A 72,089-nucleotide genomic window follows, 5' to 3' on the forward strand; every position below is an offset into this window, starting at 1 on the left:
GGCCATCACCTTTTGGCCTGCCGTTCGTGAAAATCTTGATTTCTTCTTCCGAGGGGAACCCGGATGATGCCACTCCATGAATTGGGTTTTGTTCTCAGGTTCGGACAAAAACAACCCTGTTTCATCCTGGGTAATGACCCACTCTTCAGTAAAGGTCTTCATGAGACCCTTGCACACATGATTCCTCATCGTTTTCATTTCTCTTGTCAATAATCTAGGCACCCAACGTGCACAGATTTTTCTGTACCGTAGTGACTATACCAGTGAAACCACACTACTCAATGACAAACGCGTCATTTCAGCAAGCTGTCGTGTCGTCACACATCTGTCATTTTGGATGATTTGATCAATGGTCTCCTTAAAAAAAATGGCTCTGAGCACTATGGGACTAAACATCTATGGTCATCAGTCCCCTAGAACTTAGAACTACGTAAACCTAACTAACCTAAGGACATCACACAACACCCAGTCATCATGAGGCAGAGAAAATCCCTGACCCCGCCGGGAATCGAACCCGGGAACCCGGGCGTGGGAAGCGAGAACGCTACCGCACGACCACGAGCTGCGGACAATGGTCTCCTTATTCACATCACAACCACCTCAATCACCGCTGTATACTGCTGCCATCCACTGTATCCTCCCCGTAAACAGGGAGCAGCATCCTATGAATCAATGTGGCAGGGTCATCGTCGGTCTTGAAGAGGAACTCCATCACCCACCGCTGTCTCAACCTGACATATACTTCACGGTCCATTATGGCTAACCTGTAAATAAAACAAAATACATTTATATACCAACGTGCAGCTAAATTTTCCAAATATTTTAGCAAAAATTTTCATTCTCCTCTTGCAAAAAATAAAAAAATAGGGACGACTGTGCAAAACTTTTTGAACTCCTTTTGTAAAAACGTCGAAATGGCAAATATCGAGATAATCGATAATCGATCACGGAATAGAGAAACAGCTACAGCCGCTTAGTAGTGGAAAAGCGCCAGGACCAGACGAGATACCTAAAAAATAATGTTAATGAACTTGCTCCCTTTCTGACACCAGTCTATCGTAGCTCGCTGAAGCAAGGAAGGGTACCTAGCGACTGGAAAAAAGCGCAGGTCGTTCCCCTTTCGAAGAAGGGTCGAAGAGCAGATGTACATAACTATATGCCCACGCCGTTGTTGTCAGTCTGTTGTAGAATTATGGAATGTGTTTTATGCTCAAGAACTATGAAGTTTTGGAGAACAAAAAATCTCCCTTACAAAAATCAGTATCGATTCCGCAAAGAGAGATATTGCGAAACTCAACTCGATCTGTTCCACCATTAGACTCATAGCGACGTAGACAACGGCGCTCAGGTTGATGCTGTGTACCTTACCATCAGGAAGGCATTTGACATAGTACCGCAGTGCCATTTACTGAAAAAAATACGAGCTAACCAGGTATCAGACCAGATCTGTGACAGAATTCAACACGTCTTTCCTGACAGAACAAAATCAACAGATGTAAAGGTAATTTCCGGAGCACTCCAAAGAAGTGTGATAGGACTGTCACTTAAAGACCGTATCTTGAATAAGAAACCGAAGAGCAATCCAATCTATTACAGTATACAAAGTAAAATACAATCTGACGAAACATATTGCTTCAAAGATTACATATTCGTAAAAATTCATAACCTTTTGATGATGTATAGGGTGATCAATTGATCGTGACAGGGCCAAATATCTCACGAAATAAGCTTAAAACGAAAAAACTACATGAACGAAACTTGTCTAGCTTGAAGGGTTAAACCAGATGGCCCTATGGTTGGCCCGCTAGGTGGCGCTGCCATAGGTCAAACGGATATCAACTGCGTTTTTTTAAAATAGGAACCCCCATTTTTATTACATATTCGTGTAGTACGTAAAGAAATATGAATGTTTTAGTTGGACCACTTTTTTCGCTTTGTGATAGATGGCGCTGTAATAGTCACAAACATATGGCTTACACTTTTAGACGAACAGTTGATAACAGGTAGTTTTTTTAAATTAAAATACAGAATGTAGGTACGTTTGAACATTTTATTTCGGTTGTTCCAATGTGATACATGTACCTTTGTGAACTTATCATTTCTGAGAACGCATGCTTTTACAGCGAGATTACCTGTAAATACCACATTAATTCAATAAATGCTCAAAATGATGTCCGTCAACCTCAATGCATTTGGCAATACATGTAACGACATTCTTCTCAACAGCGAGTAGTTCGCCTTCCGTAATGTTCGCACATGCATTGACAATGCGCTGACGCATGTTGTCAGGCGTTGTCGGTGGATCACGATAGCAAGTATCCTTCAACTTTCTCCACAGAAAGAAATCCGGGGACGTCAGATCCGGTGAACGTGCGGACCATGGTATGGTGCTTCGACGACCAATCCACCTGTCATGAAATATGCTATTCAGTACCGCTTCAACCGCACGCGAGCTATGTGCCGGACATCCATCATGTTGGAAGTACATCGCCATTCTGTCATGCAGTGAAACATCTTGTAGTAACATCAGTAGAACATTACGTAGGAAATCAGCATACATTGCACCATTTAGATTGCCATCGATAAAATGGGGGCCAATTATCCTTCATCCCGTAATGCCGCACCATACATTAACCCGCTAAGGTCGCTGATGTTCCACTTGTCACAGCCATTTCTCTTTTGCCCAGTGGAAGAACTGTACACGACGTTCAAAGTCGTCGCCATGCAATTCCGGGTGCATAGAAATATGGTACGGGTGCAATCGATGTTGATGCATTCTCAACACAAACGTTTTTGAGATTCCCGATACTCGCGCAATTTGTCTGCTACTGATGTGTGGATTAGCCGCGACATCAGCTAAAACACCTACTTGGGCATCATCATTTGTTGCAGGTCGTGGTTGACGTTTCACATGTGGCTGAACACTTCCTGTTTCCTTAAATAACGTAATTATCCGGCGAACGGTCCGGACACTTGGATGATGTCGTCCAGGACACCGATAGCACACGCCCGTTGGGCATTTTGATCACAACAGCCATACATCAACACGACATTGACCTTTTCCGCAATTGGTAAACGGTCCATTTAAACACGGGTAATGCATCACGAAGCAAATACCGTCCGCACTGGCGGAATGTTACGTATACCACGTACTCATACGTTTGTGACTATTACAGCGCCATCTATCATAAAGCGAAAAAAGTGGTCTAACTATAACATTGATATTTCTTTGCGTACTACACGAATATGTAATAAAAAATGGGGTTCCTATTTTTAAAAAACGTAGTTGATATCCGTTTGACCTATGGCAGCGCCATCTAGCGGGCCAACCATAGCGCCATCTGGTTTCCCTCTTCAAGCTAGACGAGTTTCGTTCTTTGTAGTTTTTTCGTTTCATGTTTCTTTCATGAGATATTTGGCCCGGTCGCTATCAATGGACCACCCTGTATATCTCATTAGAAAGCTTAGAGGACGGAGAGTTCACAATTCACTTAAAATCATGTCGAATTTCTGGGTGATAATCCAGGTATTAATTATGTAGACTGTGTCTTAGATCGAAACTCTACAACGCACTTAATTTTCACACGTACTAACCATAACATCCTGTTTAGATTCTTGCAGCGTTGAAAAAATATCTAAAACTTGGAACGTCACTTTCAGAGAAACATAAACTTTAAAGTGTAACTTTGTCTTTATGAGATCAAAACAACTGCCTAAATGAAGTTTCTTGTATTGTTAAAAACAGAAATACTAAATTATGTTTTAACAGTTAATTTCAACATCTGTTTTATATTTAACTGGAATCTGAACACGGGCTAGTGTCAAATTGGAAATTTGTGGTAAGATCTTATGGGACCAAACTGGAATCTGAACACGGATTAGTGTCAAATTGGAAATTTGTGGTAAGATCTTATGGGACCAAACTGCTGAGGTCATCGGTCCCTAAGCTTACACACTATTTAATCTAACTTGAACAAACTTACGATAAGGACAACACACACGCCCATGCCCGAGGTAGGACTCGAACCTCCGACGGAGGGAGCCGCGCGCACCGTGACAAGACGCCATAGACCGCGTGGCTACCCCGCGAGGCCGTAAAGTAATTAAAATGTTTAGCAGTGCCAGTTTATACACACAAATTGTTACATTCTGGTAACTTTCGAATTTATTTTGGCTTTCAGTAACTAGGCTACTGAGTCAGCTTACAGAAGTATCGTTGCCATGGCCGAAAGAAGAGTTCTATGGTTGACATTTTTGTTCAACAACGGATTTAAGTGTTGACATGAGTTGTTAGGCAGTATTTTTATGTGAATATGCACATTTTCGTTTCCACGGGAATCTCAAAATAACGAATTTAAGCAAGATAGAGGGTTTTACAGATAGTGAGCATTTTATTGCATTGGAAGCATGTAACACATTCGAATGTAATTAATTCACTGAACTGTTTTAACCAAGTCCAAAAACCTGATAACAGTTTATATACTTTTTTTTCAGTTTATCCAGTTTTCCTTGATAAAGCTACTCAGTGCCATATAGAATACATTAAGGCCAATGATCTGTTATCCCTCATTCAAAAACCTGTGATACTTTATTTATATATTAAAACTCTAATACGTTATCGTTTGCAAGAGACGATACCAAATTTTTACATGATTAAAAGGTGAACAATTTCCAAACTGGATTTTTTGGTCATGGTGGTGAATATGGTTGTCGTGATGATGATGATGGTGGTGGTGGTGGTGGTGGTGGTGGTGAGTGGTGATGGTTGTACAGAAAGTAATACCTAGAATGGGGTTGTGAGGAATCTGCATTCAGTGTCTGAATACGCTGAATTATAACAGTTAATCTGGCGGATTTAAGGACACCAATAATTTCTTGGTCGCTCATTTTCTAATTTTTGAAAACAGAGTGTGCACGGTCAGCCAACCACTTTTTCGCTTATCTGAGAAGTCACGTGAAGTCCGAACAGTTTACATAAAAACAAAGGATGCACATCTATTGCAGTTTTAAATTGTTGATGAACAGGGCCAGTGTATTGCATTTACAAAGACAGGTATTTGTGCTTCCACATTTATATGTATCTGTGTTAAGAAGATTTTTAATAGTAATTTTAAGAGCCGATGAAAACGAGATATACCGAATTTTGGTGGTTCCATAGCTTTTTAAATCATTCCTCCTGTACTTTTGATAAACAGCTTCTTCATCCACAGCTCCTGCATCTTCCCTTACGGGTATAAGCAGTCCATTAGCTACTACTTTCATCATGTTTTGAAGATCAGTTGTCCCTTCCTCGTCAACTCGTGTTTTAACCTTTCTTTAAGCATGTCCATTACGTCCCTGCATCAGAGAAGACTGTCGATAGAGTTCAGGGTGTCTTGATTGCCGGGAAATGAAAGTTTTACTAATTTTAAAGTTCCAATAATCGTCAATAGACACTTCTAGATAAAGAAAGGTGATATATTTTGAAAATTGTCTTCCTTTCCTTTTATAATGGAAAACATTCATGCAAGCAAACAGTGTTCTTATGCTCTTACGTGAACATTTCTTTATGTGACAAGTACCCGGAGGTATGGGGGTACACAGTTCAGTCACATTAATGTGACCACCTGTCAAAAGCCTGAATAACCAGCTTCTGCAGCGTGGGCCACTGCGAGAGGTGTTGGAAGAGAGTCAGTGAGGTACTGGAAGGTACCGACAGGGATGTAGAGCTATGCTGACTCCAGTGCCGTGCCCAGTTGCTCCAGGTTTCTCGGTTAAGGATCCATGGCGTGAACAACCCGCTCGATGTCGTCCCACAGACTCTCGATTCGGTTTGAATCCGGAGAGTTTGGTGGTCAGGGGAGTACGGTAGACTCATCCCGATGCTCTTCGAACCACGCACCTACTCTGCGAGCTGTGTGAGACAGCGAGCTGTTAGAGACGTTGCATTGTCCTGCCGGTAGATGTCCGTGAGACGAGGAGAAACAAACTGCATGTAGGCGTGGACATGGCACACAAGGAGAGATTCATACTTGTATTGATCCATTGCGCCTTTCAAAATGACGAGATCACACACCGAATGCCACGAAAACATTCCTCAGATCATAACGCTCCCTCCTCCGACCTGGACCCTTCGGGCGACTGTTGCAGGGTATTTGCTTACAGACGCTTCACGCCCTGCACGCCAAGGGCTATATGTCCAATGGAGCATAAAACGTCATTCATTTGAAAAGGCCACATGTCACCACTTAGTGGACGTCCAGTTTGCGTGCAAATTCCAGCCTTTGTCGCCGATGAATAGCGATCAGCACGGATGCACGAATCAGGCGCCTGCTGCGGAGGCCCATACCAGCAATGTTCGCTGAACAGTCGTTGAGGGGATACTGTTGTTAGTCCCATGGTACATCTGGGCTATCAGCTGCTCAACAGTTGCACTGTCTGTTCGCCCGTGCACATCTCCGCAGCCATCGTTCGCCTCTGTCATCTATAGCCCGTGGTGACCCACGTTTACCTCGGCCATGGTTTAGGATTACGCCTTTTTTCCGTGCACTGTATGCTATAAACACGACCCCACGGGAACGTTAACAAACTTAGCCCTTTCGAAGATTCTTCCACCTTTGAACCGAAAACCAGTGATCACACCATTTTGTACATCAGATAAATCCCTCCGTTTCCGCATTATGACAACGACTTCATTGTTTTCTCGACACGCTTTATGTACCCTCCACTGCTAATGCTGCAGTGTTTATTGCACGTTGATGTTGACCATAGGCGGTTGCCACATTAATGTGACAGAACCATGTACCTTCAACACATGGAAATGTTGCTAGGGTCGTCTTAAATTCCTTGACGTCTTGTTGTGCAGGAACCTCTGTCCGAATCCCATCTCGGTGCCATTTGCAGCACACAGTAACATCTTTTTGCGAAATGATCTCATTTTAGAAGATAAAATTCTACTAATGTAGCTGCCGTCGGCAGTACACTCATCCAACTGGATGCTTAAGAAGAATAGTTCTGGAATAACACGCGAAGCTGGAAAATTAGTAAGGCAGAGCCCCATATATTTGAGCAAGACTATTGAGAGTGCAACGAGTTCCAGCCGTTACCGCTGATAACTGCCTTTCATCAACATTCACCCTATCGTCAGGTATAACGCATTTAGGTTGACAGTTTTTCTACAGAGGTTTTTACCATACTTGAGGCACAGGCGGTTAAGTGAAGATCTCAGTTTTAAAATTTTCCCAACGAAACGAATGTTCAAACAAATTTCGGGCTAGCAGCCGGTTGTCGTTTAATTCATTGCCAGTCGCCGCAGGTGAGCCATCGAAGACAGACAAAGACTTGCTCCGTTCCGGTCTACATAGCGCGCTACGAGTATTCCGCACATGCTTCAAAATTCAAGTTGACAGATGGACCACACTTCACGGTGGCAGCGGCCTCGATGGTGGATCCGCGAAACTCAGCTAACCTCTGTATTGCCGCTGGCCGCGGCCATTGGCTCACTCTGTCGTCTTCTATAAGAGCAAATCGTGGAGATGATGGGGTTCCGTGCACTGCCCAACTGGTGGCCACCAGTATGGTTCATCAGATTTTTCGCCAGATGTATTTCCACGGATTCTTTAACAACGGAGCCCCAAAGAGATGTAGCTGTGGTTAGAATCACACTTCTATCATACTTCATCGAATGTCAAGTGGAAATACAGAGTTCGGAAATGGCGGGCTTGCTTGGTTGCAAAAGACGATTGCAACGTTGATTTTGAGTGCAGTCTTCTTTCACAGTGCATGAGTTCAGTCTTAGGTAAGCCATACCATACTGAGAAGGTATTTTGTAAATTCCGGCCTTCCGCAATAACAAGTCGTCCTTCACCTCTCCCGAAAGGCGTGCAATCTTACATGGTGGACGGAAAATCACATTAACTTGAAATTTACGGAGCACTCTTGCTGTTTTAAACGAAATGTTGCCCACAAAAGGAAGAAAAGCTAAAGATTTTTCTGGCGTCTTCTGCTCTTTATCCACTTACTGATCTTTGATTTTAACTGACTGTGCCGTGTTAATCTGCTGGGTAGAATATCCATTATTTCTAAACACCGTCTTTGGGCGAGCTCTTAAGGCAAACTATCTACGACCGGATGTAAGCCCGAAATTTTCTTTAACAAGAGAAGATCTCCATTATCTGTTACTAACCGAAATTTTAGGTGTTGTTTTCAACCGTGGTCGCTGAAACAAGCCCAGAGGTCTAGACAAAACGGGGCTGGCGGAGCTGACTCTGAGGAAACCCATACCTAGCCAAAATTGGCCGATTTCCCTGAGGAGATCGCCATTTGGCACGACCGGCGGGGCACGTATGGCTTGTGGAATGCTGTAGACCCTGCGAACGTTACCTGTCGGCACCCGTCGGGAGTTTATCGTCAGTTGATTTTACATTACGAGGTCGAAACATAAGTGAACTGCCAAATTATTGTTTGACCATTGCTTTTGGGTGGCACTTGTACAACATACCATTTCGAGAAAAGTCCGCACGTTACGGAGATTGATGAAGTAAGGAACTGTGATGGGCTCCTAAAAAAAATAGGTTTCTCTACAGAAAAGGTATTTCATAGAAAATATCTGCTGTAAAATACGTGCATTGTCAACAAATGCTCAGGATTCCATTAAATAAGGAAGAATAACAAGAATATACCGAAACATAATCATAATACACTGATTATCCAGTACATTACGCCACTGGAACGCAGGTCAGCAGCGATTCTGCATGACATGGACTCAACAAGTCTTTGGTGGGTTTCCAGAGGAATGTGGCACCAGATGTCGACGTACAAGTCACACAATTTAAGTAAATTAGGGAACAATGGTTTGTGAGCGGGAAGCTGGCGCCCGGTAGTAGTACAATCTTGCGCTTGTGACACGTACACTTGTCCTGCTCAACGGTGCCATTGCCTTCTGGGAAAACATCAAACATGACGTCATGGAGGCAGTCTGCAAAAATTTTCGCATAGTCCACAACTGTCGTGGTGCCGTCGCTAATGTCAGCGAATCCTGGTGTAAGAGGAAGCGTGATTTCTCTGACCTGGCGACGCGTCTCGATGATACTGTGGCCACTAAAACCGTAATTGACGACGGGTCGACATGGAAACACGTAGGGGCAACCAACACCTTATGTGACTGGACCGTGAATATGACTTTCGTAAATGTTTAAGAGCTTCCTAGCGCCATCTGCATAAAATCTTTAATGTATTGATTGACTCCATTGATAACAATATACACTGCTGTTCAAACTGTATGACACGTATATGACAACGATACAAATATAAATTTTATTTTAATTCAGTTTACTAATGTATCAAAAAAATTTTCATGCTATAAATTTAATGTAGTCGTGTATTATTATCTATTCAGACAAAAATTCTAGTGTACCAGTTACAAAACAGTTACTTCATAATTATTTTAATTAAAAGGAGTAATATTTTGTTAAATATGATACTTCTTGAAACAGTTCTTTCTGGTATGAGGCAAAAACACACCTTTCATTCAGAACACCAAACGATTTTAATGCTTGATAACTCCAGTGCTCTACAACTACATATTCTCTTTCTTTCAGTTGCCATTCCAGGCGTGTATAAATAGCAACCGATATTCCATCCTCTTAATCTCCTCCTCTCTTTCGTCACGTTCCTTTTCTTCGGTTTCCATATATCAAAATGTTATTGGAACTACAAATGAACAGAGTAAAATGAATCGACTGCCCATTGCTCATAGGTGTACCAAATATAGTAGCAGAGACCCAGCGTATGAAATACAATCTTGAAAACTGAAATTAACTATCATTTCATTTCCTATGGTAAGATTGGAAACAGGTACTGAACAAAATTTTATAATATTTTCCTTTGTTTCGTGTAGCCGTAACCGGCTGCTTGGAAACAGAATGCTGCTGGTTGCTCCTGAGACCCATCAGGTGTTCTTGGAACGACATATTGTTGATGTGGTAGACCTGTAGAGTGTGATGAGGAATATACAGGTGAACTAATGTAATTTAAATGTAAGTAGAGTTAATGATACAATGAATTGGTATTGGTAAAATATATGAAATGGCACAAACAGGTCGGGAAATCACTGTACCTGTCAAGGAATATGTTATTCTAGCTTACAAAATAGTTTTCAATTTACCGAAAGAAGGGGGCAGTTTGGTTTGGCACAAGTAACGTCGATACGTAGCGCAGTGACTCCCGACAGTGATATAGCACACACAGCGACGTAATTTGCGCTCTCCCTGATAAACTGCAGGGATCTCAGGATAAGTACAATCTGCGATGAGCCTCCTAAGATCATTGCATACTCTGTAGTTTTCTTAATTGCCTTTTGGTTGCTGAGCCAGTTAGTAATTTTAATATGCTTTTTGAAGGTACCATTGTGCATTTAGTCATCAGACACTATATTTTATTACCGTCTGTTACTTTTTCAGCATTTGTTAAGGATAAAAACACGGTGGTGCCGCTTTTAAAATGCACATGCAGACCCGAAGCGGGACTCGATTCCACGATCTCAGTTCTACAAGGCCATAACACCACCGCAAACTGTGACGCCCAGTTTCTATGAGATTAATTTAGGAAGGTGGTGAAAACTAACTGCAGCAGACACGAGTTTGTATGCGTTGGAAGTCCTGATTCTTGCAGTGTGGAACACTAAACATCTATCATCAGTGCACGCCGTGGGTGTCGGCCATTGTGTGCAGGACCTCGTCCTTGATGACAGTTTTGTGGAAGAGATTTTTTGCATAGTGTACGAGCAAGAAAACAAGGTAAATGTAGCTACCTAGGAAGCTCTATAAAAAGCTGCCTGATATAAATACTGTGTACCGGACAGGAACTCCAGTCCCGAACCTTGAGTTCTGTAATAGCGTCGGAGGTGCGGACACTATTAATTTCCAGGAAGGTCGTCTCTAACCAGAGCCACCTGAATTTCCAGAGGGTTTTGGCACCGTTCCTCACAAGCAACTTCTAATTAAATTGCGTCCTTATAGAGTATCGTCTTAGCTGTGTAGCTGGATTCGTGTTTTCCTGTGAGAAAGCTCAGAGTTTGTAATAACTGATGGGAAGTCACCTAGTACAATAGAAATAATGTCTTGCCTTCAGTTAGGAAGTATTATAGGCCCTCTGTTGTTCCTGATCCAAACGATTTTGTGTATGGTTCAAAAGTGGCAGTTGACTCTAAACAACGAAAAGTGTGAAGTTATCCACACGAATACTAAAAGGAATGCTCTAAATTTCGGTTACACGATACATCATACAAATCTAAAAACAATTATGAATAACTTAAATTGGAAAGATTACATAGGTAATGTTGTACGGAAAGCGAACCAAAGACTGCGATTTATTGGCAAAACACCTAGGGAATGCAACAGGTCTACTAAACAGATTACTTACACTATGCTAGTCCGCCCTCTTAATTTTGAATTGCAGAGTAATCATGTAGATGTGGATGAAGAAGGCCTGCGAACAACATGATTGTATATCAAGAGTAATAACAACGGCAAACGACTAGTGTTGCGTAGCACTGCGATGAGCTTGGAAAAACTTGAATGTTCCAGAGCATGTGACTGTTTTGGAATGTTATCAATGTTATTTCTGTGATGCACAGTTCAAATTTGTGTTAGTAACAGACAAAGTACCCTACAGATGTCCTGTGACCGGTTGTAAAGGAAATTACGTAATAGTATAAAGGAAGAACAATTATTAGGAAAAGGGAAACGGGCTATGCCAATGGAAAATTTAACTGTCAGAGCCGGCCGGAGTGGCCGAGCGGTTCTAGGCGCTACAGTCTGGAACCGCTCGACCGCTACGGTCGAAGGTTCGAATCCTGCTTCAGGCATGGATGTGTGTGATGTGCTTAGGTTAGTTACGTTTAGTTAGTTCTAAGTTCTAGGAGACTGATGACCTCAGAAGTTAAGTCCCATAGTGCTCAGAGCCATTTCAACCATTTTTAACTGCCAGAAAAACAATAAAGGTCAGTCATTTAAGTTCTTTTATGGTTATACTTTAGTATGAAGTTAATAACGTGAGGCATAACCGTAAAGTGCACATAATGTAGCACATATTGTGTTATCGTTTTGGTAGTATTGTATTATTAATATCGTCATTAATACATCTTGAATTTTATAACGGGAGAGTAAAACTGCTCTAGTTAAATTATATAAAGGATTTAATATCTAAGTTTCGCAGGTTTCCAGACGTGTTTCAAGACCTTGTCGTTGAATTCATAGAAGCTATAGAAAACTGAACGATAATTTCATGTTGCGTTATGCGTTTAACGCTTGCCTACGAATTTCTGTTTACAATGTGTTATTATTTCGTGTTCCATTTAGGTTGATTGCTTCCAGCGAAAGTGAACCCTGATACAGAACAAGAGAGTACCGCTGTGTGATTTAGCGTGTTCCACGTAACGTGTTTAGAAAGATAGCTTTGTTATAGATTTAGAGCACTATATACGTAAGGATTGTTTAGCATGTCAACTAAGCTGGTCACAGAAATTTAACAAGGCGTATTTAGCAGGCGCTGAATAAATGGTTTAGCAGACTAAAGAAACGGTTCCCGAATCTCAGTTGAAAGGAAGGCATAAAGAGTAGGGATTTTTCTCCTTGTACTCAAGTTATTAGTGAAGGGGCTGCATTTTGGTCTTCTGTTAATTATTTCGCCATTTCAGAATAACAATCCTGCTTTTTGTATAACAAGACTTGGGAAGGAACAGGTAGCCCACCTAACACGAATGGCTAGGCATCTAAGCCTTCAAGATAACGCAACTTATAGTTCACAAATATCTACCATAAATAGCTATAAAGCGTAAGATTCAGCATTTACAAATATTAATGCTTCTTAAGAAAACTACTTTAGTCTAGCGCTCAGTAATATTAGTTGTTACATCTACATCTATATGTAAATCCTGCAAAAACACACTAAAGTGCCTGGGAGACGGTTCATCGAACCACCTTCGCAATATTCAAACAACTTACGGGATTTCAGCCAGGTAATATTTACACTGACTGCGGTCGCTGTTAATATTACCTGGTTGAATTCCCGTAAGTTGTTTGAAAATTGTATACTCCAGGAGAAACTCAGGTCTCACCTTCACAATAATCCTCTATTATTCCAATCTCGAATTGCTCGTGGAAAGAACGAACACCTGTATCTTTCCGTGCGAGTTTTGATTTCCTTTATTATTTTATGATCATCGCCTCTTCCTATGTATATCGACTTCAACAAAATATTTTCGCATTTGGAGGAGGAAGCTGGCGGTTGAAATTTCGTGACAAGATCCCGTCGCAACGAGAAACGTCTTTGTTTCATTGATGTCCATCCCAAATCCTGTATCATGACCGTGACACTCTCTACCTATTTCTCGATAATACAAAACGTGCTGCCCCTATTTGAACTTTCTTGGTATTCTCCGTTAATCCTACCTGGTAACGATGCTACAGGGCACAGCAGTACTCCAAAAGAGGACGGACAAGCGTAGTGTAGGCAATACATTTAGAAGATCTGTTGTATCTTCTAAGTGTTCTGCCAATAAAACGCAGTCATTTGTTCGCCTTCCACACAACATTTTCTATGTGTTCTTTCCAATTTAAGTTGTTCGTAATTGTAATTCCTAGGCATTTAGATGAATTTACGGCATTTAGATTTGATTGCTTTATTGTGTAACCGAAGTTTAACGGATTCCTTTTAGCACTCGTATGAATGACCTTACACTTTCCATTAATCAGTGTCAATTGCCAATTTTTGCACCATACCGATATCTTTTCTAAATAGTTTTGCAATTTGTTTTGATCTTCTGATGACTTTACTAGGTGGTAGAGGACAACGCCTTTTGCTAGCAACCTACGACGGCTGCTTAGATTGTCTCCTAAATCGTTTATGTAGGTAGGAACAGCAGAGGGCCTACAATACTACCTTGAGGAACGCCAGAAACGATTTCTCTTTTACTCGATGACTTTCTGTCAGTTACTACGAACTGTGACCTCTCTGACAGGAAATCACGAATCCAGTTGCATAACTGAGATGATATTTCATAAGCCGCTTGTGAGGTACGGTGTCTAAAGCGTTCTGGATATCTAGATATACATTACCAATTTTAACTTCTTTGTCGATAGCACTCAACGCTTCGTGTGAATAAAGAAATAGTTGTGTTACACAAGAACTATTTTTTCTAAATCCATGTTGACTATGTGGCAATCGACCGTTCTCTTCGAGGTAATTCATAATGTTCGAACACAATATATGTTCCAAAATCCTGCTGCAAATCGATGTTAACAATATTGGCCTGTAATTAAGTGGATTACTGCCGCTACCTTTCTTGAATATTGGTGTGACTTGTGCAACTTTCCAGTCTTTGGGTACGGATCTTTCGTCGAGCGAACGGTTGTATATGATTGTTAAGTATGGAGCTAATGCATCAGCATACTCCGAAAGGAACCTAACTGGTACACAGTCTGGACCAGAAGACTTGCTTTTATTAAGTGATTTAAGGTGCTTCACTACTCCGAGGATATCTACTTCTTTATTCATGTTGGCAGCTGTTCTTGATTCGAATTCTGAAAATTTGGGAAGGCTGTGTTTGGTAACTCTGCTTTAGCAGCACTGTCGCCGATAGTATTTCCATTGCTATCACGCAGAGAAGGCGTTGGTTGGCTTTACTACGACCAGAATTTCTTTGGATTTTCTGCCAGGTTTCGAGACAAGGTTTCTTTGTGGAAACTATTGTATTTCGCATTGAAGTCCACGCTAAATTTCGAGCTTCTGTAAAAGATGGCTTATCTTGCGGCTTTTGCGTTCGTTCAAATTTGGTATGCTTTTTTGGTTGTTTCTGCAATAGTGTTCTGATACGTTTTGTGTATCATGAGATATCAGCTCCGTTGTTTGTTAATTTATTTGGTATAAATCTCTCAACTGCTGTCGGTACTATTTCTCTTAATTCAAGCCACCTCTGGTTTACACTTACGTTGTTAATTTGGAGGATTTAGGGGTTACGGTATTCAGTCTCGTTACAATCCTTGTTGTTAAGATCATAGTAATCGGTCCTGTGTATTAGTTTTAGTGCAGTAGTGTATGAAATAGTTAATGTAATAGTGATTTTATTAAAAGTGTAGTTTGTGTCGCTATAAGTGTTGTGTTGGCAGAAGAGCCAACACCGTGTTACTAGAGGAGGCCGAAATGCACGCGTTTTAGCTCACGCAGGCTGACGTGAGGAGGGAAAGACTATACTGATGTGAGGTCTGTAACATGACAAGGAATTAGATTTCAGAAAGCGGACGTAGCTAGTTTGATACTTAACTTCAATCCATTTATGATGAACGTCGCTCTTGACGGTACATGATTCACAATTTTATCTGTTCAGAATACATTCAGTAACTCAATACGGCGCCTTGCAAGGTCGTACCAAATGACGTAGCTGAAGGCTATGCTAAACTGTCGTCTCTGCAAATGAGAACGTATGTAGACAGTGAACCATCGCTCGCAAAGTCGACTGTACAACTGGGGCGAGTACTAGGGAGTCTCTCTTGACTAGACCTGCCGTGTGGCGGCGCTCGGCCTGCAATCACTAATAGTGGCGACACGCGGGTCCGACGTATACTACGACCGCGGCCGATTAAAGGCTACCACCTAGCAAGTGTGGTGTCTGGCGGTGACACCACAATAAGTATAATATTTAGCCAGAATAAAGGGTTTGTAGAAGTGTCTACGAGTGGAAACCGTTCTTGGGTGGACAAGACTTACATGACTACTCTTGGTACGTGGGCTGCTCAGTGCACAGGCCTCCGTAATCTAGGTGGCGTTGCTCTAACCCAGGATGGCGTGTGCAGGACGATGGGTTGCGTAGTACCAGCAACATGGTGGTCTTTAAATCGGAAGAACTCACTTAATAAATACATTCTTTATTCAGTAAGACTCTCGTTCATTGGTCGATGGTGGCTACTCGACGGCGTGCGATGACTCCCAGGTAGTACTGGCTGCCACAGTTTAGCACAAAGTGGCGTGTTTGCCCACAGCCGCGAATCGACATCGGCCAGGAGCGTTGCTTCAGTGACGTGGCCGCAGCTCGTGGTCGTGCGGTAGCGTTCTCGCTTCCCGCGCCCGGGTTCCCGAGTTCGATTCCCGGCGGGGTCAGGGATTTTCTCTGCCTCGTGATGACTGGGTGTTGTGTGATGTCCTTAGGTTAGTTAGGTTTAAGTAGTTCTAAGTTCTAGGGGACTGATGACCATAGATGTTAAGTCCCATAGTGCTCAGAGCCCCCCTCAGTGACGTGGCAGCTGCTGCTAGTAGCCTTAAGACGGGAGCCTGAGAGGCACTGGCAAGCAGCAGGCGCGCGTGTACCGGAGAGCCGGCTGCTCCCACGGTCAGGCACGTGGTACACTGATGCGCTGGCCACGAACCCAAGACCTCTTAGAAACGCCCAGAGACCGGATGAAGACACTATGGAGGTAACTCCGGCTCGACATCGTGAACCATCAGATTTAGCAGTGACTTGTAGATCCTCAGCTAGCAGCAAATCTGGCGTTGTACAGCATCTCTTCGGTGTTTCCGGTGCTCATATTGAACAAATAGTTTAATAAGTGGTTAATAATTAAACCAACGTTATGCCTTTCTCATTTGTTTGATCTTTTCTGCCCACATCCTGTTCCTAATCTATTACATGTGGAAACAATTCGACATCTCTTTTTTTTCCATCCACAGCAACAGATATGTCCCTGGTGACCAAAACTGGAACTAATTTTTCCTGTGTAAATCGGTTCTACATTCACGCATTAGCATATCTACCAAATTTCGGAGCCATACGATAATTACAGCCCACACAGCCCACACGTCTACGAGTAAAAAAGTGAGCTCCTCGTCCAGGCTGTGAAGGACCAAGGGATGACTACCGGCCGCTGTGTCATCCTCTGCCTTGCTGCGTCATGCGGATGCGGTATGGAGGGCCATGTGGTCAGCACACCGCTCTCCAGACCGTTTTCCTGACTTTCCAGACCTTGGTGCCGCTACTATTCAGTCAAGTCGCTCCTCAACTGACATCACGAGGATGACTGTTCCCATACAAGTTCTCCCACCAAAGAAAACTCCTTGTCAGTACCGAGAGTCGTACCCAGATCCATCTCTATTGACCCCTCACCGGCCGCGGTGGCCGAGCGGTTCTAAGCACTTCAGTCAGGAACCGCTCGACTGCTACGGTCCCAGGTTCGAATCCTGCCTCGCGCATAGATGTGTGTGATGTTCTTAGGCTAGTTAGATTTAAGTAGTTCTAGGTCTAGGGGACTGATGACCTCAGATATTAACTCCCATAGCGCTCAGAGCCATTTGAACCATTTGACCACTCAGATACGGAGACGGACACCCTTGTGAGTAGCTGAATTTTAATTATAACCACCCGGTATTTACAGTGACTGTGCCCAACTTTCTTGTAACAGGACCCCGCCTTCGGTCACGTAAGGAACCAAGGCAGTGTGAAATGAGGAAATTTCGTTCGCCACTGTGCTGGACTGGAGATGTGCGCAACACTGTTACACAAATATTTTAGCCCCGGCAGCAAGATTTCACATACAGCTAGTTTTTCCGTCTCGCCACGGGTTGTAAAGTCTGCAAGTAGGGCACGATAGTGAGTCGTCCATGGATAGTTCAGTCGATTAAGGCACTGCCCGTCAAATTATACAGTTTGGGTTCCAGTCCTGGTCTAGCACAATGTTTTAATTTATCAGGAAATTTCACAGTAGCCTACAATCCGCTGCAAAATAGAAGTAATTCTGTCATCTGTGACTGAGTTTGTGTGCTTCTAATCTGCCGATGCTCTGCCTTCGCAGGTCATCCTGTAAATGATACGTTGATTCCAGTTAGTCAATTTGATTATCCCAGCTGTCTTCATGTCAAGAAAATCGTCATTTGGCACAGTAGCTGTATGTCACGGTATTAAAACTATAAGTTTCGGTCAAACAGTCACAAAAAACTACATTAATTACAGAACATTCGCTCAGACATAATCATTTATATATATATCAACGTTCTGCATTAACTGTGAAATGCGACCTTTTCATTACGAGTGCATTTAATATATCATAGATCTGGAATACGTACGGCGTTAGTCACTCGTTGATAGCAGAAATACGATCTGCGCGTCGACTGGTCAAATGCTCCGCAACCGGCTCATCCGTAGACTGGGCCAATAACCTCATCACAGGCCAACCACGCGTTGGTCTGACCTGCTGAGGGATTAAGTTTTTACTAATCCCTCAACAGAGTGTATCTTCCTCTTTTTCAGGTTACACCAGCTAGGACCAATCAACAAGAGTGGTAATATATCTTTCTCTCTCTTACAGGAACCATAGGAATGACAAATTTTGTCTAAACTGCACCACCACGACCCAAGGACAGGCTCGTCATTCCAGCGTCAGCGTCAGCGACTGGTCAAATGCATAAACGTATAAATCTGTCACAGTGGCACTGAAGACTTCATCGGAATCTCTCAGTGCGAACGCAAGGGGTGTGTAAATTCTGTTGGTTCCAGCACTCTGTTTGAACCACTTAGGATTCAACACTTCTTGTCTGATCTTCTGCCTGCACAACATTGTGATAACAAGTGGTATTCATGACATTTGTTTTGTGAACAAGATGGAAGCTTTTGAGCAGCACACTTCGACGTAAGTGGGTAGGTACATATAGGCGTTCGCATTGCGGTTGCTTTCATACGAACTAGCTTCATAATACAACTAGATACCGACAGAGTTCTCACTCTTTCGTGTTGCTGTTCATGTAGAAATATCGTGTGCTAGATGTGGATCTTTTTTCGCTCTCGTACTTGCTTTATAGCACACGGTGATCTTAATATATTTGAATGATAGGCAATTGTAACCCCAAGATACTTATAGGTAGCTGTAATGACTGTAAGTGGTGTTTCATTAAAAGATAGCTGTACACAATCAGCTGCACTAGAAATATTTTATTTGCCAAAACTGGTTTTCGGGTTTATAGCTCGTCATTAGTGCATCTAATACAGAGGAACAAACAAATCTATGTGCATTGATTTCTACAAAATGATAACTGTACATATATAGCAGTAATGTAAGCCTACATTGTGCACTTGTATTGCAATGGCATGCTTCTCAGTTAATACAGCAGGATTTGAAATATGTCCTATAACGTAGTACAGTCATGTACGTTACTGCTATCAAATTTTAGGCAGTGACAATTCTTAATTATGTTTGTCATAACTGTCATATAGAGCATTGACAGGTCGAAGGGTCGACATTACTTGTCTTTCGTTATTTCTAAGATCTTATTCATATATACCGGTGACATGCTGATAATGTAGACCCCTCAACCTGTGAGTTCCATGTTTACTTTATACGACAGTTACGTCAAACATTTTTAAGAATTGCCAGCCACAGATGGCTTAGAAACACGAAAACCTGTTTTGCCAAATAAAACATTTCTAGTGCATCTCATGGATTCATGTATAGAACTTCCATTTCCGAAACATGTGGAACATCAAGCATTCAAGATTGATGATTTATATACTGGGGAGTGTTAATTTTGTGGCGTGGTTCTAAAGTACTCCAAGGAAGGCATTTAAAGTTAGCAAATTTGTAATGTGTATTGGCAGCCACCTGAGATGAATTGTAAGTTTCACTTCTTTGCCAATTATATGATTTCTTTATCAGTTTCATTTTTCTATGGCAATTCATTGTCTTACACCACTTTTCTGATTTATGAATTGTACCACGTGTAGACGTATCCATGTTGGAATTTTAAAACATGGTCCCAAGAGACCACGAATATTCTGAATACACGCTGAATTCTGCTTAAGGGTGACATTACACACATGTGTTCCCTCAGAATTTATTTTTTTGTAAGTGATTTTCAGCAGCTAAGGTTAGAATATCAATGATAAAATTTACTCAAAATGGTTCAAATGGCTCTGAGCACTATGCGACTTAACTTCTGAGGTCATCAGTCGCCTAGAACTTAGAACTAATTAAACCTAATTAATCTAAGGACATCACACATCCATGCCCGAGGCAGGATTCGAACCTGCGACCGTAGCGGACTCTCGGCTACAGACTGTAGCGCCTAGAACCTCACGGCCACTCCGGCCGGCGATAAGATTTACTGATGAAATTGTTATCCTCAGTGAAAGTGAGGAAGAATTACAGGATCAGTTGAATGGAATGAATAGTTTAATGAGTGCAGAATATGGATTGAGAATAAATCGAAGAAAGATGAAAGCAATGCGAAGTATGAGGAATGAGAATACGGAGAAACTTAACATCAGAACTGGTGATCACGAAAGAGATGAGGTTAAGGACTTCTCCTATAGGCAGCAAAATAACCCATGACGGACGGAGCAAGACGGACATAAAAAGCAGTGTGGCACTGGCAAAAAAGGTATTCGTGGTCAAGAGAAGTCCACGAGTGTCGAACATAGGCCATAAACTGAGGATACATTTCTGAGAAAGTACACTCCTGGAAACTGAAATAAGAACACCGTGAATTCATTGCCCCAGGAAGGGGAAACTTTATTGACACATTCCTGGGGTCAGATACATCACATGATCACACTGACAGAACCACAGGCACATAGACACAGGCAACAGAGCATGCACAATGTCGGCACTAGTACAGTGTATATCCACCTTTCGCAGCAATGCAGGCTGCTATTCTCCCATGGAGACGATCGTAGAGATGCTGGATGTAGTCCTGTGGAACGGCATGCCATGCCATTTCCACCTGGCGCCTCAGTTGGACCAGCGTTCGTGCTGGACGTGCAGACTGCGTGAGACGACGCTTCATCCAGTCCCAAACATGCTCAATGGGGGACAGATCCGGAGATCTTGCTGGCCAGGGTAGTTGACTTACACCTTCTAGAGCACGTTGGGTGGCACGGGATACATGCGGACGTGCATTGTCCTGTTGGAACAGCAAGTTCCCTTGCCGGTCTAGGAATGGTAGGACGATGGGTTCGATGACGATTTGGATGTACCGTGCACTATTCAGTGTCCCCTCGACGATCACCAGTGGTGTACTGCCAGTGTAGGAGATCGCTCCCCACACCATGATGCCGGGTGTTCGCCACGTGTGCCTCGGTCGTATGCAGTCCTGATTGTGGCGCTCACCTGCACGGCGCCAAACACGCATACGACCATCATTGGCACCAAGGCAGAAGCGACTCTCATCGCTGAAGACGACACGTCTCCATTCGTCCCTCCATTCACGCCTGTCACGACACCGCTGGAGGCGGGCTGCACGATGTTGGGGCGTGAGCGGAAGACGGCCTAACGGTGTGCGGGACCGTAGCCCAGCTTCATGGAGACGGTTGCGAATGGTCCTCGCCGATACCCCAGGAGCAACAGTGTCCCTAATTTGCTGGGAAGTGGCGGTGCGGTCCCCTACGGCACTGCGTAGGATCCTACGGTCTTGGCGTGCATCCGTGCGTCGCTCTGGTCCGGTCCCAGGTCGACGGGCACGTGCACCTTCCGCCGACCACTGGCGACAACATCGATGTACTGTGGAGACCTCACGCCCCACGTGTTGAGCAATTCGGCGGTACGTCCACCCGGCCTCCCGCATGCCCACTATACGCCCTCGCTCAAAGTCCGTCAACTGCACATACGGTTCACGTTCACGCTGTCGCGGCATGCTACCAGTGTTAAAGACTGCGATGGAGCTCCGTATGCCACGGCAAACTGGCTGACACTGACGGCGGTGGTGCACAAATGCTGCGCAGCTAGCGCCATTCGACGGCCAACACCGCGGTTCCTGGTGTGTCCGCTGTGCCGTGCGTGTGATCATTGCTTGTACAGCCCTCTCGCAGTGTCCGGAGCAAGTATGGTGGGTCTGACACACCGGTGTCAATGTGTTCTTTTTTCCATTTCCAGGAGTGTATGTGGGGAGTACAGAAGGGTATGGTATTGAAACATGGACTGGGGGAAAACCGGAACAGATGACAATCCAAGCATTTGGGATGTGGTGCTAGAGAAGAATGTTGGAAATTAAGAGGACTGATAAGGTGAGGAATGAGGTGGTTCTCCGCAGAATCGGTGAGGATAAGAATGCATGAAAAACAGGATGATAGGACATCTGTTATGAAGTCAAGGAATAACTTTCATGGTACTAGAGGGAATTGTAGAGGGATAAAGCTGTAGAGGAAGAGAGGATTGGAATATATCAGCAGAGAATTGAGGACGTAGATTTCAAGGGCTGCTCTGAGATGAAAAGTTTGGCACAGAAGGGAAACCAGTCAGATCAGTCAGAAGCCTGATGTCTCAAAAAAGTTTGATACTGAGGCAGCCCTCGAAGATCATCTGACGATGGAGAGAATAAATTTGCAATTAATGACTCTCGTCGGTAGGAATTACGCTCTCAGCTTATTAGGCGGTGATACGTGACTGCTGAAGAGGTACGTTACTGGAGCTACTTCGACACACAAAGTGCACCTTGTCGCACTTTGAGCTCTTGTAGCGTGGAGATTAAAGTTCCCACTACAGATTCAATGTTCAAATGGTATTACAACTGAGTAACTTTCCCCTGGAAAGTCGGGTGATGCTCAGGGAATTAGATTGGGAAATGAGACACTTAAAGTAGTAAAGGAGTTTTGCTATTTCGGGAGCAAAATAACTGATGATGGTCGAAGTAGAGAAGATATAAAATGTAGACTGGCCACGGCAAAGAAAGCGTTTCTGAAGAAGAGAAATTTGTTAACATCGAGTATAGATTTGAGTGTGAGGAAGTCGTTTCTGAAAGTGTTTGTATGGAGTGTGGCCATGTATGGAAGTGAAACATGGACGATAAATAGTTTGGACAAGAAGAGAATAGAAGCTTTCGAAATGTTGTGCTACAGAAGAATGCTGAAGATTAGATGGGTAGATCACATAACTAATGATGAAGTATTGAATAGAATTGGGGAGAAGAGGAGTATGTGGCACAACTTGACAAAAAGAAGGGACCGGTTAGTAGGACATGTTCTGAGGCATCAAGGGATCACAAATTTAGCATTGGAGGGCAGCGTGGAGGGTAAAAATCGTAGAGGGAGACCAAGAGATGAATACACTAAGCAGATTCAGAAGGATGTAGGTTGCAGTAAGTACTGGGAGATGAAGAAGCTTGCACAGGATAGAGTAGCATGGAGAGCGACATCAAACCAGTCTCAGGACTGAAGACCACAACAACAACAACAACTTTCCCCTGTTGTAGCGCGTTGCGTAAGCTTTGACGTCTCCTTTTTACTAGTCAGAAATCTAATCGTGTTGCCCATAAGTCATATTTTCTGTTCGGGGTTATACATCATGGGATGAACAGTGCTCATGTTCATTTATGGACTCTTGTGGTCAGTTCATGAGAAGCGTCAGCTTTCACCAGCATTATGATTAGAGAATGTATGAAGTACTGAATTTACACATTAAGCAGTATTATTCCGTTACCGTTGTATTTCTATCGGAAATACCGTAAATAGCGAATGAGCTACGAAACGTTGCACATTGATGAATGTGAAACGGAATTTGTACTCTTTACAATGGAATCCGCGTGCCTTAACTGCTCTGTAGTTGCAGAGTACCAAAGCTGAGATCAGCAAAATAACAGCACGTGTAGCTAGTGTTAATGTTACCTTGTTTGGTAATTTCTTATATTAAGGTGAACTTTCTTTTTGTGTCTTGGGAAGCCCGCAGGAGAGCTTGCTGAGTGCTGAGTGTCTGCTAGCTGCTGAAGCTGGTTACCCACACACGAATGCAAATGGCTCTGTTTACTCAAGTAATTAACTTTAAAACTAGCTAGAAAGACGTGTTTTCCAGAAGATATGGCATTCGTAAACCTCCGGCAACAAGAAGAGTACAGAGCGAGGAATGCTTTTTTTGTCGTTGCAACTTCTGGTATATTTGTTTCCGCTCCCGCGCAAATGCTGCACAATAAATCGTTAAGTGAAGAACATTTTTCAGACTGTGAATCCTTGGCTTGCATTACATTAGGGTCGCTGTTCGCGTGGGAAACAATATGGCCAGTAACGTCACACGCTGCAGTTGCTTAAAGACATGTACTACGGAGTGGCACGAAAGAAATTGCTGTTAAGTACGTCTGTTGGGTCCAACTCCCCGCTATTGCAATTAAAGGTACACTGTTAACGAAACAGGAAAGCCTTTCTCTCACCATAAAGCAGTAATGAAACTGGCTTTGTGATTATGTTTGTAGCTCTGGTATTTCCATTTGTAACAAAGGCACATGTAAATGTGCCATTATAGTATCAATCGAAAAAAATAGGTGGCGAAAAATTCATAAAAAAAGTCCATCCCTATAGGTTCAAAAACTTGCCTCAGTTAATCTGCTTCTTAATACGTCCCCTTTCTGATGATTTATAGAAAGACAATTCCATTTTGTACGTTCCTGTTTACAATCACTGCCATTTATATCATGCGATCAGTGATTTTCTATTTTCAAGTGCTGCTGCTGTCGTGATTTTGCACTAGCACCCTACGTTGGGCTATACAAATACGCTTCTGTCGTTTAGATACATAGCCACTATCGTCGTAGACTCGAGCGAGAACAACGTTCCACACTCGTTAAAGATATAAAATTGCATTACACCATTTTTGGTAGTATAATTCCCATTTATACAGTATATATATTTTTATATACAATATATATTAAAAATATGTAGCTATGACAGTCCATTGTTTATTAGGGTATCGTGTAAAAATTTGATTTAAATCGGGAAAGAACTCGATAGTTTTAGCAACAACTTTAAACAGCGAGTTGTATTGATTTTTGCACTAAACTCTAATAAACGTCCAGACGGATATAGGCATATATTTTTAATATATATGATATATAAAAACATATATACTATGTAAATGGGAAATTTTATTACCAAAAATCTCGAAAGTTTCTAGACCGATTTTTTTAAATTTTTTACATAAGCTCTCGGACAGACACAGGCTATATATTTTTAATATATATATATATATATATATATATATATATATATATATATATATATATATATATATATATAGTATATAAATGTATGTACAATAATATATTAAGAGGGAAAGTTATTAGAAACAAATTTCAAAAATTTCTTCACCGATTTACTTCAGATCTTTACACGAGCTCTGATAATCATTTAGACAGGCATATGTTATATATTTTAATGTATATATAACGGGAAAACGCATTTTATCAAAAATCTCGAAAATTTCTTCACCGATTTATTTCAGATATTTACACGATGTGCTAATAAACTTCCAGATGGATATTAGCTATATACTTTTCTGATACAGGTGGTATAAGAGTACACAGGGTGTTTCACTAAATTTGTTTGCCTCTGTAAGTTACAAAGTAGTAGGCAACGGAAATATTTATTGTGGTACGTCAACATAAGAAACATTACACTGTCTGCGGAGCTATGAACATAGTTTATTGTGTTATTATCCAAAGAGTTACAGAAAAAAGATAAATTTTTCTTAATGGAACAGTAGTTGTTAATATCATGCACTGGAATCAGTAACACCAGCTGTGTATACATCAGTTTAAATTACATTCCTATCACTTTTAGTTTGGAACCTACAACCCTTCAAAGTTTCAGAGGCAGATACCACACACGCTGCGCATAAAGCAATGCGCCTTCTAAATATGGTGCGGCCGAACTGTAACGTCGCTGGTGTTACGGAGCGAGAGGCTTCCTCGATGCGCTGTTAGACTGCCGACTGTCGCCGCACACAGCCGTATACCCGACAGTTTGAGCCACACAAACAAACGGGGCTCAATATACCACAGTTACTGACGTCGGATGAAGATGGCATACACAAACAACGAGTACGTTGACATGTTGCTGATGCTCGGCGGGTGCCGACACGATGCCATTGAAGCAGCCATGGCGTACGCCGTGAGATATCCTAGGCGAAAAGTTCCGGCAGCTATTTCGGTCTTACGTGCCGAACAGCGACTTCGGGAAACAGACAGCTTGGTAATGCGTGTAACAGACGAAGAAATGCAAGAAGTGAGGAGACGGAGGTGTTTGTTTTAGCTGCAGTACACCACGATCCTCGTGTCAGCTTACGAGCCGTTGCTGCAGTCGCTGGTGTCATTCTCACATCTGTGTGGCATATAGTACTCGGCCACAGGTTTCACCCGTACCGCCTGACACTGACCCAGGAGCTGCATGGGAACGATTTCCGTGTGAGGGTTACATTCTGTGACTGGGCCATGCGTAATTTCACGCTGGAGTCTTTACAAGGTGTTATGTTCTCTGATGAGTCCACGTTCACAAATTATGGTCTAGTAAATCACCATAACGTGCACTACTGGGCCGCAGACAATCCTCGGTGGGTACGACCTGTCGACCGTCAACGTAGGTGGTCTCTTAATGTATGGTGTGGAATCCTTGGGGATGAAATCATCGGTCCACACTACTTCCCAGGTACACTGAGAGGTGAGTTATATCGCGCGATTATAGTCGACAGTTTAGTTGGTATCCTTCAACATGTGTGTCTACACACGAGAGTCCATATGTGGATGCAGCACGATGGTGACCCAGACCATTCTACGCATGCTGTTGTGGAAGAACTAAACTACAGGCTTGCAGGAAGGTGGTTGGGGCGCCATGGTCCTCATTCATGGCCCGCAACGTCGCCCGATTTAACACCATTAGATTTCTTTTTGTAGGGATATCTAAAGGATCGTGTTTATGTCACTGAGCCCACTTCCCCAGAAGATCTAAAACGGCGCATCGAGGACGCACCGTCGATGTTACATCTCGTCCGCATATCCTTTAGAAGGCACATTGCATTGTGCATTAAGGAACATGGACACACGTTTGGACGTCTCATTTAAATCAACTTCCCACCGCCAGAACATCCATCGCCCACCACACAGCCATGTATTATGTACATCATGTGGTATCTGCCCCTGAAACTTTGAAGGGTTGTAGCTTCCAAACTAAAAGTGATAGGAATGTAATTTAAATTGATTTATACACAGCTGGTGTTACTGATTGCAGTGAATGATAGAAATAATTATAGATCCATTTAAAAAATTGTATATTTTTGCCGTAACTCTTTGGATAATAACACAATAAACTATGTTCATAGCTCCGCAGACAGTGTAACGTTTCTTATGGTGACCTACCGCAATAAATATTTCCGTCGCCTATTACTTCGTAACTTACAGAAGCGAACACATTTAGTGAAACACCTTGTATATAGGATATAAATGGGAAACAATGTTAGAAAAAATTTGGAAAATTTTTTGACTAATTTACTTCAATGGTTCTGTTTTGTATTCTCCTTCGCAGTCGGTTTTAACAGAAGGGAAGGTGTTTTTATGGTTTATGGCTGAAATACTACTACACAATCGGAATCGTCTGAAACTTTGTAATCCTGCCCGTCTGCAGATTAGAACTATGTGAAGAGCTGTCATTTAAGCTACTATTCTCACAGATCCAAGCAAGCAGAATTAGGGTTAACGTCCAGTCGAGCCTAATGCAGTCTAAGAGGAAAAAAAGGGAACAAGACGCACCACGAAGGAATTATCCGAATGGGGTGGAAACCGGTAAATATGACGTACATGTACAGACAAATAAATGATTACAATGTCAGTATGAGTGGATGATTTATTCAAGAGAAAGAACTATTCAACCTGGGCAAGTCAATAACGCGTTGGTCCACCTCTGGCCATTGTGCAAGCAGTTATTCGGCTTGGCGTTGATTGATATGTGAGGACAACATAACACCCAGTCCACGGAGCGGAGAAAATCTCCGATCTGGTCGTGAATCGAACCCGGGCCCTTTCGGTTAGCAATTTACGCGCTGACTGCGCACCTACCGAGGCGGACTGCTCCAAATGTTCTCTATTGGGGAGAGATCGGGCAACCTTGACAGACAAGGTAGGGTTTCGCAAGCACGAACCCTCGCCGTGTGCAGGTGGGGATTATCTTGTTGATATGTGAGCCCAGGATGACTTGCCATAAAGAGTAACAAAACGGAGTGAATAATATCGTCGACGTGCCGCCGTGGTGCAAGGGTGCCGCGTATGACAACGAAAGGGGCCCTGCTATGAAATGAAATGGCACTCCTGACCATCACTCGTGGTTGTCGGGCCGTACGGCGAGCGACAGCAAGATTAGTATCCCACCGTTGTCAGGGGTGTCTCCAGACCAGTCTTCACTGGTCATTGGAGTTCAGTTCGGTAGGAGACTTATCACAGAAGACAATTCTACTCCAATCAATCAGATTCTAGGCCGAAGACGTGTCTGCGGACGCCCCGGGCAGCGGTGGGATACCAACATGATCAACCTCCGTATCCTCATTACGACAACGTATGCACTGCTTTCTGCATGCTCCCGACATGCTTCACGTACTCTTTCCCTGCTAGTGCTGCTACCAGCCGTCTGTGAATGGTATTGTACGCTGACGTCGAGTATAGCCGCTGGTCACTTTAATGTAACTTGACCGTGTATTGTACCCCGTTCCTAATGAACGCAGTCCTACATGGTGTTGCAATTTTTCCGACAGTGCATTTCATCATAGCTATGAGACTATCTACCCTTTTGTGATAAGATAACTGATGCTGTTTCATCCTTGCTTCTTTCCTATAGCTGTAAGTGATATAGCTGTCTCAGTACAACACCTTGTAAGAGTTCTTTAGAAATGGCTGTGCACCCAGGATAATGTGCTGCTTCCTGTACGTCAGGAAGTTTTTAATCTCGTAACAAAGACATTAAACATACTGTCAGTTTAATACCTAATAAAAATCTTTTCTAACGTCTACAAATATTTTATTGAGACAGATAAATACCTGTATGAATAAAAATTTAACTTTCCGACTACTGACAGACCACTCACATGGGTAGCTGTTCAAAAAATTTATGATTATGTATTTTTTATAACATTTAAAATACTTGTAAGAATTATAAAAAAAACGTGGGATGCATGCAACGGGTAATAGCCAGGAGGTGAACTATTCATGCAAAATTACGTATTGAATGCACCCCACTTTTTTATTATAAATCTTACGAGTATTTTCTTACTGACTGAGTTTAGATCTGGCGTGTTTGGTGGCCAGAGGAGAACGGTAAACTCATTCTGGTGCCCTTCGAACCACGCACATACACTGCGATCTGTGTGACACGTTGCATTGTCCTGCTGGCAGATGTCATCGTGCTGAGGAAAAATAAACTGCATGTAGGGGTGCAAATGGCCTCAAGGATAGATGCATAGCTGTGTTGATCCACTGTGCATTACTGAATGACGAGATCACCCAGGGAATACCACGAAAACATTCCACAGATCATAACGCTCCCCCTTGTTTGCTTTCAAACGTTTCACACCAAACACTCCATATGTCCGATAGAGCATAAAACATGATTAATCTGAAAATGCCTCCTGCTGCCAAGCATAAAACATGATGCATCTGAAAAGGCCTCCTGTTGCCACTCAGTGGACGTCCAGTAGCGGTACTATTATACAAACTCTTGCCTTCATCGCCGTCGAAGGGCAGTCAGGTTGGGTGCATGAACCCGGCTCTTGCTCTGGAGGCTCATATGTAGCTACGTTTGCAGAACCGTAATCGAGGAGACACTGTTGGTAGTCATGCCATTCATCTGTGGTGTCTGTTGCTTAACAGCTGCACGTCTATTCGCCCGTCACCGTCTTCACAGCCGCCGGTAACCCCTGTCATCTTTGCCCCTTGGTGCACCACAGTACCATCAACGCCAGTTTTGGAGAGCTCCATTTTGCAATGGACAGTATACTTTAACCACAGTGGCACGCGAACAGTTTACAAATCTAGACGTTTCGGAAAAGGTTCCACCCTTGGCCACAAAGTTAATGATCATATCCTTTTGGAATCAGATGAATCGCTCTGTTTCGCATTACGACAACGATTGCACTGTTTCCGTGTCCCCCCGACACGCTTTATATACCCTCCACTGCTAGTGCTTCCACCTACCGTCTCTCAGTTGTTATTGCACGTTGACGTCGAACATAGGCGGTGGTCACATTAATGTGACTGGACTATGCGAATGTGGGAAGAAACCTGTGTGGGGTTAGGAGAAATTATTTTATACCTTCCAGTCCTATTTAAAAAAGCATTATTTAAAAAATTTATTTCTTTATATAATTATTTTCTGCTTTTTACTTTTGCGCGTATGACATTTCACAATGGGTTTTAAAAATTTTGATGAGACTATGAGAGAGATATAGGTTTATTTCAGTGTATACTCACGTGATCATATTGAAGTACAACATTGTTATACCTACCTACCAAAACTATATCAAACTTTTTGTTGTTTTCCTAAAAAATGAAATAAAGAAACAAACAAAGTTAATTTTGTATGGTTTTTATAAGATTTTTATTTTTATTGTTCCAACCTACTGTGACTAGAATCTGGCAAGGATGACTAACGACTCATAGAACCAGCCATAGAACCAGCAGATAGTGGCCGGCCGACTAAGGGTTGTCAACAGCAGTTAGCCTGGTGTGAGAAGGAGAGCAACAACGAGAGAACAATGGAAAATGCGGACAGCACAACAAAATAAAGTTTAAAAAAGTGATCCAAATGCGCAAACCTAAGGCGGAGCAAAATATGACAACAAGCCAACAGCAGGTAATGAGAACAATACGAGAGCAAAGCGAGTACTCAGCTGAAGGCAGATCCACAGCGCTCGTAGCTTTATAGTTTGGGTGCGAGATCTATTGGTTGGCAGATAGGCGTGACCGTGCGGCGCCGCGACACCAGCACTGTAAGGCGATGCTGACGCCCACAGATATAGCAGTGCTGTTTAGAGGCTGTCATCAGATTCCACGAGTAGTACTTGGAAATCATTCCAATGCTATCCACACAATACACAGGGCGTGTAGGGCAGCTGATATGTCAGGTATTACCAAGCCCTTTTCACATATATTCCGTCCACTATAGGAGGTAGGTGGATCAGACAGACAAGAAATGGAGTTAATATTCGATTGTCATACAGTTCTGAGCTATGTTTAAAATTTCAGGTGTCTATTTCATCGCGAAGTTGGTTTATACATCTACATCTACATACATACTCCGCAATCCACCATACGGTGCGTGGCGGAGGGTACCTCGTACCACAACTAGCATCTTCTCTCCCTGTTCCACTCCCAAACAGAACGAGGAAAAAATGACTGCATATACGCCTCTGTACGAGCCCTAATCTCTCTTATCTTATCTTTGTGGTCTTTTCGCGAAATATAAGTTGGCAGCAGTAAAATTGTACTGCAGTCAGCCTCAAATGCTGGTTCTATAAACTTCCTCAGTAGCGATTCACGAAAAGAACGCCTCCTTTCAACCAGAGATTCCTACCCGAGTTCCTGAAGCATTTCTGTAACACTCGCGTGATGATCAAACCTACCAGTAACAAATCTAGCAGCCCGACTCTGAATTGCTTCTATGTCCTCCCTCAATCCGACCTGATAGGGATCCCAAACGCTCGAGCAGTACTCAAGAATCGGTCGCATTAGTGTTTTATAAGCGGTCTCCTTTACAGATGAACCACATCTTCCCAAAATTCTACCAATGAACCGAAGACGACTATCCGCCTTCCCCACAACTGACATTACGTGCTTGTCCCACTTCATATCGCTCTGCAATGTTACGCCAAAATATTTAATCGACGTGATTGTGTCAAGCGCTACACTACTAATGGAGTATTCAAACATTACTGCATTCTTTTTCCTATTCAACTGCATTAATTTACATTTATCTATATTTAGAGTTAGCTGCCATTCTTTATCACAAATCCTGTCCAAGTCATCTTGTATCCTCCTACAGTCACTCAACGACGATACCTTCCCGTTCACCACAGCATCATCAGCAAACAGCCGTACATTGCTATCCACCCTATCCAAAAGATCATTTACGCAGATAGAGAACAACAGCGGACCTAGCACACTTCCCTGGGGCACTCCAGATGATACCCTCATCTCCGATGAACACTCACCATCGAGGACAACGTACTGGGTTCTACTACTTAAGAAGTCTTCGAGCCACTCACATATTTGGGAACAAATCGCATATGCTCGTACCTTAGTTAGGAATCTGCAGTGGGGCACCGAGTCAAACGCTTTCCGGAAGTCAAGTACTATGGCATCCGTCTGATACCCATCATCCATGGTTCGCAAGATATCATGTGAAAAAAGGGCGAGTTGCGTTTCGCAGAAGCGATGCTTTCTAAAGCAGTGCTGATGCATGGCCAGCAACTTCTCTGTCTCTAGGAAATTCATTATATTCGAACTGAGAATATGTTCGAGAATCCTGCAACAAACCGATGTTAAGGATATTGGTCTGTAATTTTGAGGATCCGTCCTTCTACCCTTCTTATATACAGACGTCACCTGCGCTTTTTTACAGTCGCTCGGGACTTCACGTTGGGCAAGAGATTCGCGATAAATGCAAGCTAAGTAAGGAGCCAGTGCAGTAGAGTACTCTCTGTAAAATAGAATTTGAATCCCATCAGGACCTGGCGATTTATTTATTTTCAACCTATTCAGCTGCTTCACAACCCCAGGGATGTCTATCACTATGTCCGCCATACGGGAATCTGTACGAGACTCAAACGGCGGTATGTTTGTACGATCCTCCTGCGTGAAAGATTTCTCAAATACTAAATTTAAAATTTCAGCTTTCGTTTTGCTGTCTTCCGTTGCCAGGCCAGATTGATCAGTGAGTGACTGGTTCAAATGGCTCTGAGCAGTATGGGACTTAACTTCTGAGGTCATCAGCTCCCCTAGACGTCCTGTGGCAGCACGAAAAACATGCTGTCGTTACTGCCAGCGTTCCTCCGAGCCATAATCCGTAGGTAGTGGTCATCCACTGCAGTAGTAGCCCTTGGGCGGCCTGAGCGAGGCATGTCAGCGACAGTGCCTGTCTCTGTGTATCTCCTCAATGTCAAAACAACATCCTTTGGCTCACTCCGAGACGCCTGGACACTTCGCTTGTTGAGAGCCGTCCTGGCACACAGTAACAATGCGGACGCGATCGAACCGCGGTATTGACCGTCTAGGCATGGCTGAAGTGCAGTCAACACGAGCCGTGTACGTCCTTCCTGGTGGAATGACTGCAACTGATCGACTGTCGGACCCCCTCCGTCTAATAGGCGCTGCTCATGCATGGTTGTTTACATCTTTGGGTGGCTTTAGTGACATCTCTGAACAAAGGTACTGTGTATGTGATACAATATCCACAGTCAACGTCTATAAAGGAGTTCTGGGAACCGGGGTGATGCAAAACTTTTTTTGATGTATGTATAATGCAGTAAATTGCGTGGGGGGCGCGCGTAATGAGAAACTGTGAGGATACGAAAGGATTGGGGCGTCCGTAAGTTGTTTAAATAATACATGTGATCTGACAACTAAAAACTCCATAAAGGGGTGCGACCTGGGAATGGGGTTTGTGCCATCAACCACTTCGAGGAGACATCACTGCCGATCTAAGGTAGACCAATATCAAAAAACAGAAAAAGAACAGGAAAGAGAAGTGGGTACCGTAGGTAAGGGGCTCACTCTCTACACGCATCCCCCAGTACCACTAGTTACATTTCTCCCGCGCATATTATGGTTGCCGCCGGTGCTGCTCGGCAAAGCGTGGCCTTTCAGCAACCATAACTGGAACTAACCACTTCTAGCCTGAAATACAGCCGACGTTGGCACGTAGTTGATGTGAAAGTGTGCTAGGTACGAATTGCAAAAACAACACCGAGAAAAAACATTAATTGTCAATTAACTGCTCCTGGTAATTCCCCTAAACGGTTGATGGCTTGTACAGCACTGAACAGTCTTTGTTTGCAACGTTTTCGTTTTCTTTCTGTATTACCAGTTTCGATTTGTATGATCATCACAAGATATGTACCTCGTTCTGCACTGTTGTATAAAGCGTAAAACACTCGTAGCTGAGATTGGCACCATCAACAGATGTAAAGACATAATAAAGCTTTACAGATGTTCACAGTGTCTGTATTGGATACAGGATTTTTTATGTTTTTTAGGTCTATATCAGATTAGAATGAAAAACATGATGATCGTACAGTCGAAACAGGTAATAAAAAAAGAAAACTATTTTCAAACAACGGCTACTTTAATATAAAACAGAAGTGTAAAGAATGTGATTTTTATATACATTGATCGGTAGCATCTGAACTGTGAAACACGAAACTGGAGGTAGGTTTCGTGTAGGCAGCACGTGTGAAATTCATTCATGTTAAGTTTGCTCTCTGCATCTAGATATTTTGGCGTCGAATTTAGGCTGAGGTCACTCACCTGTTTCAAAAGATTGTTTCGGAAAAGCGTCAAAAAGTAGTAGTGCAATGTTCTTTCGGTTCAGGCTCTATGGAATTAGCTCATGGACGCTGTTCCCCGGAAAACTTATTAACTGCCTGAGATTAAATGGTTGTCCCGATTGTGAATAAACGTAAGCAACATTATAATTTTTTATATCTCGTTAACAATCTCTGTCACAGAGTGGCAGCAGCCACGTTTCCTTCAACTGTAAAATAACTTCCATAGCGAGGACACCTACGTGAATGAAACATAATGGGCGGTCAAGTTTCTCCTGCGTAACTCAGAAGTTGCTTCATTTTTTATCATACAACGCCGACAGCTGAAATGAAAATCAATGAAACGGCAGACATGCAAGTCAAACTTTCAGCACACTTTAAAATCCGGGTCCGTAACATATGGAGAGAATTTCAGGAGAAAGTTAGAATGAGTGAGAGAAGTTATCGTCGTGTTTTAATAATTATTAGATTGGTTTTTCAAAGCTGTGAGATAGTGGTTGCACCAACTTCCGGCGGACTGAAATTTATTCAAGCGTAGCGAGTGGCTGGGTATATATGTTTTGTGCTGTACTTATTAAGCTGTCTCACAAAACGATCATCAACGTATCCATTTAAATCAAAGTGACTGTCTGCTTCTGTGAAGTTTCTGCGCTCAGTACTTAAGTAGGACCTTACGTTCTAAGAAGACTTTAGTTAGTGTTAGTTAAGACTTTCAAAGCATTATTTCATGTCTCCTGCACTTTGTGAAAATGATGTATTACGATTTCTTATAATGAACAAATGACAAACAGTGAATTAATGGTGGATTCGAATTTTTTATACGTTTGCAAATACAGTACTTGCTTTAGCACCACGATAATTACGTTTGATGGTTGGATACAGCCGAGGTCGTTTAGACGGAACTGTTATCATGTTGCAAAATTTGTCATATCGCGAAGGTTTAATCTCATGGTGATGTGAATTAATAGATCTTCTCACTCTTGCCGCTACGTCAAGCAGTTAAATACCCACGAGCTATAGCCTAAGTAATCATCGGCCATTTGTCAGATGTTATCTGACTGCCTAGTCGTCGATGTCTTATACGAGTGAGTGGGTACCCAAAAAAATCCGAATAACATTGCCGTGGGCGGAGCTTCCGTAGCGCGGATTTCTGCCGCTAGGCGCGTATAGTTCAACTCATTGCCAGTTCAGTGTCGCCTGTGTTTGTAGTAGTTGTAGCTTTATTCATCCGTAGATCTCATTTATAAGGATATAGGACATGTCTAAGTATTTACAAGTTTAGAGCAATTTAAAATAAGCAAATTCGTAAACACATATATTTACAGACTTCTAGTTAGAGACAATCATTCGATTTACTCCTGGTATACAATACTTTTTTTACAAATAACTTATTAAATAATGTAATACAAAACTGCTCATTCATATCTCACTATCAGTCACTGCACAAACTACACGCACATTTCTTCATAACACTTCACTCACTACACACACACACACACACACACACACACACACACACACACACTGGTGATCTCTGGGCCATTTTCTGTACCGCAACTTCCCATTTGCTATCCTGAAAAACTCAGTCAGCATCCCTCCATAATGAGTGAGATGTTAATCTCAGAAAGAGGAAGAGATGTTAGTACTGTGCTATGCATAGCTTGGGGGGTAAGTATTTCTAGAAAGGAAAAAAGATGAAAAAAAACATAAAGAGAAGGTGTAATGTGGAATGTTGGATGTTTTATAATCATTATTATTATTATTTATTTGTATAACATTTTTTTATAAAACCCCTACTCTGTTTTATCTAAGTAATCCTTCAATGTATAAAATGTATGGCATAACAGGTACTTTTCAGCTGCCTTTTTAAATAAGTGTATTTTTCCAATTTCTTTAATGTCGTTTGGTAATTTATTGTACAGTCTTATTCCTTGGTAGAAAATGCTGTTTTGAGTTTTATGTTCAGTTTTTCTTGGTAAATTTAAGTTTAATCTATCACTTGTTTTATGGTCATGGACAGAGCTGTTTGTGCAGTAATTACCAATGTTATTTTTGATGTGTATAACTAACTGGTAAATGTATTCACATGGAGCAATTACAATCCCCAGATCTTCAAAATGAGCTCGTCTAGTATTTTTGGTTATTATTCTTATGGCTCTTTTCTGGAGTTTGAAAATTGTGTTCATATTTTGTGCGTTTCTTCCCCAAAAAAGAATGCCATAGCTAAGAATTGAGTGTACAAATGAATAATATGTAACTAAAAGACACTGCATGTTACACAGTGATGATAGGACTCTAAGGGCATAACATGCTGATGACATTCTGTTTGCAAATACTTTTGTGTGTTCACACCACTTCAACTGAGAATCAATATTCATTCCTAGAAATTTTGCATTTGTTACACAGTCTATAGAGGTGCCATCTACATTTAATTTAACATTGTCATTTTTCCTCTTCAAACTGAAATTCATGGCGTTAGTTTTCTTTGTGTTCATTGTCACTTTTTGCTTATTGACCAATCATAAACTTCCTTGAGAGTTTCATTCGCTTTCTCGGCAAGGAGTTCTCTTGTTTTCTCAGTGACTATAATATTGGCGTCATCAGCGTTGTGTACCTGATTTGTCCGATCATCTACAGTGATTGTTTTTTCTAGCGCTATTTTGTTCTTGTTTCATTTTTATGGTAGCAAGTTTAGTTGAACAACGAACAGCTGTGAAATTATGTTTTCTACTCGGTAAAAATGTTGCTGAAACTGTTTTGTTGTTGAAAACAGCTTACCAAGATAACGCTACGGGAAAAACTCAAGTGTACGAGTGGTTTGCTCGATTTAAAAATGGTGACGTGTCGACTGATAATGAATCTGTTTCTGGACATCCATCAATTGTCTGATCGACGGAAATATTGAAAAAAATTGAGGCCGTTTTTGCGCAGCCGTGTTCGGCAAGGAAGACCCGATTCATGGAAGACAAGAGACTGGGTCTTCCACCACGACAAAGCACCTGCACACACAGCCATCTGTGTTAGACAGTTTTTGGCTAAAAATGACATGGTTGCGCTGCCCCACGCACCTTACTCGCCCGACCTGGCTCCGTGCGACTTTTCCTATTTCCACACATAACAAGGGGTGTACAAGGACACCGTTCTGACAACTTTGAAGAAGTCAAAAAAAATGAGGGAAGAGCTGTCATCTATTTCTAAAGATACGTACAAAAAATGTTTCGAACAGTGGAAGCACCCATGGGACAAATGTATTAGTTGTAATGGAGAATATTTTGAAGGGGATAAACTTGTTTTGTAAACATTTAAATTATATGGCTTTTAAAAAATTATTTTGGTTCTTATTGGGTGTCCTCTAGTGTAGACATGCATGAAAATTGACTAGTTTTGACTTAATAATCAGAATCACTTTCTGCATCACCTGGATCAGAGGCTAAAGATCAGAAGGAATCTCCATCAGCCATTTTTCATTTCCATTGTTTTTGACCTCTACATAATTCGAAGTGGTAACGTACAAGCGACGAAAAGGATACCATAAATCAATACATAAGAAACGTGATACAAATAACAGCAGCAACGTCAAAGAGTATACGTATCTTTAGAAATCACTGATAGCTCCTCGCTCGTTTTTTTCTTGACTTCTTCAATGTTGTAAAATTGTTGTCCCTACATGCCCCTTTCCATGTCTGGAAATAAGAAAAAGTCGCTCGGAGCCAGACCAAGCGAGTTAGGTGCATGGGGCAGCAGAACCATGCCATTTTTAGATAAAAACTCTCTGACAGAGATGGCTTTTAGATTAGAAGAAAATTTTAGAAATGGGTGACATATCTGGAGAATTTTCCGGCCAGGACAAAAATCTAACACCATCTGAATCGAATAAGGTCAACATTTGATCTTGCGTTATCTTGTTGAAAGACTACATCGCAGAAACTTTGCAGGCATGGCACGGTCAGAAATGTAGCAGTTGTTTTCTGTATTACTTTAATGTGAAACTAGAGCTGCTAGTCCCGTATGACGATAATGAATACAACTTGGCAACGTTCGTTCTCCTCGCAAAGCCCACACACGTACTTGTCCATCGCGAGGCTATACATGGAACTGGGAGTCGTCTCGAAAGTTGCCGCGGTTGCACTCTCGTGTGCTGGCGGCAACACAGGCGCACATTCTCGCATGAAAACGATGGTAAAAGTGCCGAATGCCATCCTGCGATAAACTGTCGCAAGCGCCTTGCATCTTCCGTTGCAATACGGCAGTTGTTCTTGCAGGCTCCGGAGAACGAGTTCCTGTTTCACCATGTCCCTTATGTGTTCAGTTCGTGAGAGATATGGTGATACTGCTGGTCACGGCAGTTGCTGTACACCATGAAGCGCACATTGCTTCGGTATGTTGACGTTCATTATCCTGCTGAGAAAGCACATCACCTTACTGTCGAAGAAACTAAACTAAGATACAACACCCCATACCACGATCCCTGGGGTGAAGCCTGTGTGAATACACTCCAGAATAGGTCACTGACCATGTCGATGCCATACACATATACTTCCGTCACTTGCAGACAGAAAGAACCTACTCTCATCACTGAATACAGCATAGTGTCATTCCACTCTCTTGTCAGCTCTTTCTCGACACCAGAGTAACTGCGCTTGGTGGTGTCGTGATGCCAGTAGTAGCCTGGCGGGAGGCACATGTCATCGTAATCCTGCTGCAAGCAGACAGTTCGCAATGGTCCTTCGTGCCACAACAGGTGCAACATGAGCCAATATTTCTTCCCTGGTCACCGTTACTCGTACAATGTTTGCATCTGCACTATATGGACATCCAGAATCTTATCTACTGGTGCGGCAATATTCAACAGCACACTGCTGAAAGCAGCAACATACCACCGACACATTGTGTCCAAATTACGTAGCAAACCGTCGATACGTCTATTCAGCTTCCCACTTATCCATAACACGACCCTTTTAAAATGGCTGAAGCTGTACAAGAGGAGTAAGTACCCATCGGTGTGGTATCTTACAATGAATTTTCCACATACCGTTCATCTCTGAACTCAGCACAGTTACTGCCTGCAGAATCGAAACAGAGTGTGCATAGACTGACCTTCTGAGTGCCAACTGGTCGCCGATGACTGTGATAAATGAATCACTAACACTACAACCCCTCAGTATGCACATGTGAGACGCTGGTGCTACTGAACACAATATTTCAGAATGCTGCAATTTTTCTGACAATGTATATTATTGAACCGCGTTGACATGTGGAAAGAGGGGCTCAAATCATAAAAAGCATGCTCCACATAAATATAAGAAAATCAAAAATGTTCGCTGTGCTCTTTCCTCCGACTTTGGTATCCTTTAGTATTTTCCAACAATGGGACGATGAAATTTCACTGAACTAGAGGGGTCTACTAACTGAGTATGCAGCATTCTACCTACCCCAGAAAATTGCTACTGTCTCTCAACAAGATAATCATAGCAATGAGTGTCTTTAAGGAGAGAAAATTATGTTAGAAGTGAATCAGGACCTTCAATTGTGTACGGCATATCGACAGTTACGCGGAGCAGATAACTGGATGATAGGCAAAACACATTGCATACAAACGCCACAGAGTGCCTATACTCGCTATCTCTTAGCGGCATAATCAGTCGTAAACGGCACCTGATATACCAGCGAAATATCGAAAAACAGTTTCTCTCTAACAAACGTTGTTCTGCATGAAGTGACCTATCACCCACAGACGTTTGTCATAAAGACTTTGAAACGCCATGTAAAAGTGAAGCATCCAGAAGATATGATCGAAAAAAAATGGCTCTGAGCACTATGGGACTTAACGTCTACGGTCATCAGTCCCCTAGAACTTAGAACTACTTAAACCTAACTAACCTAAGGACAGCACACAACACCCAGCCATCACGAGGCAGAGAAACTCCCTGACCCCCCCGGGAATCGAACCTGGGAACCCGGGCGTGTGAAGCGAGAACGCTACCGCACGACCACGAGATGCGGGCAATATGATCGATTGTCAGTGCAACTTCATACACGTACACATTATCGGAGAGTATGAAAATTATTAGAGTCGCAGTTCTCTGTGACGTTATGACTTCCACCAGATTGTGTTAGTCCTGTTCGTGTTTAGAGCAGTTAACGAGCCTGATATGGTATATAAGGGCGTGAAAAACGTCATATGTTGAGAGATCTCTGCGAAGGACACAGAGATGCCGCTTACTCGTGTTGGACACCAGCACCTGACAGAGTTGGAAAGGGGCCTCACTGTGAATCTCCAGTTGACGCACTAGTCGAATCATCCAGTATCCAGGTTTGTAGGGGAGGTGGTGCGATGTCGGAATGCATGGGGAAGTGAGGGCAGGCATACTCGTCACCAAGGTTGTGGATCACCTCATCTGATCACCACAAAGGCGGACGTGGCTTGCAGCTCGACGTGGGATGGACTCAACAACTCGATGGAAGTCCCCTTCAGAAATATTGAGCCATGCGTCTCTACAGCTGTCCAAATTGGGAGGTGTTTCCGGTGCAGGATTTTGTGCACGAACTGACCTTTGGTTTTGTCACATTAATTTTCGATGGGATTCATGTCGAGCAACCTGGGTGGCCAAATCATCCGCTCGAATTATCCACAATGTTCTTCAAACCAATCGAGAAAAGCTTTGGACCAGTGATATGGTGCATTGTCATCCATAAAAATTCCGTCGTTGTTCGGGAACATGAAGCTCAGGAATGGGTGCAAATGGTGTCCAAGCAGCCAAACATAACCATCTCCAGTTAATGGTCGGTTCAGTTGGACCGAAGAACACAGCCCATTCAATGTAAACACAACCCACAGCATTATGGATCCACCACCAGCTTGCACAGTGTCTTGTTGACAACTTGCGTCCGTGGCTATGTGGGTTCTGCGCCACACTCGAACCCTACCATCAGCTCTTACCGACTGATATCGGGACTCATCTGACCAGACCACGGTTTTCCAGTCGTCTAGGGTCCAACCGATATGGCCACGAGCCCTGAGGACGCCCTGCAGGCGATGTCATGCTGTTAACAAAGGCACTAGCGTCGACCAGCTGCTGCCATATCCCGTTAACGCCAAATTTCGCCTCACTGTCCTAACCGATACGTTCGTCGTACGTCCCACACTGATTTCTGTGGTTATTTCACGCTTGTCTGACAGCACTGACAATTCTACGCAAACGCCGCTGCTCTCGGTCGTTAACTGAAGGTCGTCGGCCCCTGCGTTGGCCGTGGTGAGATGTATTGTGGTATCCTCGGCACACTATTGACACCGTGGATCGCGGAATATTGAATTCCCTAGCAATTTCCGAAATGAAATATCCCTTGCTTCTAGCTCCAACTACCATTACACAAAGTCTGTTAATTCCCGTCGTGCGGCCACAATCACGTCTGACACCTTTTCACATGAATCACCTGAATGTAAATAACAGCTTCACCAACGCTCTGCTCTTTTATACTTTGTGTACGCGATACTACCGCCATCTGTGTAGTGCATATCGCTATCCCATGACTTGTCACCTCAATGTATTTCGACCTTCTACAGTGACTGTGATACTTCAGCTACTCCAAATTCTTTCCAGACAAACTATCGACAAGTAAATTGAGCAGTTACCTCATATCAGGCTTTTTAGAATTATTTCACCGAAGATATTCCTCACAAAACCTATTATGTCACTACCAATAAGAGGTGGTTCTCACTACCAACACATGTTAGTATTACTGGGAATAATTTCCAAAATTGAGAGCAAATACTTCAGTGTTATTCGTTTTGTGCCCCTACGCTCACGTGTGACAATTTTCGTCTCTGTCTGTGTCGAAGTGTCTGAACAATTTTATCTTGGACTCTACGCCCGTGAACAGCACCTTGTATTTTAAACAGTGTTTTGTCTCCGTTTATATGTCCACCATATTTTTTCTTTAAATGTCTTCATTTGTATATTTGTGTTCTCTGCGGCTAAAGAGCGGCGTCGTCTGCTGCTGCATGGCCTGCCTGTAATACAGGTTTCAAAATGACAATAAAGAAAAAAAAGAAAGCAAATACAGAAGCTCACGAAGTAAATACAAATAAAAAGATTTATGTTGAAAGATACGGATAATTTCAAGCAACTTTACTCAGCAGCCGAAAGGGTCTGCTATATTACACAAGTGATGAGGGACACACGGTCTCCCTTCTCAAACTACTGACTAGAGATGTATTGAGTGATCGTAGCTGATATTCGATTAAAAAAAAAAGCGGAGAATTCGATAGTGTTTATGTCGCGATAATTTAAATAACACTCTACAGATGACTGAAAAATTGAGTACTTCTGCTGACGATACAATGTTTGGCGGTAAACCAAGCGAAGAAGCTGCAATAGATACACTCCTGGAAATTGAAATAAGAACACCGTGAATTCATTGTCCCAGGAAGGGGAAACTTTATTGACACATTCCTGGGGTCAGATACATCACATGATCACACTGACAGAACCACAGGCACATAGACACAGGCAACAGAGCATGCACAATGTCGGCACTAGTACAGTGTATATCCACCTTTCGCAACAATGCAGGCTGCTATTCTCCCATGGAGACGATCGTAGAGATGCTGGATGTAGTCCTGTGGAACGGCTTGCCATGCCATTTCCACCTGGCGCCTCAGTTGGACCAGCGTTCGTGCTGGACGTGCAGACCGCGTGAGACGACGCTTCATCCAGTCCCAAACATGCTCAATGGGGGACAGATCCGGAGATCTTGCTGGCCAGGGTAGTTGACTTACACCTTCTAGAGCACGTTGGGTGGCACGGGATACATGTGGACGTGCATTGTCCTGTTGGAACAGCAAGTTCCCTTGCCGGTCTAGGAATGGTAGAACGATGGGTTCGATGACGGTTTGGATGTACCGTGCACTATTCAGTGTCCCCTCGACGATCACCAGTGGTGTACGGCCAGTGTAGGAGATCGCTCCCCACACCATGATGCCGGGTGTTGGCCCTGTGTGCCTCGGTCGTATGCAGTCCTGATTGTGGCGCTCACCTGCACGGCGCCAAACACGCATACGACCATCATTGGCACCAAGGCAGAAGCGACTCTCATCGCTGAAGACGACACGTCTCCATTCGTCCCTCCATTCACGCCTGTCGCGACACCACTGGAGGCGGGCTGCACGATGTTGGGGCGTGAGCGGAAGACGGCCTAACGGTGTGCGGGACCGTAGCCCAGCTTCATGGAGACGGTTGCGAATGGTCCTCGCCGATACCCCAGGAGCAACAGTGTCCCTAATTTGCTGGGAAGTGGCGGTGCGGTCCCCTACGGCACGGTCTTGGCGTGCATCCGTGCGTCGCTGCGGTCCGGTCCCAGGTCGACGGGCACGTGCACCTTCCGCCGACCACTGGTGACAACATCGATGTACTGTGGAGACCTCACGCCCCACGTGTTGAGCAATTCGGCGGTACGTCCACCCGGCCTCCCTCATGCCCACTATACGCCCTCGCTCAAAGTCCGTCAACTGCACATACGGTTCACGTCCACGCTGTCGCGGCATGCTACCAGTGTTAAAGACTGCGATGGAGCTCCGTATGCCACGGCAAACTGGCTGACACTGACGGCGGCGGTGCACAAATGCTGCGCAGCTAGCGCCATTCGACGGCCAACACCGCGGTTCCTGGTGTGTCCGCTGTGCCGTGCGTGTGATCATTGCTTGTACAGCCCTCTCGCAGTGTCCGGAGCAAGTATGGTGGGTCTGACACACCGGTGTCAATGTGTTCTTTTTTCCATTTCCAGGAGTGTAAGATGTTAAATTACATTTACACGTTGCGTGCATTGCCCTAAGCCATGAAGGATAAAGGCAAGGAATGTTAGTCTTTTAACACTGTGACTAATGTTCTTAAAGATTATAAATTCATATTGTATTATGCTTTGTAATACAAAAATACTGCATCATAAACTTTTATAACAGCACGGAGTGTTATACGTAGTAAAATCTTCTGTGCTTTGCATGTACGTACATACTGAATATAATCGATACTATAAATATGACGTTATTGGTTTACCAAAACATTAGTTTCAGTTACTTTAGCATTACGATTGACGTCTTTGTGAACACAGAAATAATTTTGTGAACGTAGGTACCTTATTTTAATTCAGAGCTGTCCTACGGCGTACATCCTCGCTTATGAAAAAGAGTATTCGTTGGTCAAAAGAATGTAATTTGAATTATATACGGGTTCACACGTACTGATTCCAGTAATATACACTATATCAATTTAAGTAGTTTAAATATTATCACAGTCCTCATAATATTATAATTATTAGAAGTAATACATTACCCGTTTGCTGCAGAATTCTGGAACGTATTCTCAGTTCAAATATAATAAATTTCCTTGAAAACAAAAGGCTTCTGCCCATGAATCACTTTTGAAAATCTCAGCTTGCCCTTTTCTCACATTATATACTGCGAACTCTGGATGAAGAGCAACCGGCAGACTCCATATTTCTAAATTTCCGTAAAGCATTTGACGCGACGAGCCAAGGCAGACTATTAACGAAGGTGCGAGTATACGGAACAGGTTGGGATATATGTGAGTGGTTCGAAGACTTTTTAGATAATAGAATCTCTTACGTTGTCCTTGACGGAGCGTGTACATCACAACAAGGGCAGCGTCAGGAGTGCCCCAGGGAAGTGTGATTAGAACCTCTATTATTTTCTGTATACGTAAATGATATGGCTGACATTGAGGGCAGCAATCTGCTGTAGTCTGCTGACGCTGCTGTGGGGTGCAGGAAGGTGTCGAAATTGAGTGACTGTTGGAGGACGCAAGTGACTCGGCCAAAATTTCTATTTGGTGTGACGAATGACAGCTTGCTCTAAATGTAGTGAAACGTAAGTTAATGCGGATTGGTAGGAAAAACAAACACGTAACGTTCGAATACCCCGTTGGTAGTGTGCTGCTTGACACAGTCACGTCGTTTAAATATCCTGGCGTAACGTTGTAAAGCTATTTCAAATGGAACGAGCGTATGATGACAGTGGTAGGGAAGCCGAATGGTCGACTACGGTTTATTGGGAGAATTTTGGGAAACTCGTTCTTCTGTAAAGGATCTATTCTCGAGTACTGCTCTAGTGTTTGACATTCTCACCCGGTCGGATTAAAAGAATACATCGTAGCAGTTCAGAGGCGGGCTGCTAGGTTTGTTACCGGTGGGTTCGAGCAACGCACTGGTATTACGGAGAGGCACACGAACTCAAGTGGCCGGCCGGTGTGGGTGAGCGGTTCTAGGCGCTTCAGTCCGGAACCGCGCTGCTGCGGGCATGGATGTGTGTGATGTCCTTAGGTCAATTAGGTTTAAGTAGTTCTAAGTCTAGGGGACTGATGACCTCTGATGTTAAGTGCCATAGTGCTTAGAGCTATTTGAGCCATTTGCAATCAAATGGAATCTCTTTTCGCGGAACACTATGGACAAAATTTAGAGAACCAGCATTTCAGGCTGACTGCAGAAAGAGTCTATTGCCGCAGGCATACATTTCGCATAAGGACCACGAAGGTAAGATACGAGAAATTAGGGCTCTTATGAAGACATATAGACAGTTGTTTTTTCCTCACTCTCTTTGCGAGTGGAATAGGAAAGGAAATGAATGGTAGTGGTACAGACTACCCTCCGCCACGCACCGTACAGTGACCTGCGGAGTATTTAAGTAGATGTGGATGTAGACGAAGATCGAAAAAATATTAAATGTTCACCTAGTTGATTTTATTAAAACAACATTGGAAAGAAAAACACTACTTTCTAATGACTGCAGCTTTGTATCAGAAAGAACTGAAGTACCCTGTATAAAAGTATTCAGTTATTTCACTGTAGAAAAAAATAGTCTCTTCTCTACAATTCCATATTCCATACATTACGTATGTTGCACAAATACTTCCGTAATTGTCTAACAGCAAATGGACGGCATCTGGGTATCTGTAAACTGTTTAAGCAAATATCTGTAAGTTCTGTATGCAAGACACACTCCACTCATAACATTTATCGAATAGGTCTATACAATCAATAGAACACATATCTAAATAACGAACTAATAGGTGACTGTGAAATTAAAACAAAGAGAGAACTGAGTGTTAACATTGTATCGACGGTGAGGCCTTAGGGACAAAGGCCATGTCGTTTTCAAAAGAACCATAGCGGCATTCTCTTACGGAAAAATTAAACCAGGTGGCCCGTACGTGTGTGTGTGTGGGGGGGGGGGGGGGGGAGGGGGCGGAGACTTCAACCCAGCCCCTATGGAATGTGAGTCTAAAGAATTAACCATTGCGCCGCTTCACATGCTTTAGTATTCTACTGCACCTGCTTTCAACAATGAGAAATTTTCATTGATTGCACAGACGCTTCTTTAATAAGCCTTGTTGATCTATTTGATATGGATCTGACGATACTTGTCGCAGACTCTTAAGTATGATAAAGTCTTTTGACGAGTCACAACTCTAGTCGTGAAATAACAAAACGTGCAAGGTTACCCACAAGCATCTGCCTTCTTCACGGACCTTATTTTACCTCAGCTGTATCTTCTGTAGACATTGTATTTTTCTGAAAAGATCTTCATTGCTTCCAGGATTTTACAGCGTTTGCTGTTGAAAAATATCGTTGTTGACCACATGATGTCACCTCATTCCTTATTTACGGAAATTAGTATAGATTATCTCTCCCTGTGATGTGTAACTCGTACCCCATGTTCTAGTAAGTGAGGAACTAGGAAGCAATTCCAGATTTCCTGAAACGCATACTGCGATAGTCTAGATCTCAAATTCATAGACGTTAGTGTGTAGGATCGTCCAGCAAATGTCTTGCAATTAATATGGACCACCGCCTTACCATTTAGGAACACATAAAAAAAAGAGAATGAAAACCGTGTGTCACTTTTCTTGTAAAGATAAAGTCTTTGACTTAAATATTGGCGTGACTGCTGGAAGAGTGCAGCCTTTCCTGGCTGCGGCACTAGGAGGAGGATGGCGGCGGACCCATCGCCCCAGCCGCCTTTTCCCCGGGATAAGATCACCAGTACTTATTCGATAGTAGGCTGATAGGAGCTGGGGCCGTCTTGGAGGGAGTGGAAAGAGAAAAATTCCCCCCTATCCAGGAGTGAACCTGAGACCTCCAGGGCCTGAGACTTGCGCTCAACCAGCTTTCTTTTTAATTCGCTAAAAATGTTAAGCCCTTGCTGTGACCAATATTCGAACCTATGTTGTTGTGGCCACAACACAATAGCCTAGCCATTTCTTTTTATTTGCCCCTTTTTTCTGTTGGGGCCCTTATCTCTTTATCTAAGTTTATCCTCCAAAAAAGAAAAAGAAACGAAAAACAAATCTGCCCCTACTTGGTACAGCCAGTTTCAGCCTGCCATAAAGAAAGAACTATCCATCTTCAGGCATTGCCCTTAACTATTTCCAAAAATCCTCTCGAGGCTTTAGGCTCCAGGGGTCTATAATTTCTTTGTTTGTTTATTTTTTTATTACCTGATTATAATTAGTACATGTGTACAAATGGAAATTTTATAAAACAGTGTTACAAACAATATGATTCAAAGGATAAACTAAAGCAACTTTTCGTATTACTTGGCTACTTTAGCTAAAGGAATATTTCTTCAAGAAAGGGTGCAAGTGAAGTTTTCTTGTCCATTGCCACTGGCGTTTTCTGTGGCGGTTAAATTTTCTACAAGAGACTCACGATGCATTGCTAGAGCCTCAATGAATGCAGCTTTCCATGAATTAGTCAGTCTCTTTCCTCCATCACTGCTTACAATTCTAGTCATTCTGTCTTCGATGTGATGCTGCGCGGAACGCCACACTGAGCGTGGCACTACCCAACTAGAGAGGGGGTTACGAAAACACTGCGTAAATAATTTGCAAGGAGAGTACGTTACCTCGATGTGTATTCAAGAGCGTTTGAACAGTTTGCAAGTATCAACAGTAATCAAGCTCCAATGTAGACATAGTCATGGTAATTCCCTTCATCCATGTAAGTGCGTGATATTTTGTGAGGAGGAAGTAATAGTCATCGGACACGAGAGGGTCCGAGGTTCTATCACGTCAGATGTGACACGGAGGTAACAAGCTAAGATCTTGCATGACAGTCAGCCAACACCGGATTACGACACGCACGTGAAACGATGTTGATCAGTGTCCAGGAGGCGACAGTCAGGTCAAAGTGGGGAGTCCGTTAATCTGATAGCACTGAGTCTGTGTCTAGGCGCATATTTTTTGTCGGTGACACGATACCACCTAGCGCTCAGTGATTGGCAGGAAGTGATGGTGTATCGTTTTCCACACTCGACGACAATTGACAGTTGGGTGTTTGGTTTCTACCACGTTACGCGGAACTGCCCGCAGAAGGGTGGTGTACAATTCTTTTGCCTTCGGCGGGCGCGTTTGGGGTAGAACCGAGGTCACGTAGCTGTATTCCAAAGTGAATGTCGTTACATGGGGGCTGAGTCGCGACGTGCGCCACCGACAGTGGCGGGGCGTGAGAGACAAGCATCATGAATTCCAATAAATAACCAGGGAGGGCGGCATGTTGACTGGTCCATTTTTTTTTCACATATTGATCGTATAAAGGGAAGCTGCCCTTGCCCGGATGTTAACCAGTCCTAGCCCTCCATCACGTAGGGGGAGAGTGAGAGTGTCATAACATACTTTCAATACGTGTCCTGTGGACAGCAAAAACCGAAGGCTGTCTGAAGTCTGCGACCTGTCACCGCCGGTAGGTGGAGAGGGGGGACTGTGCCACGTGATTGAGTTTTGACACCACGTAAAGGTTCAGGTATTCCACATGATGCAGCTGGATCAAGTCACGAAGCAGGTTCTGGTGCTCCATCATGCGAACAATTGGCAGTTTGCTGCCGCCATTCCGAGCAAATCCGTCGTAAACGTGACTCCCAAATATCTCAGTTCAGTTACTGGCGGGAGGAGGCCTACAGCGCCCGGCCCGAGACCGCGCCCGATATCCAGCGCTGCCGACTTTTTGATGTTCAGAAGACTGCTCGTAGCCTGTCCATATCGCTCGATCCAGTTTAGTACTCTGCGGACTTCATCAGTGGAACGAACCAGCCGTGGCAAGTCGTCGACGCACGCCCTATAGCGGAAGGTGACAGCGCAGGGTGTCACAAGATAGCCAGTGGTTGAGACCCATGAGAAGTGACTCGAGCGCGATGCGTACAAGTAGGTAGAAGGGGAGCAGCCTTGTCGTAGAGACCTCTTAATGGTTATTTTGCCCAACGTCCGTCCGTTGCCCTGGACCTGAGAGCTGTCTGCTGTCAAAAAGCGCCGCAAGGTGTCGAAGAGCATCAGGGGAAATCCCATACCGTCCGTCACCTGTAAAGGAAGTTATGGTGCACTCTATCGAAGGCTACATTGAAATCGATGGAGAAGATCGCTGTTCTCAGGCAAGCCGAGGAGATCGCTATTAAGTCCCTGCAGTCGTCGGTGGCCATTTGTATTTTGGCATCTCACCCCTGCGACGTCTGTTCTGAGGGCGAGAATCACTGGTAAAGTTTTCTTACTGCGGTCCAGCAACAGCTTGGCGAAGACCTTGTAGTCGGCGTTCAGCACTGTAAGCGGCAGATAGTCACTGACCTATTGCCTTCCAGCTGGCTTGTGTACCGGTATAAGAAGTTCTTCGACTAAGGTAGGCGGTACTGTGCAGTTCTCGGAACATGAGTTCTCGGAACATTGTAACCCAGCAGGACATCATGATATCAAGAAAAATACGCTAAAACTCAACTACCAAGCTTCAGGCCCTGGAGGCTTATTGACCGCACCTTTGTCCAAGGCATCCCCCACTTCCTAAGACAAGACTTCATCCATTAAGTCCGCAGCTCGTGGTCGCGCGGTAGCGTTCTCGCTTCCCGCGCCCGGGTTCCCGGGTTCGATTCCCGGCGGGGTCAGGGATTTTCTCTGCCTCGTGATAACTGGGTGTTGTGTGATGTCCTTAGGTTAATTAGGTTTAAATAGTTCTAAGTTCCAGGGGACTGATGACCATAGATGTTAAGTCCCATAGTGCTCAGAGCCATTTGAACCATTTTTTTTTTCATCCATTAATGCCATCGCTGTTGCCGAGTCGATAGTCCGTGTCACCTGTTGTAATGCTTCCGTAGTGAACTCGTCAGGTGCGTTTTCTGGTAAAGATGACGAAAATTATCCTTCGTGGCTTTCACTATGGCTGCTTGGATCGTACAGGAGCGACCGTCTAGCGTCGTAGGGCGTGTGATTAACTGTCGGCGATGTTGGCGCATGTCCGCCACAATGTAATGCATGGTGGATACCTCTGCGGCTGCTCGGTCGTGTCGTCGAGAGCGGACTACAGCGCCATCTGATCGACGCTTCGCCAACTATAGCATGTGAGCCTTAATTCGGTGTCGTTCTCGTTGTCTGCCAGGAGATGGGGTAGAGTGTCGAGGAACCAGAACGCTGCGCGACTGCTACGGTCGCAGGTTCAAATCCTGCCTCGGGCATGGATGTGTGTGATGTCCTTAGGTTAGTTAGGTTTAAGTAGTTCTAAGTTCTAGGGGACTGATGACCACAGATGCTAAGTCCCATAGTGCTCAGAGCCATTTGAACCCTTTGAACCAGAACGCTGCGTAGTACAAGTCCAGGGCCTGCCACTGGCACACAGCTGTGTCCCTGCCAAACTGCCTAAGTGTCTTGCAGATTGTTGGTTTGGCGCAGAGGAGCCACGGCGCAAAAGTCGAATGGTATCGGGAGTGACGTCGTTAACAGGTGGCTCACGTTGCGTTGGCTTACGGACAGCAGTCCTGGTCCTGTAGGTGTGTTACATTCATCTTCGAAACGCCGTTACTATGCTAGATTTGTTGAGGGTGGAGATGCATCGTGCAGATATAAACACTGTGATCAGAGAAGGCCAGATGTCATCGCATGGCGTCCATTACTTCCTGTGTAAGACCTCGTGACACATATCTGCGATCCACTCGGCTCGCCGAATGACTGGTAAGATGCGTGGGTCTTCTCCTACATGTTACACAACTGAACCACCGTACCAAGATCCAGACAAGGCATGTAGCGTGGTATTTGGTCCATGGGATGAAGGACGCAAATCGCCGGTGAAGACGCTGTGTTCGTACCGTCCTAGGAAAAGGGGGGCGATGTCAGCGGAGTACGACGCAGCCCAGTCACGACTTTTGGTGGTGCCCAACGGTGCATAAATGTTAATGAATCGGGTATCGAGTACTGTGACCGCTAATCCTCGTACGGAGAGGAGATACGTGATGTCGGTAACTTGATACCGTCACGCACTAAAATCGCTCCTCCCGTGTCTGTGGGACCACCAGGCAACACGTACATTGCGTGGCCATAAAAGTTCGAGAGTATGTTTGTTCGAACTTTTTACAAGAACGCAAAGTGACTCCGGTGCTCGTACTCTTTCCCTCGGGAGATGGATCTTGGAAGGACAGCTAACTGTGTTGCTATTCATTGTGGCCAGGCAGTAAGCCTGGCGGTGCTGAGGTTGCGCAGCGTTATCCATGGTAATGGTGGAGAGAAGCGGACGCCGCGAGTGATGACACACCCCGCCCACCTGCAGCTCACCTGGTGTTGTTTAGATCTCAGTGGGCTCCGTATCGGGCTCCTGCCCGGTCTCGACTTTCTCAGCCCACGATGTGGACACAGAAGTCTGTTCATGTTCCATGAGGTGGTGGTGTTTGACATGAAGGGGCCGAGTGGGTTGTAGCATGCACTGGAACCATCCTGCTGATCACTGTTTGCCGCAGAAGATTGGCAGACGGACTGCGCCCGCCCCGATGTCTGTTCTGCAGGAGTGGAGTCAGCCGCAGTGATGTCAGCCTCATGGTCGGCGTCTTGCAGGATCAATTCTTCTTGCTCTTGCCAGTGGGAGCTGTCATGTTCCGACACGGTCCTGCGGCGTCGCTTTCGGCGTTTCGGTGAACGCTCTTTTCGTGTGTGGCCTCGCATGTCGGACTACTGCATTGGCTCACCCTTGCCGCCACAAAGGTTTCTATTGGTGCGGTCGGCGGTGCCTGCAGTGTTCGGTGCTATAAGTGGCCTTGTACGGAATTCTGCCACTGGCCAGGCTGACTGTTCGGCCAGGCATCGGTCGGCGGAGGGCGGTTCCGGTATTGCAAAGTTGTTCTAATGCGTCTGGACAGCAAGACACGCCCTGAGAGTCACTGGGAGGATTGTCGGCGTTGGTGGAGGTGGCGCGTCCTGTGGTGGAAATTGTGTGAGCCCAAGTTGGAGACACTTGTGATGTAGGTGAGCTTCCTCGTCGTATCTGGATCATGTTTTAGGTTGGCCGTCGTAAATAACTATGACTCGGCAGCCTCCTATTCGGAGGTTTGATGGTACGTGTCGTGGGAGTTCAATGAACACCTGGCGTACACCGTTGAGGACTGGATACGTCTTAAATTAGGTTAACTTTTTTGCCACTTGTTATTATGCTGTACCACAGGGGCGGAGCGCCGCCACGATGCCTTCTTCCAGGAGATTTAATGGTAGTTCGACTATGCGTATAGTCCGCAGTCCCATTCCGACACAGTCAACATCGACGTTGTCTAAATTTCCGTCTGTGTGGCACAAGTGGGGTCCTTGTCATCTCTCGAAGAACCCTGGCATAATTAGCGACGTTAATAAGTTTCACATAGACCGCATTACGAACGAAAAGTGGATACCGACGATGTCGGCGCCCGAGATCTTGGACTCTTCCTTAAAAATGCGGTCGACATCGAGTGCTTTTGGACTAGCAAAGTCGTTTCTAAAAGTGAATTTCAGTGCTTGTTTTCGGTATTGATTCGCGATGTTCTTGTCGCACTACGGCGTCATGTTAATGTCGGCCGAAGAAGTAAACAAGGCGAACGTGTTCGCGCTGCAGGCGGAAACACGCAGCATGTCCGCTCTGCTCGGCTGATAATGCCGGAGTTTTACCACGACGTCAACATTTGTTTCATATCCGTTAGTAGACCGTGACTCCTTAAATACGAAAAACAGTTTCATCTTACTCTAAAAATCGCTGCTAAAATCAGTAATGTCGAACACGGGGAGCCCTGATAAGTCGATACCGACCTATACACTGGCTTTAATGGGGTTCATTTCGAACGTTTATTCTAACACTGATCACAACAATAAAGGACAGCAACACATTTCTTATTGTTTTATTCTCAGTCACACCCATTTTCCTTCTGGATACACCGTATTGAATCAATACGCATTTCCGACACTTTTTTGCTTAATGAAATATATCTGTTGTTATCTACGTCGTCATACCTGTCAGCTTGGGCATCGAATTTTTGAACACCTTGTCAATTCATCTGAAGTTTGGCAGCGTCGTAGTTTTTTCTGTTACCTACAAATTATAAAATGATTGCCATTATATTTATGAGATGTTATATCAAACGTTTTATGTAGGTGAGCGCTTGGATAGAAACCTTACAAAATGAAAATAAAAATGACAAAACAAGATACAGGGAAGAAACAAATAATTAAAAAGAAACAAGGAAGAAGTGCTCAGTACGCTAACACCCTCAACCTGCTGGGATTTTAGTTAAACACGTCATAAAGATCTTTGACATCGCAGCCGAATATGATCCATCGCTTAGATACTGTAGAATACTACACTTTCAATTAACTTTTTTAGATCACCTTTCCTCGTAGCACTATGTGGTATCACTCTTCGCCTAAGAAAATGAAGTAGAACCACGAGTACCCAAATCAAAAGTCAACGTAATACGGCCGTTAAGTTTCTCAAAAATAGCGGAACGGTTTACTTTGAATCCTGGGAACCTTGTTTCTGGTGAGACATCTGCAGCCACGTATGCACGTAGCCAGCACTGTCGCGTCAGGTAACGTCATTTGTGAATTCTGAGGGCGAACTCGGCAGCCCCAGGACCTGTTCATACGCCCCAGCGGCTTCGTCTTTCATCTGGAAACAGCCACCTCTCAATAAGGCACTCAGGCATCAATTTTCGTGCCGTTTTGTTGCCGACATTTTGCATACGGATGTAGCAAGTTATGCGGAAACGGACAACGTCGATATGCGATGTTTTAAAGAGTCACTCGAACGGCTGTCAGGAGTAACCGACGAGTGAGAAACATAGATTTTTAAGAACGTTCAAAGATACTAGAATACTTCCTCCGATTCGAAACTTGCTACCACTCATGGCCACGAAGGTACGAGGCAGCAAAATTTAACTCTCGGAAAATGGAACTTCTAATCATGCAGGATATTACGGCTGTTTATCTTGCCCAAGCTAAATCTTTCAACTTGCGCAGCTTGAATCTCGGATATGGACAGTACTGTTTTCTCTTTCTTCTTAAAGATATTAACAAAATGTATGATCTCTTTCCTTTCACATATCCATATGCCTCACCTGGCGTCATAGATGACGTGAACTTCTGACAGGAAGCAACTCATGGACATCTCGAATTCTTTATGGATCCATATTTAAACTTTCGTGCAGCTCTAATAGACAATATTAAATGTAGAGAGGACACTGGCTACATAAGCGTCGCACAGGTTCCATGGGACTCAAAAAAATATGCGGATTGTGCGTCTGGTTCAAATGGTTCAAATGGCTCTGAGCACTATGCGACTTAACATTTGTTGTCATCAGTCCCCTAGAACTTAGAACTACTTAAACCTAACTAACCTAAGGACATCACACACATCCATGCCCGAGGCAGGATTCGAACCTGCGACCGTAGCGGTCACGCGGTTCCAAACTGAAGCGCTTAGAACCGCACGGCCACACCGGCCGGCGTGCGTCTGGGGTTAACACTTTCGGTAGACCACAGCTAACAGCATTTGGCACACTTCCGGTCTTCTAGAACGTGCCATATACAGGACTTGTTAGGTGCACCTGTACCACACTTTTCTGTGAAATCATTCCGAATTTTGGTGTTTATCACTGATTCAGTGAAGTCAGAGCGGAATACTGTAGCCAGTATTAGCCTTATTCCAATATGAATTTAACGTGCAGAGGAAATGTTCCACTAAAGACCACTGATAAGTTGAAAAGCATGCACAATACTTGCGAGCAACTACACTGAGAAAATAAAACACAGCTTGTTACAGATCTGTAATGGGTCCTGTGCTCTTCATGTCACATATGACGCAAGAGCAACCACAGAGATACTGCCAGGCAGACGGATTACTGTTGTATAAACACTGTTTCGCAAAAGAGCATCGCATGAGAGCGGGAGGTTTTTCTCCAGGTTCATACCAAAAACTAAAAATACGTGTAGAGCAGTTTATATTCACTTTAAGGCAGCAGGGATCACAAACATCGCAGACGTCCTTCATACGTATCAGCTGTATAGTGTGCGAAGAAAATCTGTACCAATCGCAAAATGCACCAATGCGCTGGGTAGAGAAAACAAGTGATTCGATGGTTCTGGACTTTCGGAAAGCTACTGATTCAGTACTACATAAACGTCTCCTAAGGAAAACATCTTCCTGTGTCATTTCTAGCCAGATTTGCGTCTGAATAAAAATTTGCTGACAGAGTGGTAGCAAAGTGTTATCTTGGCTGGAGAGTCATCTGAAGACACTGAAGTAATTTCTGGTGTGCTCCAGGCGAGATTATAGGACTGTTCATGATCGTGTTATACATCAATGATCTAATGGATGATATCAGTAGCGATCGCAGGCTTTTCTCAGATGATGCAGTTATCTATTAGAAAATTTTATGCGGAAAAAATTATGGTGATATTCTGTTAGATCTCGAAAAAACATCGTTGAGCTAAAAATACCGGAAACTTGCTTTTAATGTAGAGACATGCGAACCTGTACCTTTCACGAGTCGTAAGCCTATCGTAGCGTTTGTCTTCTAGGTAAATGAGTCAGTTACGTGATATAAATATTTGGAAACAACAAAATGTAAAAACATGAAGTACTACGATCAAATAGACTCAATTGAAGGTAAAGAGCCGGCCGGTGTGGCCGAGCGGTTCTAGGCGCTTCAGTCTGCAATAACTTTCGTCCGGAGGAGGAAGCGTTACGGTCAGGGGAATGTTTTCGTGGCATTCCCTGGCTGAGTTAGTCATTCTGGAAGGCTCAGTGGATCAACATAGGTATGCATCTATCCTTGGGGGCCATGTACATCCCAACATTCAATTTGTTTTTTCTCGGCATGATGGCATTTACCAGAAGGACACTGCAGCGTGTCACACAGCACGCAGTGTAAGCGCGTGATTCGAAGGGCACCAGGATGAGCTTACCGTAATCCCATGGCAACTCCCCAGTTTTAAACCCAGTCGAGAATCTGTGGGACCACCCAAATCTAACTTTTCGTGCCATGGATCCTCAACCGAGAAACGTAGCGCAGCTGGCCACATGACTGGAGTTGGTATGGCTCCACATCTCTGTCGGTACCTTCCAGAATTTCACTTTCTTCCTGCACGCGTCGCAGCGGTAGAAAATGTGGTTATTCAGGCTTTTGACCGATAGTCACATTAATGTGACTGGCCAGTGTAGTTTATTGGTCATGCAACTACACGAAGCGACAGTGTAACAGGACGGCCAATTCTGACTCCACTGACGAACACTGATCAAGAATACTTACTCAACAACAACCTTCTTTATTATCCGATGCTTCCATACAAGAGGTAAGGCCAAACTGCAGATCGTAGCTGCTAGTAACAGTGAGTGACGTCTGCTGAGGCAGAGCAATTTTGTGCCACCATAAGGGTGGGGTTGCTGATGCAAGTTTGATGTCAGCTGTGCAGCCCACTGCGTCTTGCACCTGGGCTGGGGTACATTGCATGTGGTCCGATGCAGCTGGCGTGAACGAGCAGGTGCCTCGAATTGAACCCAGGATCCTCGGAAACTGGCTGGAGTATCAGGCGATGGCACCCAACGACGACTGAAGAGAATCGTTCAACGTGACATGAGTGCAACCCTTCCGCAAATTGCTGCAGATATCAATGCTGGGCCACCAGTAAGTGTCAGCGTGGGAACCATTCAACGAAACGTCATCGATACGGGCTTTTACGGAGGCTAAGGCCCACTCGTGTACCCTTGCTGTCTGCAGTACACAAAGCTTTACGCCTCGCCTGGACCCCTCAACACCGTCATTGGACTGGAAACGTGTTGCTCGGTCCGACGAGTCTCGTTTCAAAAAAATGGTTCAAATGGCTCTGAGCACTATGGGACTTAACTTCTGAGGTCATCAGTCCCCTAGAACTTAGAACTACTTAAACCTAACTAACCTAAGGATATCACACACATCCATGCCCGAGGCAGGATTCGAACCTTCGACCATAGCCGTTGCGCGGTTCCAGACTGTAGCGCCTAGAACCGCTCGGTCACTCCGACCGGCGAATCGTTTCAAATTGTATCTAGTTGATGGACGTGTACGGGTATGGAGAAAACCTCATGAATCCATGGACCCTGCATGTCAGTAGGGGACTGTTCAAGTTGGTGGAGGCTCTATGTTGTTGTGGGGCGTGTGCAGATGTAGTGATATGGGACCCCTGATAAGTCTAGATACGACTCTGAGACGTGTCACTTACGTAATCATCCTGTCTGATCACCTGCATCCACTTATGTTCATTGTGCATTCCGAATGGCTTGGGCAATTCCAGCAGGACAATGCGACACCCCACACGTGCAGAATTGCTACAGAGTGGCTCCAGGGACACCATTCTGAGTTTAAACACTTCCGCTGGCCACCAAACTCCCCAGACATGAACATTATTGAGCATATCTGGAATGCGTTGCAACGTTCTGTTCATTAGAGATCTTCACCCCGTCGTACTCTTACGGATATATGGTCAGCCCTGCAGGAGTCATAGTTTCAATTCCCTCTAGCGCTACTTCAGACATTAGTCGAGTCCACTCCACTTCGTGCTGAAGTACTTCTGCGTGCTCGCGAGGGCCATACACGATATTAGGCAAGTGTACCAGTTTCTTTGGCTCTTCAATATAGTTTTATAAATGTCAGAAATTTCTTCCAGTTCAGCTGGTGAAATGGACAACAAAACTTGGCTCCCAAAATTTAAAACCAGTGCAACAGCTTTTATCAACATACACTGGGCCATAAATCCAAAATAATTGTCGAGCAGCATCATAAATGACCTATGAGTGTTTCCGCAACTTACTTTTCATTGTAGTACCATGCCCAGAATAAGTTATATTTTTAGATTTAATGCATTTAAGGTTCTAAACTGAAATTAATGAGAATATTAAAGTCGTGTCACTATCAGTAACACACTATCAGGCAATAGGTGGCATATCGACCAATGCTTTAAAACTTGCGCACAGAAAACCGGGAGCCACGTAGGAGATTATAAAGACTGAATGCATGTCGTCAGTAAGAATACCCGTTGCACAAGAGGACGTTCAAGAGGCTATAAACTCTTCAAAAAGAGGCAAAACGTCCCAACCAGGTGGAGTCTGCTAAGCTGTATTGCAATGGGACTAGACTTAGTGCCATCAATAATTGTTTAACACAGATGAGAATTCCTGATAGTTGAGATAATATAATAGTCTAAAAAAGGGAAGAACAGAGATCCAATTACAGCGAAATCTTAGTTACCGATTGTAGTAGGGTACTTTAGAGATTACGATCACAGTATTGGATTTTCCCCACAGCCTTGACTCTCTTTCATATCCCGCTTCCACCCCCACATACTACTTCGACCTTCAGCTGGAAGGCTCTGATTTCGAACGCTATCATGTTCAATTCTCTTATAAATCATCTTTTTCAGCGAATATCGACAAACTTAATGTTTAAGCAATTACTGTATTGGGCTACAGCCCGCCCCCCTCCCCCACCCACTGCTGCCCAACCACTGCTGCAGTCGTTGCAGCAACGAGGGAAGCGGTTCACGCGTGTATACAACACTCATCAATTGGCTCATATAGATATTTGCTTCATAATGCTGTTCATCACGACTTATTACTTGTCTTGTCGTGGGTCCAAGCAAGTTCATACAGGCAGTAGCAGCTGACAGAGAGCGATGCAACCATACAAGTTAAAAGTGTTTGAGGTGGTATGATGGTACAGTTCACCAAGCTGGAGTGGGAGCATCTGCATAAAAACTTGGAATAAGTCAAGGGTGTGATGACACCAACAAGTGTGTATGACCCGTCTTGTCGAGATATCGACATATTGAGTAACAAAGCACCTATCGTCAACTTACATGGGGACGCTGCACACTGTGTGTATTTGAAGCATCGAATTGTTGTTAACTTAAGAGGTTTGTACAGTGCAGTATGGTTAGCCATAGAGAGGCTCAATGAATGGTGACCATTTATTAAAACAGTCTTCAAGGATCGTATATGGTACTTAAAAAAAACAGAAAGTGCCACATAATGATGAATTAATAGAAAATGTATAAATGTGTATGTGCGTGTGTGTGTGTGTTATGCTATAGACTTGAATTCTAGTGCACCAATCAGACTGAATGTGATAGAAGCAGATTTTACTAGAGATAAACTGTAATTTTGGAATGTATTGTTGGATCAGGAATGAAGGTGATGTGGAAAATAAGAACAGACAATTAAAAGTTTAAGAATAAATACGTATTTTCACTTTACAATGTACAAGCTTGACAATTTCTACTTTATAGAATAGATATGAGTTGAGCAGTTCGTGCATTTTTTTACAAGTTGTTAAATGTTTAAATCCATCATACCATTATGATAACTAATAGTTGCTATGCCATAGAAATACTCACATAGGTCATAAGTCTACGTTTTTAATAAAAAGAACTGAATTTGGCTTGTAGGGCCAGCAAAAGGAAAACTAAAAGCTAAGCTAATAAAACAGCTAATTCAGTCAAAAAACAATTTTCAAAATAAAATATATCTAAGAATGGAATACACTTTCTAGATCTTCGTGTTTTGAACGCTGCCTTCATGCTTTGACTAGAAAGCAGCCACAACATGCATTTCTTTCTATATATCCATTGTGTTATGAGCATTATAATGTTAATGTGAGGAATTAAATTTATGATCCACTTCCTAGAAAACTGAACTGTACAGATCGCAAAAAACAACTTTCAGATTAAATAAAATGATTATATTTAATGTATTATCTGGTTTTATTTTCATATAATAAAATCATCATCAGCATTTGCAGGTAGTAGTGAATCCAAACTAAGTTATTCGCTTTATATGGAAGGTAGGGCGACTGCCGCATGTGTTTGACTTCTACGCTGCGCGTCCAGTACAAGACACAAAATTTGGCACATGTGTTCAATGCTTCTATCGAAACTGTTACGATCATATGCCATCTGCTTCCAGGGACCAATACGTGCAAAAATTGGAAATTTGTTGTAAGTTCTACGGGACCAAACTGCTGAGGTCATCGGTCCCTAGACGTACACACTACTTAATCTAACTTTAACTTACGCTAAGGAGGATACACACACCCATGCCCGAGGGAGGACTCCAACCTCCGACGAGGGGAGCCGCGCGAACCGTGGCGAGGCGCGCTAGACCGTACGGCTACCTCCAATACGTGCAGTATGATATGCGAAATCCCATGGTATTACTTTGTGTACTTAGTCAAAACTATCTGCAGATCTTACTTTCTTATTACATGAAACAAAATTTAAGGTGGTCGTAGTTTAACCAGATGGAAGATGGTAATGGTGAGATCTGTTTCGTAGAAACCCATACTGGTACTCTGGTAATGTTCATGTTGACGTAGCACAACCATACCACTACGAAAAAATAAAAGAATTATCTCGCAGACGGGTCGCCTGTGGGTATATGTTTACTGGAACGTTTTTGCTTGTATTACCTTCGCCCTTTTCAGTTTCCGTTATTAATTACGGTATATCCTGTAATTTTTGCTCCTGGGCGCATGTCAGTGGTGGCAATTATCTGGAACAATTTTGCTTTTATTGTGGTATATTTTCAACAGGGTCAGTTCTTGCTTCTAGTTACGATATATCCTGAATACAATTTTTGCACCTGGTGTCAGTTATTTGGAACAATATTGCTTTTATTATCCTGTATTTTCGTTAGCGTCAGTTTTCACTATTAATTATCATACGTCCAGTATACTATGCCAAAGCACTGTGAAAATTGCAACAGAGGATCCTTCTTGCCGTATCATGTATTATAGTTCCTACTCAACCTCCTCACGAATGAAATGTGCAATGACTGCTTATACGTCTCTGTGCGAGATGTAATTTGCCTGCTTTTACCTGTGCTGTCTCTACGAGGTATATATGTAGGGGACTGAAGAACATTCGGAATTTTGTCCTGTAATACGGTTCTTGAAGTTCTTTGTCGCTGGATGTACGGAGCCTTTCTTCGAATGTCTGTCAGCTGAGAGTTTTCCACATTTCTGTTACGCGGTCTCACTGGTCAAACAAGCATGTGGTCATTCACACCATCTTTCCTTGCTTACGATCGGTATCCGATGTCAGACCGATCAGATACGAGACCCATACAGCTTAGCAGTATTCAAGTACTGGTTGTCGTTGTGTTTTGTATGCAATTTCTTATAGGAACAAGCTTCAGTTTCCCAGTATCCTACCAAAGAAGCATAATGTGCCCTTTTCTTTACATTCAAAAGGGTTCAAATGGCTCTGAGCACTATGGGACTTAACTTCTGAGGTCATCAGTCCCCTAGAACTTAGAACTTCTTCAACCTTACTAACCTAAGGACATTCACACACATCCATGCCCGATTCGAACCTGCGACCATAGCGGTCGCGCGGTTCCAGACTGTAGCGCCTGGAACCGCTCGGCCACAACCGGGCCGACATATCGACTAGCAAAGAAAGTTTTAAATCTCACGAAAATTCATTTCTTGCGGACATCTCCTTCTCTTTCTTACAGGAATTTTATTTAAAAACTGGTAGACTGTAAAAAGTTAACTTGTTTTAAGAGTAGTTGCATGAGTAGGACTGAAAAATAATATGTTCGTTAATGTTAAATTTAGGCCAGAAATTTGTAAATAGACAGCGCATAGCCACCCACTGATTCTAATCGTACATACAAACAGTGATGATGCCTTTCTCATCATGTCAATAAAAAAATAATTCAAATTATCTACGGAATAATTAAGTAACTAATCAATTAACTAACTGAAGTTCCTCCGCGTTCCATTCACGAATGCAGTGCGAGGAGCATGTTTGAATGACTGTCTAATTTTATCTGCATGATTTTTACGACTTTCTGTGCTGCCAATGGGGAAAGAGACATTTTTGATGAACTTGATGGACCTCTAACTAGGAACAAGTATCACGGACGAGCTGAGGTTTATTGTTCTCGCCATAGTGCTTACAGAAAGTGAAGGTACGACACACCTATGCTCTGTGAATCATTGCGTTTATGGCAAACGGTACTTTTTATTACATCATATGTAAGTGACTGAGAAGAAATCACAGAGTCCCACAGGGTTCAATTTCGGGTATACTCCTGTTCCTTAGGAAGAAGGTGAATTATTCGTTGTTTCTGTCCCGAAAGATGGCTCCTGAAGTTCTATAAGCAGGTTTTCACGCATTGTATGGAGGATTTCTTCGAATGTTGCCAGTTAAGATTTTTCAAAGCAACTGTTACACCCTCTCACCAGACGAACAAACCAGTGTCAGCCCGCATCTACCTTTTTTATGTACGCTCGACGTCCCCTGGTAGCCCATTCTGTTACGAGCAGCATTAAGGTATGGGCCGTAAAAATGTTTTGTTTGCAACCTCCATTGTAGGTAAACTTCAGCTTCTCAGTATCGAACCAATAAACCGTAGACTGCCAATGGCTTTAACGACAACTGAACCGATATGGTCGTTCCACTCTATATTTTGACAACCTGTTACTTCCAACTATTTGTAAGACATGACACTGTAGTTGTGACTTATTAATCTTGTGGTAACATGGTAAAACCCCTTTTAAATTTTTTGAAGTGCACAATCTTGCCGCTTTTCTCATTACGTGTTTTTTCGTCAGTCTTTGCAGCAGGCTGATATTTAGTCGATATATAGAATGAGCTTGAATTGCAACGACAAAATTTCAGAGTTTATGAGGAATATTTTCGAAATATTTTGTTACGAGGGACTCCTGGTTGATTTCTTACTCTCATTTATCTTTGCATCTGCATTGCACTCAAAATATCTGCACAATACTCCAAATGATAACGGTATTTACTGTGTGTCTTATCTGAAAACAAACTTAGTTCCACTTACTCACGGCAGTTGCTGTTGAGGACAGAAATTGCCACTTTACTCTTCCCTCTCACTCTTAATTGAGTACTGATATTTTCCCCTGTGCCAATAATCTACAAAATTAACAGCTTGTGGCGTAACTGGCGGAGTAGAAGTGGATAACGCAAGTGCACTCTTTCTCTCATCTGAGGCCTCGCTACAGATGAACCGCGAATGTGGTTATCCTTAACAAGGACACCAGCAGATTAGATTAGATTAGATTTACTTTCATTCCAATTGATCCGTAGTGAGGAGGTCCTCCAGGATGTGGAACATGTCAGAAAAACAACAATACATGACAAATATTTACAACTAAAACAAATAAGCTAATGTACCATTCCACAGGTCCCAAGTGGAATGATCGTCATTTTTTAATGAACACTAAGAGTCATTTTACAAATACTAATGCACTGAATTTAAAATAAAAAAGTTTTTTATTTATTTATAAGGTAATAAACATGTAATACAACTACTGTAATACTTATTTACAATGAACACATTACTGCACTGACATGGTGCAGAAGTTAGATTATACTTACACACACACACACACACACACACACACACACACACACACAAATTTTCAGTGAACACATTACTGCACTGAGATTGTGCAGAAGTTATGTTGTACTTATACACAAATCAGTTGGTTTTACTAAGAAATTCATCAATGGAGTAGAAGGAGTTGGCCACCAATAAATCCTTTAGGCTTCTCTTAAACTAAATTTCATTGGTTGTTAAGCTTTTTATGGCTGCTGGCAAGTTATTGAAAATGTGTGTTCCTGAATAATGCACACCTTTTTGTACAAGACTAAGTGACTTTAAATCCTTGTGAAGATTATTCTTATTTCTAGTATTGATTCCATGAATTGAGCTGTTGGTTTGAAAAAGTGATATATTTTTAATGACAAATTTCATTAAGGAATAAATATATTGGGAAGCTGTAGTTAGTATCCCTAGTTCCCTAAACAGGCTTCTGCAGGATGTTCTTGAGTTCACAGATATGATTACATTGGTCTCTGAAGCATTGTGGCTGAGTAATGATTGGTCGTTAGAATTGCGCATCATGTTTCAGTTCATCAGTGGCAGTTTTAGGAGCACTTTTGCTTCATACGTGAGAACTGACACGTACACAGTTAGGCAGCAATAACATTATGATAATGAGGGAGATTGATCTGTCTCACCAAAGCCCCTGTGGATGGTACGGAATGCATCGTGAAACCTGTGAACCGTGCTAATATTGTTACTCGCCATCTGCAACATATCTCTATCTTATCAAGAATGGAAAGCACCTGTCTGTCCTTATCTCAGAATTATGCTGCAATAGTATGGGAAGTCTAGCCAAAAAATTGGCGAATCTCTACCAAACGAAACTCACCTACGATATGTAACTTCAGACTTCACGAAAACCTTCTCGTAATCTTCCGAAACTGGGTCCCTGTGAATTGGCTTACGTTTTTCTTCTTTATATATCATTAAAGTAGTTGCTTCCATAGATTCCTTGGAAGGGAACTCTGGCGTGTGCAAAGACGCCAGGGACAGACGTTTCATATATGTTCATTATGCATGCTGTAAATTGAATAGAATTAAATTACTAAATATTAGAAGCAGTATTGTCTTACAGCACTAACTGTTCATGTGAAGATCCTCATCAACATTCGGACAGGAGTTGCCCAGCGTAAAGCTCTTCAATTTAGTCTTAAACGCCATCACAGTACCCACAATATATTTTATTTGCTCTGACAAGTTGGTGAATACGTCTTCCGACGTGTTTGCCCCTTTCTGCAATGATGTTGTAGAAGTTGTTTCTGGTGCTTTCCATTATTGTTTGGGAAAAAATATAGTATTAGTAACGAACGAGCACATTATTTAATGTGTTTAGTGTGCAACAGTTGCCAAAATTCCGTTTTCAGGCAACTACTCTGAAGGATGTTCTAAAACTAACACCAGAAAATACTATCCATGTTTGAGTTCCCTCCCCCCCCCCTTTCCCCCACACCCCTCAAAGCGAAATCGTTTCCGTGAGTTATTAGTGAAATGAAACATGGAAAATAAACTAATCTCTTCATTTTAAATCACCTATAGCACTAACGATACGTACAAGATATGCTGCTGACTTAAGGCTCTTCAGTAATTCTGGGGTATGGTTCCTCAAATTAAGATTGTGATCTGTCTGAATTTCCAAAATCCTAACACTGTCTACTTTTTGTATTTCGTTATTCGCGTATGCTATTTTTATACCCTGAGGAATTCTATGAGAAACACTGACTTTTATATGCTAAGTATTATCAAAATTTAATGATAATTCAAGGTAAATGTATCATACATTTCCTTTACTTTACGTCTACGGTCACAGGTATTTGTCATAAGACTACCGTTTCAGTCTATAATTTCCTCTTTCAGATCTGTTTTATAAAAGCATGTCCTAATGTACTGGAGCCATAGTGGCATCGTCAAGTGCTAGACATATAAATCAGCGCTAACGTCGTCAAATTTTATGTTTAGCACTTAACGATACAACTATGGCTCCAGCATATTAGGGCATGCTTTTATAAAACAGATCTAAAGGTAGTCATTATAGACCGAAACCGGTAGTCTGATGACAAAAAATTTGTGACCACAGAGGTAAAGTAAAAGAAATTTATTCTATACTCTGGTCACTGTTCAATTCGCAAGTACGTCTAAGTTTGTGAAAATATCATATGTTGATGTTAATACTTTTTACTCATTTACTTGTATCGTCTGAAGAAAAAATCTTCCATCTTTCGAAAATTTATTTATTTATTTATTTATTGAAGTGGAAGTTAATTTATGTATATCAGAAATACCAAAGGACGTAAAAGAAAACTCTAGTACACCATATCCGACTGTGTTTTCTGTCACCAAGGTAATATAAAAACAATTAACTTCCTGTATCTACAATTCTATAATATTCTAGGTTTTGCATAAGGATATTATGGTTCACACATTCAAAAACTCTCATCGAAGAACGAAACTTCAATGCTCCTATTTTCCTGCAACACAAAAATCACTTGATAAATTGAAACCAAGACGGACTGGCGCGGTTCTGAGTGCCCAGTTTTACATTTACCTTTGAATTCAGGATTGTAACAGCAGCTGATCTCACATATGTCAGAAAGTTTTCAGCATGAATTTCACAAAAACCTGTTTTCCGTTGCAAGACGAAATTTTAGTGCTTTCAGGCTGGTCTGATCAGTCTAATAACGTATACCTAGTATTAAATTTGTGACGAGATGTGACTGAGGTTGTGAAGCGTTAGGTTCTATCTGCTGTAGCTAGAAAAAAAGTTGAATGATTTATAAGAAAACTATCACAGTCTCTGTCTCTGTAATTTGATACCAGAGAGGTATCTCATCTCTTCTCTTATGCAATAATTCCTCTCAAATTAACATATCCATTGCTTGTTAACAATATCATCTCAACTTTCGAACTCCATTAATTCTGACTATTACGAGTATTTTTTACTGTTTTATTTTGTTTACAGTAACTTTAAATACATTGTAATAAGAGTGCTGATCTCTCAGTGGGGCATACTAAATATTAAAAACCCACTATTCAATAACCTAAGGGTAGCTACATTAGTGGAATTGTATCTTTTATCACGAGATCATTTCGCAAAAAGATATTACTTTGTGCCTGACATTGCATCGAGATGGAATTCGGAGATAGGTTCCTGCACAACAAGGCATCAAGGAATTTAGGAATCCTTAGCAACATTTCCAAGCGTTGGAGGTACACGGTCCATTCACATTAATGTGACTACCCCGAATATTGGATGTCAAAAAGCAATAACCACTCATAGACTGCAGGCGGCACCACTGGCAGTGGAGGATATATAAAATGTGTCACACAATGTGGCCACGGAGCGATTTATCTGGCATCACAAGGACATGATCATTGGCGTTCGGGTCAAGGGTGGAAGCATTTCTGAACTGGCTATATTTGTAAACCGTTCGCGTGTTGCGGTAGCTAAAGTACGCCGTGCATAGCAAAATGGCCCTATAGAAAACCGGTGTCGAGGCAACTGCAGTGCACCACGGGCCAGAGATGAAAGGGCTGAACGACGGCTGCGGAGAAGTGTACAGACGAATAGACAGGCAACTGTTGAGCAACTGACCGCCCAGATGAACCAAGGGGCTACCAACAGTGTTTCCTCAACAACCGTTCCGGCGTGTGGGCCTCTGGCAGCATGTTCCTCGTTCATGCACCCATGATGATTACTCTTCATCGGCGATGAAGGCTGGAATTTGCACGCTAAAATCATAACTAGACGTCCACAGAGTGGTGCCATTTGAACTAGTCGATATTTTATGTTATTTAGTAAATGATCAAAGCGTTCGTTGATGCATATTGAATTCCTTCCTGAGATACCGACCACTTTAATAATGTGTAAAATATCTGAAAAATGGTTCAAATGGCTCTGAGCATTATGGGAGTTAACTTCTAAGGTCATCAGTCCCCTAGAACTTAGAACTAATTAAACCTAACTAACCTAAGGACATTATACACATCCATGCCCGAGGCAGGATTCGCACCTGCGACCGTAGAGGTCGCGCGGTTCCAGACTGTAGCGCCTAGAACCGCTCTGCCACCACTGCCGGCAAAAAATCTCATTTTTTTGTAGTGTTGTGTGTATAGTCATCGCTATTCTTCTGAAACTGCGATGGATTATTTATGATGCATTTCATTAGTGAAGGTGCAGTTTAAATGCCTAAATCCTTCAAAAGGTATCTACAAGATGATTGTGGGTGAACATTAAATATTATTCTTACTGATCGCTTTTGAGCAGTCAGTACTTTCTAACTGGAGAGTAATTTCTCTTTACGCAAGACAGTGGTTTACTGGTCTTTTATAAGGCAGAATTCCTCTCCAGTTTTATTAGCAAACATAGAAAATAAGAAGAGACACAACATCTCTACACACATAAATGATCTGACGAATAGAATGAGCAGCAACGTACAGCTGTTTACTGATGACGCTATGGTGTAGGGAAGGCGTCGTCGTCCAGTGACCGTAGGAATATACAAGATGATTTAGACAGGATTTCTAGTTGGTGTGATGAATGACATTCTGCTATAAGTGTAGAAAAATGTGAGCTAATGCGGACGAGTAGCAAAAACAATCCTGTAATGTTCGAATACACTTTTAATAGGGTGCTGCTTGACATAATAACACCGATCAAATATCTAGGTATAACGTTGCAAAGCGATATGAAATGGAATGAGCACGTCAGGTTGGTAGTACGGAAGGCGAATGCTCGACTTTGTTTTATTTGGAGAATTCTGGGAAAGTGTAGCTCATCGATAAACGAGACAGCGTATAGAAAGCTAGTGCGACCCGTTCTCGATTACTGTTCGAGTGTGTGGGACCCCGACCCGGTACGTTTAAAGGAAGACATCGAAGCAGTTCTGATGCGTGCTGCTAGATTTGTTGAGGTAGGTTGGATTAGCAGGCAAGTATTACGTAGATGCTTTGTGAACTCAAATGGGAATCCCTGGAGGAAATACGTAGCTCTTAAGCGAGGCACTATTGCGGAAATGTAGAGAACCGGCATTTGAGGCCGACTGCTGGACGATTCTACTGCCGTTAACGAACATTTCGTATAAGGACGACGAAGATACGATGCGTGAAGTTAGGGCTCGTGCGGAGGCTTTTAGACAGTTGCTTATCCTCGACTTTATTTGCGAGTGGAACAGAAAAGGAAATGACAAGTAGTGCACGCGGCACCCTGCGCCGTACACCCTACGGTCGACTGCGGAGTATCGATGTAGATATAGATCCAACAGATGATTATTTTACTTCCTAAATTGTGAGCTGTTCTAAAAAATTATTCTATAATATATTTTTGACCGGAAGTATGCAAAATATGAGATTCATTCGTTTGTTTCCAAGACTACCAATTAGTTGTATTTAGTATTTTCAGCAGATCAGTAATATTCTTCTTCCATTAGAAGTTGTCTTCAAGAAGTACACACAAAAGGTTACAACGTTCTATCACGTTCCATATCAGGAGTTGCTATGACTATTTTTTGTGCACAACTGAATACAGTGCGTTGTCTCAAAATTAAGGAAGAGTACATTTTCAGAGAACCACATAATAATTCTTTGAGAAACATCATTAACAACTTCTTCTGTTGCTTTCTCTCTAGTGAAATTTACAATAACACTAATATCCGCGAAAGTACCAATTCTGTGTTATGAATGGTAAGTGGAATATCATTCACATCTATAACGAACAGGAGTGGACCCAACATTGAACGCTGTGGGATTCCGTAATTACTTCCCAGTCACAATATACGGTAGAATAAGAAGCACTGTTCGCTCACGAAGCAGAGATGGCTCAAATGGTTCAATGTCTCTGAGCACTATGGGACTTAACTTCTGAGGTCATCAGTCCCCTAGAACTTAGAACTACTTAAACCTAACTAACCTAAGTACATCACACACATCCTTGCCCGAGGCAGGATTCGAACCTGCGACCGTAGCGGTCTTGCGGTTCCAGGCTGTAGCGCCTAGAACCACTCGGCCACTCCGGCCGGCGAAGCAGAGATGTGTAGTGCTTCCACCTCAGATGTTGAGTCCCATAGTGTTCAGAGCCATTTGAAAGCCAATAGGTTATCAGAAATCTCTGTTTTACTACTGGCAACACAGGAAATGAAGCCCATGATATCTCTACATCCCCGCCATCAGTTATGAACCTTTCTTTCCACCTCAGCAAGAGAAAATCATTCGCTCCACAATTGTTGTTTGTAGCTTTACGGTTCATCACCGTAAGTTTAAACTACTGAATGGAGTGTAAGAGAAACAGCTTGTCGCCTGTTTTTGCAATATGTGCTGAGCCTTCCGACATTAACGATGCAGATAAGTTTTGTTTCCAGTGTAATTCGGAGGGCAGTACTTCAAAGCTCCGCTATCTACAAGCCTCTAATCAACAAAAAGGTCAGAAAAAAGTTATCGTTACGGGGGGAGAACTTGCAGGAAGTTTACGCATATAATGTGCTTTGCACCTCCTGCCCGGAAACCAGACACGTTCCATTACAGTTTCATTAAGCAGACTGCAGCACAGAGGGCTAATGTAAGCCGGCATGCCACGTGTTAAAGTTAACGAGATGCACTCGCGCATCGGGAGACGCGCCTCCGCCTCACTCTCTGTAGCAAATTCACCGACAGAAAGTTGTGCTCGCCTGTTGTTGCCTCGTGACGCAAAAAAGAAGTATCCCTGAAAGGACAGCCCGCCGCCGTACAGAGCAACCGTGCGCTGTCTTCCACACAGCACGCACGCGTTCGTGGGCACCATGCAAGCAGCGATGAGAAAATCTACATCTGCATGATAACTCTGCAGTTCACACGTCAGCGTTTCGCAGAGGGTGCAAAACTATATTTCGACCGTCCTACTCGCGAATAGTGCGTGGGGAAAATAACACATAAAACTCACCGTGTGGGCCCTGACTTGTTTTGACATTCACAGAAGAAAGCAGCTGATTGAAATTTTAATCAGTAAAAATTACACCACTATGAACTACAATCACTCGATTAGTACTCAAGTCTAGATCGCACTAGCGTCCTATATATGGTTTTTTTCAGGTGAACCACACTTTCCTAAAATTCTTCCAGTAACCCGAAGTCGACCATTCGTGTTCCCTACCACAATCCTCACATGCTCGTTCCATTTCATATCGCATCGCAACGTTACGCCCAGATATTTAAACGACGTGACTGTGTCAGGCAGGAGACTACTAGCGCTGTATCCGAACATCATGGGTTTGTTTTCCCTACTCATTCGCATTAACTTACATTTTTCTACTTGAAGAGTCAGCTATCATACATCACACCAACCAGATATTTTGCCTAGGTCATCTTCTATCAAGCTACAGTCACTTATCTTCGACACCTTCCTGTACACCGTAGCATCATCAGCGAACAACCGCAGACTGCTGCCCACCTGTCTGCCAGATCATTTATGTAAATAGAAAATAGCAACGGTTCTATAACACTTCCCTGGGGCAATCTTGATGTTACCCCCATTTTCGATAAACATTCGCGTCGAGGACAACATACTGGGTTCTATTATTTATGAAGTCTTCCTACCAGTCACATATCTGGGAGCCTATTCCGTACGCACGTTCCTTCGTTAACAGCAGTGGGGAACCGTGACGAATGCTTTACGGAAATTTAGAGATATGGAATCTGCCTGTTGCCCTTCGTCCATAATTTGCAGAATATCAGGTGAGAAAATAGAAAGCTGGGTTTCGCACGAACGGTGCTTTCTAAAGCCCTACTGATTCGTGGACAGGAGCTTTCCAGTCTCCAGGAAATTTATTACACTGGAACCCAGAATATGCACTAGAATTCTGCAGCAAACCTATGTTAAGCATATTGGTGTGTAATTTTGCGGGTCTGTTCTTTTGTTCTTCCTATATACAGGAGTCAGCTGCGCTTTTTCCCAGTCGCTTGGCACTTTGCGCTGGTCGAGAGATTTGCAATAAATGAAAACTAAGTAAGGGGCCAATGACAGAGTATTCTTCGTAAAACCAAATTGGGATTCCATCCAGAGCTGACGACTTATTTGTTTTCAACTTTGCTTATTACTATGTCCTCCAT

This window comes from Schistocerca cancellata, chromosome 4 (genome assembly GCF_023864275.1).
Source record: "Schistocerca cancellata isolate TAMUIC-IGC-003103 chromosome 4, iqSchCanc2.1, whole genome shotgun sequence".
NCBI lineage: Eukaryota > Metazoa > Arthropoda > Insecta > Orthoptera > Acrididae > Schistocerca > Schistocerca cancellata.